Here is a 69,311-nt window from a genome sequence, read left to right as displayed (position 1 = left end):
CAAGTACCCATGGCCTCATGCTATCTCCCATTTTCCAGAGCTCCGGGTCCAGGCAGGAGCTGCTACCCTGGATTTTGCCTTCTTCCATCATAATTTACCTCTCCATTTCTCAGGGTAATGACATCTATTATAGGCAACTCTGTGTTCCTTATGCCAAAGTCATCACATAATTTAATCCTCAGGACAACCCTATAGAGCAGCATATTAACATCACCCATCAATATAAGTGAGGAAATAACAAGCCCCAGTGACTTGGACAATTTTTAGAGAGAATACAGTTTTTTGAAGGTCAGGTATCGCTAACCTAAAACTCTATGTCCTTTCCACCATCCCAACTGCCAATTGTCAAAGACAAACCAAGGTGCAATAGCTAGGGGTGGCTTAGTGTACTCTTTCTCTTGGGGGGCAGGGGTGCAGAGGACGGAAATTCTCATTTAACGTGGCAGATCCCAACACGTCAATACAAAGGAGTGTGTCTCTAATGGTGGGATTTGTAGGTACTTTGCCAGGTTTGTGAGGGACGAAATCTTGAGCAGGAACACCCTTATGGCAGCTTCCTTGCAATCTCTCTGGGAGAAACCACTTTATGTGCATCTTGATGGGCCTGGCAGGAAATAGAGCAGAAAGCAGGTGTTGTATTGCTCTACTTCCCTGGATGAGCCAGATTATCTTCTAGGCACAGGAGAGTCTGGTTAGAATAGACTGGTCAGTATGAGCCTCATAACTCCCAAGTTATGAAATATTTCTATATTTTCAGTGAGATCTAGCCCCACACCCTGATGCCATCAGTTCTTTTACTTCATTCATAGAAGGTCTTGTTTTGTTGGAACATTGTTTTTCCATAAGGCCTAAATGAAGAAGTCTAAAGGAACAATCCAAGTATTACTGAGTACTGGACCTTGCTTGTTTCCTCTCAAATTAGGCTCTGTCTGCACAATAATTTCCTGAAGTGTCATTCTTAACCAGCTCTTTAATATATCACATGGGTGCAAACTCCTTCAAAAAAAAAAAAAAGAAAGAAAAAATTAGGTATAACTTCTTGAATAACATTATGCAAGCGCTGTATGATCAGAAGCTCTTTCAAGGATCACAACACACTTATGAGGTAAGCTCTTTTTTCTTAATCCTTCATTTTACAAATGATGAAACTGAGCCTAGAGAGATTAACTTGCCCAAGGTCACACAGCTAATGGATGCCAAGGCCAGGATTTGAGTCTACCTAGTCCAATGACATCAGAATTCCAAATCTTAATCGCTACACTTAACATTAAACACATACTATTAACGCTAATTGCCCAGCAAGCATTTGCCTTACTTTCATTATTCATTTTATAGCTTTTCTTCCTAACTGCCCTACGTGTGGATTTTATTTACTGGTGAGAATCCCAGGAGGATGGGAAGGGAGAAGACAGAATATGAAGCAACTCAGTAAATTTCCCAGCTTGACAGCTCTTGGATTTCAGATAAGAACTTGCACAATCCTATATGTTTCAAAACACAGAGTGTCTTATCACCTGAGCTGCTTTCTGTGTTACCAACTACCCTGCTTTTAAAATGTGTTTGTTTTAAAGTGGCCACTGAAGAGGAAATCTCCTGAATGAGTTCCAGATAAAACTCAGGGTCACTCAGCTCTAGAGACATAAGTGGGCTGCACTGGGAACAGATAGAGAGGAACATGGTCAGATGAATTCACATACTTTGAACAGGAAATATACTTGAATAATGAAAGAGGGGATGGTCAGCTTTCTTCCCTGGAGAGGCCCTGAATGACTTTCTAGTCTCAGCTCCATCTTGAAGGCAGAGAATAAGATGTACTTGGAAGGATAAGAACGTGAGCATCTAAAACCAATGGGGCTGGTTAACACTGATGCAGGTGCTCAGCCGGGCAGTTTTTCAGCTCATCTTTAGGACCCCTTCTAAGCAACCAAGTGCTGTGCTCAGAGTTGAAGGTTCCATGGTGAGCAAAAACAAAAGAGGAATTGCCTTCCCACAGTTTACTATTTTGTGTTGTTGACGGAAATTAGCCAAACATCTCACACATGAATATATTACCACAAATGCAAATGAGCGTGATGAGGCAAAGAAACAGGACTGAGAGAAAATGGAGCAAAAAGAGAAACTCATGGAAAGAGTCATGTCACTCATGGAAAGAGTGACACTTTACTAGAAAGAGGAGCACATGTTGATCACAGTGGGATGGACTCCCACGGAGAGGGAACAGCATGTGCAAAAGCCCTGTGGTAGCAAGTCTACCACTGGCCGGAAGCGTCTTTGTGTCAATAAGAAAAAAGATATCACTCTTCAAGACCCTTTGCTTCTTTGAAAAATTTCATGATTTGCTAGTTTTGTTAAAACAAGATTTTTTTACCTTTTTTGTCACCTTCCAGAAACTCTGTTTATACAATTCTATATTATCTGGACCAGGGGATCCCTGGGTGGCGCAGCGGTTTGGCGCCTGCCTTTGGCCCAGGGCGCAATCCTGGAGACCCGGGATCGAATCCCACGTCGGGCTCCCGGTGCATGGAGCCTGCTTCTCCCTCTGCCTGTGTCTCTGCCTCTCTCTCTATCTCTCTGTGACTATCATAAATAAAAAAAAAAAAAAAAATATATATATATATATATAATCTGGACCATTAGTGGCCCATATGCTGCCCAATATTATAGTAACTAGTTGTGTTTGGCTCCTAAGCACTTAAAATGTGGCTAGTCTAAGTTGAGATGTGCTCTAAGTATGAAATACACTCTGGATTTTAAAGACTTAGCGTGAAAATACAGAATACCTCCATTCGTTTTATATTTATCAATTACAGGCTAAAGTTGTACCATTTAAATATATTGGGTCAGGTAAAAGATTTTATTATTGTTGCTTTCTTCTTTTCATGTTTTTTAATCTGGAGCTACAAGAAAATGCAAAATTACATGTGTGGCTCTGTTTGTGGCTCGCATGACATTTCTCCTGGACAACGCTGAAACACCCTTTGGTGGAGTGGCCTGTGTGCTGCACAACCTGGCAAACTGTACTGTGTGCCCTGCATGGCAGGAAAGGACATGATGAGCATGGGACAGTGAAAGAAGATCAGAGTCATTGTTCCACAGAGGGCAAACAGGAGAGCAGTATGCAAAGAAAGACAGAGGCCAGGTCAGGCTGGGTCCTGGCTTCTAAGCCTGAAAAGTTCACTGAGGTTCATCCTTCACTTCGTGTTCATGGATGCCTCCCTTGCTTTGAAGTTTGTCTAATCAGTGATTAATTTTAAAAGCATTTCTTGAGCACCTACTGTGGCTGGGAGCTATAGATGCAAAGGTGAATGAGATCATCTCTACCGATGAGGACCCTACTGCCTGTGGGAGTTGCCTGCAAGTAAGCGGACCACTGAAGAACTGGGATCCCTGGGTGGTGCAGCAGTTTAGCGCCTGCCTTTGGCCCAGGGCGCGATCCTGGAGACCCGGGATCGAGTCCCACATCAGGCTCCTGGTGCATGGAGCCTGCTTCTCCCTCCGCCTGTGTCTCTGCCTCTCTCTCTCTCTCTCTGTGACTATCATAAATAAATAAATTAATTAATTAAAAAAAAAGAATATTTAAAAAAAAATAAACTAATATGCTGGATTCTCAAAGTTTATACTTACTTGTTTAGCACTATTAATAAAGTCACATCAGCTCTCTGGAAATGGTTCCACATCCATAAAATGCAGAGTTAACATTGATTATCCCTAATCCCCCTACTACTTTGAACAATCTGATCCATGAACAAGTACAACTGCACAGGGGCTTTCTCGAGAAGCTGTCTAACTAACAAGCTGGTGTTCTAGGACTCAGGTTCCATCTCTCAAACAATACATCTCTTTTTTTGATCCTCAAGTATTCTTGACTCTTGACACATATCTTCCTTTTTAAAAATGTTCTAAGAACTTAATGATAAATTATATAGAAAGATATTTTTCAAAAATATGCCAAACTGGTTTAAAAGTGGAAAATTGACCTCTGGATCCAGCTGAGGCCCAATGATCTCGAACAGATACCTGTCACTTTTCTCTGTGGGTCCAATAGGAACCATATTAGAATCCACTGAGATAATGAAGAAAACACACTCTGAAACACATAATGGTTGGGACAAATATATGACTTGCTATTGCCATTTTAAATGTTCATTTATCAGACTGAAACGTCTAGATTTAATATAAGTGTCGAGCATGGTACATGCTTTGTGCTAGCTGTTCTCTATGTGCTTGGCACTTGCTAGGACATTTAAACCTCGTACTATTATAGGGTAGGTGCTGTGATTGTCCCATCTCACACTCAGGAACAGCAGCACAGAGAAGCTCAATAAGCCTGTCTAAGGGCATGCTGGCACTAAGTGCCCAGGCAGAGAGCTTCAAACCCGGACAATGGGTTCTGTTCTTCTACTCCATCTCACCTCTTGGTCCACGTGGCCTAGAGCTCTGGGTGTTAAGTATGTACCTACATTTCACTTGTTAACAAAAGAAAGAGATTCTGAAGATAAATTAGAACACTGGAAATTAAATTATGTTTCCTTAAGTATTCGATCAAATGGAAAGTAGCTAGATCATTATTTCTATATATTATCGACTTAAAGTCAGGATCCTTTTAAGATATCTAAGGTGACTCATTTTTCTTTCATTCAAAGAGCAGTATGTGATTTTAAAGCCATAAAGCAGGATGCAAAATTGCTTTAAAACTTATTTCCTACCTCAGACCTAAATTGTTCTAAACAATTTAGCTCTAACACCTAAAGATGGTGTTACTTGCACACATTAACCCTCAAGCTCTATCATGTTGAGACAGCTTACCAGTATTGCAACAGAAATGAGAGCCAAGCTGCCTCCATCACACCCACTGAGAGATATCTGGAGAGGTAGAGGTGTGTCGGCATGGGCCAATCTGCAGCCAGAGACGCCTGTGTGCCCTAGCTCTGAGCAAACAGTGGCCCGAGTGGGCTGACGTGAGCTGCAGGGTTGGCACGTCAGCCAGGTGGGCTAATCTGCTTGGGTAGATAACCTTTGCTGCAGGCCATGCCTGTGGCAACATTTGAAGTGGGCCACCCTGAGCTCCTACACTCACGTAACCTCTCCAGATTTTTGTTTTGGGTTGGGTTGGGTTGGGTTGTTTGTTTTTTGGTCATTTGGGTTTGTTTTTTTTTTTTTTTTTTTTAGTATCCTAGAGTAACCTTGTTAGAATCCAGGTAGGATCACAGCCCTGGAGTCCAGATGCAGACTCTAGAGCCAGACTACCTAGTAGGGAAGCTGGCTCGGCCATGCCCCAGCTGTGTGACCTTGACCAAGTCACCTGACCTCTCTGTGCCTCAATTCCCTCATCTGTAAAATGTGGGCAATGATAGTACCAGCTTGGTGGGGTATAGTGACGATGCACAAGGTGAAAACCAATGGCTGGAGCCATTATCATTCAGAGCCCTGCAGTACCTATCACCCCCAATGACACTTTTGACCAGTGATACAGTAAGATGATACACTGTTAAGGCGCCTGGGTGGCCGGTCAGTTAAGCGTTCAACTCTAGGTTTTGGCTCAGGTCATGATCTGACTCCTAAGATCAGGCTCTGTGCTCAGCAGGGAGTCTGCTTGAGATTCTCTCCCTCTGCCCCCCCCCCAACTCTTGTACTCTCTCTCAAATCAATAAATCTTTTTTTAAAAATTAAAAAGATGACACACCATATTAATTTTTTATTGAGATATAATTTACATAACATAAAATTCACCATTTCAATATATATTTGCTGTGTTGTGCAGCCATCACCACTGTCTAATCTAGGGTGGTTTTTTTTTTTTTTTTTTCCCAAAAGAAACCCTCCCCAAAGCAGTCCCTCCCCATTCCCCTTCTCCAAGGAATCCACTTTCTGGCTCTGTGGATTTGCCTATTCAGGATTTTTCACATAAATGGAATCTTAAAATATGTGGCCTTTGGCAAAGATGATTTTATAAAAGAAGCCTTTACACTTCAGAAGTGAAGTAAGAGGATCCCCCCTCCCTCCCCAAAATAGTCATGTGTCAATCGCATTTGCCTGCGGTAACAGCTTCTCAGCAGGCTGCCAGGAGGAGGCTCAGCTTGATCTGGGGATCTGAAATGGTTTAAGCTTGAAGCTCATTTTCCATCCCACATCTCACAGCAGAGATGCAGGGCAGCAGCCCATTGCATTGTGCCATCCTCCCTCTTCCTTAGTCTGTCTGCTAAGATCAGCAGAGTTCCCCTGACAACTCCATCTCATTACCAACCTATTCTCTCCCCTGGAAGGAGGCCTACTGCTCCAGACCTGACCTGGAGGAGAAGACTTGCGATAGCTTCATCATAAGATGACAAACTGTTCCTCAAGCTCACGGAAACCCTAGGCTAAGAACCCTTAAGGGCTTAAATACACTGGCAGTGGTTGTTTTAAAATATACTGAGGCCAGAGATGCCTGAGTGGCTCCATTGGCTAAGCAGCCAACTCTTGATTTCAGCTCAGATCATGTTCTCTGGGTCCTGGGATGGAGCCCTTTCGGGTTTCACTCAGCAGGGAGTCTACTTGAGATTCTCTCTCGCTCTCTCTGACCCTCCCCCAACTCATACACATGCACTCTCTCTTTCTTTCTCTAGATAAATAAATAAATCTTTTATAAAATAAAATATACTGAGTCTGTTCTTTGGCCGGAGAGGTGCCATTTAATTGCTTATGAGGAAGAAAACTCTAGCATTGCTCTTAGAAAGAAACAAATAACACAGAATAAAGGACATCCCATTCTCATTTCTAGTTTGAAGAGAAAGTGAAAGTACATCTCATTAGTTTCTCAAATTCTTGAGGTCTTGTGGCAGAGAATCCCAAGATGGAGGGAGGAAGAGGATGTACATGTCCAGCCATGGGTTCACAGAGGAAGGCAGCATTAACCTCTGGGCTCTCCCAGTCTACAGGGATTGGTGGGCTCCTTGGGGTCTTTGTCCCACACATCTTCAAATGTAAAACACTGATGGGGCACCTGGGTGACTCAGTGGTTGAACATCTGCCTTTTGCTCAGATCAAGATCCCAGGTCCTGGGATCAAGTCCCACATTGGGCTCCCCACAGGGAGCCTGCTTCTCCCTCTGCCCGTGTCTCTGCCCCTCTCTCTGTGTCTCTCATGAATAAATAAATAAAATCTTAAAAGAAAAAAAAAACAGAAAACACTGATGCCGTTAGGCCCCTCCAGCTCTAAGAATCAACCAAAGTTTCTCTCATGTATTAATAAATGTGAGACTGTAGCACCCACATGAAGTCTCTCTGCTAAGCACCTTCACATAGTCAGATGGAAGTCTGAGGAAGGAAAGATTAAGTGGTAACTTCTGATCTACCAAGCTCCTGATCATCAGATGAGGGATTGAGAATTGAATAAAAGATTCCAGAAAGCCACTGGTGTTCAGCCAGGTGAGGAGGTGATTAAATTAAAATGTTTTTTTTTTTTTAATGCCACAATGGGAATAAAGAACAAAGATGTATGTATCACCCTTACTTTTTTTTTTTTATTTTTTTTTACATTTTTATTTATTTATGATAGTCACAGAGAGAGAGAGAGAGGCAGAGATACAGGCAGAGGGAGAAGCAGGCTCCATGCACCGGGAGCCTGACGTGGGATTCGATCCCGGGTCTCCAAGATCGCGCCCTGGGCCAAAGGCAGGCGCCAAACCGCTGCGCCACCCAGGGATCCCCTCACCCTTACTTTTTAATCGTTGTCCCCTTGGTCACACACTAACATCTCTTGAGGAAAACCAACATCCTTCGGCCGGTTGTAAGCGGCAAGCCCACTGACAGTCAAGCAGCAGAAAGGGGCGTGGAACACAGACTGTAACTGTGGAACTCATCTTGAGTGACAGAGGGCCAGTTATGTAATGGGCCTAGTATCAGGCCAGTTTTTATGGGTCATTCACTGCCTCTCCCTATCGGCTGACTTGGAAAAGGTGGCTTTGTTACCTGAGTGCACTCTGCCTTTCATGCCAGTGGCTACGAGCCTCACTGCCTTTGTGGTTTCTCTGATTACATGATTCCTCAGGCCGACTGGGATTTCTTTCTTCTAGATCAGCCCTCTTTATCAAAGGACCCAATGATGGTCTCCGACACTCATTCCTTTACAGCACCGAGGCTGTCAATAGCAGGAAGGTCACCTAACACTCTGGCACAGGCCGACAAAAGCTAAGAGGCCTACTGAATGTACCGTACCTATTTCTAAGGCTGGGACTTGCCTTGGTTTATAATTTCTCCAGAACTGAGACTCCAAAGCAGTCTGTAAACATTCAGGAACAGATCTGAAAATCCCCCCCATGTGTTTAAACTACCTTTTGGAATTAAATGCAACTTGCATTTCTAGTTTATAGATGGTGACTTAGATCAATAGAACTCATAAACTAAAAGCAACCTTAATCCATTTAGGCCTCTTTTCTATCCCCAGACTTTCACATGATTTTGTTTCCCAACCCGTTTGAGCAAAACAAGATAGATCAGCTTTCACCGTAGTCAAAATATTTTTCATGAGCTGACAAAGAACTCTCATCATGAGGCAGATAAGAGGGTATACATGATGTCAAAATAAGGTCAGGCAACCTTGAAGTTTAACAAATGGTTCTCAGTGGGTTGTCTTGACCTCTCCTCTTTAATCGTAAGAAACACAATTTTTAGTCTTCTAAGAGTTGTCTTACGCTCAAAAGTGAAAATCTCATTCTCCTTGCTTACATTCAGAAGCTCACTTGTCTTGAAGGAGCCCAGGTGGACTGTGTGAAAGTGATCATGGCCAGAGTAAAAGGAAGAGAAGATCTCACTCAAGGTCTAAAGTCAGTCCATCAACAATATTTATTGAACACCCACTGACTGACACCCATTTGCCATTGCAGGGAGGCTGTTGTGGTTGCTGTTGGGAAAACAAAACACAAAGGTTCTCCTTGAATCCTGCCAGGACTGGGCTTGTGGGTGGGTGTTGCTGTTTACACTGGAACAGGTGGTGGAATTTTATGTAAACCCATCTCCTTTTTTCAAGGAATCAGGGTAATCATTTTTTAGGAGTATCAGGTAATTTTCAACAATCCTACAGTAGAGGTCAACAGAGGAAAAGTGTGAAGCACCAAATTGCCTCTTAATGGGGTATTCATGACTCTGCTATTCTCACTACTTACAGATTCCTTAATCAGTTTTATCCCTCTGGGGAAGAAAGGCCTCTGTTAATGTTACTTGCAAGCCCTGGAGTGATTTAATTTCATTATTTTAAGAGTACTTACAAGAGGGACAGCATTTATAATTGAAAACTAAGCTAAATGCTTGCATGCGTGTTTTTCTGCTGAGATTAGGGATGTTGCCTTTTGTTTTTTAAAGCAAAGAATGCATTGAAAAATGAACAGCCTAGCAGGCATCTAAAAATTTATTTTATTTTATTTTATTTTTTATTTTCACTTGAGAGAGAGAGAAAGAGAAAACACAAACAAGAGGAGGGCAGAGGGAGAGAAGCAGACTCTACTGAGCATGGAGCCCAGTGCAGGGCTCTATCTCAAGACCCTGAGATCACGACCTGCGCAGAAACCAAGAGTCAGACACTTACCTGACTGAGCCATTCAGGTGCCCCGCAGAATGAGACTTGATAGACCCATTTAAGCCAGGCTCTCTCAGCCTTGGGACTATGGTCATTTGGGGCCAGAGAGTTCTTTGACAAGAATTCACCTGTGTACTGTGTGCTACTTAGCAGCATCCTTGCTTCAGCATCCTTGCATCCTTGCTGGATGTCAGTTGTAACAAACAGAAATGTCTCTAGACATTGGCAAATATGCACTGGGGGACAAAATACACACACACACACACACACACACACACACACACATCCTGGGTTGACAATCACTGATTTAGATGAAAAGATGTTTGGAGATTTTCTTGTTGTTTGTTAGGAGGGAGGAGAGATGGTGTGGAAATTAAACCTACTAAAGGATCTGAGACCCATTTCTAGTAACCAAAACAACATTTTCAATTCTAGAAACAAAGGAAAAGTGAGATTTGTACAGAAAGCTAAGAGTAGATTCTGAGAGCCTCTGTTAACACATCACAGTCTTGCTCTGCAAACTCCTTAGGAACAATTGGCTATCTGAAAGAATGAAATAAATTGTAATAGCTACAATTTATTTCATTCAATTATCCTTCTCTAGATATTATGTTTCCTACACTAATCGACTAAATAGTAATTAAAGCCAAATTCTAGACTAAATAATAAAGTTGGTCCAGTTTTTGGCTTTTGGTGTTCTAGAACATATTACTGACAGAAATGAGAAAGAATCATTAATTTCTTAGGTTTCAGCTCTAATCCCACAAAGACTTTCTGAATATCTATACTACTAACAAAATGTATGATTGCATTTCATTTTGTGTATTAGGATATAATAAATAAGATTCTATATCCAAGTGTCTTGGCAGACCGAATGATCTTTTTATATCACCTCATTCTCCTTCCCTCCCACCTCAACACAAGCAGAGGCACACATTTTTCTGAGATTTATTAATCTAGTTTTGATTTGCTATAACGATTAATTTTATCCTATGGCAGTAGTTATCATTTTTAAAAAACAAAAGTCAGGGAATCTCTCTTTTACCAACTTTTTAGATAGAAGCCTAAATGGTGAAATAAGAGACTTCTCTTTCTCTTCCCCTGGAAGCTGTTCTCGGAGCAGTTTGAAACCACTGACATAGTGAATTAAACTTTTGAATCTATAGAATCTATAGTTATTATAGACAACATGAAGTATATAATACAGTAAGTAAGATTCATAAGAATTTTAAAGTCAAAAGGACTACCTTTATATGTGGCAAGTTCTCAATTAGCTTCAGAAAAAAATTCATAGTTAGACTCTAAGATAGGCATAGGCAAACAATATAAAGAAGAACAATTCTCTCGGGTTCTTAGAAAAGCCAAAACTACTGTAGTGCAAATTCTATTTATTGTACAGAACTATTATTCCATGTAGTTGGGTTGGAAGTCCTCATTAAATGCCAGTTCTCTACTGTGAGATTCCTCATGAGAACCTCATGAGAACCTCATGAGAACTACATTGAATCCCTATCTTGCCAATCCATGGCCCATCAACCTGGCTTTTAGTAGCTCCTCCAGCCCCACCTCCTCAATCACCCAGGCCATGTACTGTGCTTTGGAATTCTCTACAGAGGCTCCGTCTGATGGGAATTTCCACCTCCTGGTCCCCATCAAGTTAATTGGCATGTTGTTCTGTTTTAGTTTTAATTTAGCCTCAAACTTGCCTGAAGTCTTTCCTGAGAATTTCTGTCTGTAAAGAGCTCTGCCTCCTTTTAGGGCCCCTTGGACTTTCTGCATTGAGTTGAACTAAATCATTGCCTTGTCTTTGTATTCTTGTCAAGTCGTTCCAATGTGTAGGTGAGTCACAGGGTCATCCCTAAAGGACAAATTCCCCAAAGACAAGACCCTATTTTTTCTCCTTTGTTCCCTATCTTTTGGCTATAAGACATACAATAACTTTGCAAATAATGCTTGCTAAAATAGAATTTCGTATATAGTTAAAAAAACAAACAATGGATGATTATGAACCCAGGCATCAACAGGCCAGTCATGGGAATAAGAGCACACTTAGCTGAGAACAGAGTATTTATGGTTAATGCTATGTAATAATTTCACTAAGACATGGGATGTCCAGATGTTTGGCCAAACATTATTCTGAATGTCTCCATGAGGGTCTTTTAGGATGAGATGAACATTCAAATCGATATGCTCAGTAAAGCTAATTACCCTTCAAAATGTGGGTAAGCCTCATCCAATCAGCTGAAGACCTCAGTAGAATAAAAGTCTGATCTTGCTCCACGTAGGAGAGAATTCACCTGCCTTTAAACTTGGACATCAGCTCTACAGATTTTGGACTTGACAGCCTCCATAATAGCCTTACAATTAATTAATTAATTGCTAATTAATTAATTAGAATATGAATATGAACCTATGGGTCTGTTTGTCTGGAGAGCCCTGAGTAAATGAAGAAGAGTGACTATCAAAAGACCCTATATGAGCATGATAGATAGGTCCTGTGAACTTAGCCCAGACCCCGAGAAAAGAGCAACAGAAACAGAATACATGAGCAACCTCAGCTTTTTAGCCCAAGAGAGACTGCTGATATTACAGGATGGAAATGACACACAGGTCACCATAGCCACAGGGGCAGAAATGGACTTGGTTTTGTGGGACTACAGCTCAGACCACGTGTGTCCCTGGCTGGGGGAGAGGGGTGGTTAAGAAAAAGAATCTGAAATAACAAAATTCTTCAGAAATATAAAAATTCGGGTGAACAGTTTATTTGGGGACCTTTCACAGTCTTGGAAAGAGCTCATCTAAGGAACAGGCTCTGAGGTTTAAGTTTATTTACTTCATAGTAAGTCCACTTCTGCACAGGAAAATTGAGCTGGATAACTCAAAATCCTCCACCTAAAGATTCTGGCTCAGGGCTTACCCTGCTTCAAAGTTGAGGACGAAAGAAAAACAGAAGGAAGAATGAGGGCCACTGACAAATTTTGACAACTAACTTTTGAAATTATTTCCAGACTGAAGCAGCAGATGCCCTCCTAATATAAAAACAAGTAACAAATAAAGAAGATATATGCATTTTTACAAAGAAAAAAAATCCCCTAAATAAATAAAATATGGTTCATAGATACAAATGAAATGGCAGCTGCTTACAATCCTGGCAGATTGTCAATGTCTAGTCAAATGAATGCCAGGGGTATAGATAGTGACTTCATCTCAAATCTGAGACAAGGGCACTAAAATTGGCTCATTTCAAAGTTGCTCAAGCAAACATACCCATTCACACACTGTATGTGTTAATAAATGCAAGCTGTGAGTTAAAGGATGCTAGTTTCTTGTTTTTAATGCTTGCAGTGAAAAGAATGGGTTGGTTTTCTGAAAAGTCTTAAGGGCTAATAAATTTTATGTTTATACAATGAAAGATAGTTTTAAAGTTTGGTTTACCTGAGACTGAGAGTTCATTTTGGTGAAAACTGACCCTACCTCTTCAAGAAACAGCATGCTTCCACCCAAATTTCTTCTGAATTTAGCACAGGTTACTTAAACTGTGCCCAGGAAATAGCTATTTTGTTCTCTGCTGGGGCCATATAGCTTCTGGGAGATTCTGTTTCTTCATTTTGAGCCTCAGAATCTTAACTTATGAATGAGGGATTCACAAGTACCAAAACTAGTCACAGTTCTTGCCTTTATTCCTTTCAAAGATAAGGTATTCTGGGGCAGGTAAGGCCCCTTGGCTCATTCCAAGGGACCTAGTTTCTCTGTTCTTGCTGATGAGCTAGTATAGAACAGAAGGCTGCTAGGTCCTCTTCTCATCTGCTTTGACCAGCACAGTCACCATCACCAAAAGAGCAGGTGATCCCTACTTCCCTCCAGGGGAAGGTAGAAATGGTGGGCACTATGTGGGTATCCTCCCTGGGATAAACCTAAACTATGGAAGGCTGGCCATGCTTCTGTGCTCATTGTATACTTCAGGTATTCTTTTCACTTGTTCACCATTGCAGAGCCTAGGGGAAAAAGAGTAAGTGTGCAGAACCAGAGCTTCAGGAACAGGAAAGGAGGAGTGAAGAAGAAATACAAATGAACTTTACGGCAGTGATCACAAAGCCATTAGAAATGGTGATATGCCTTCCCTAAGGATCTCCCCTCACCTCAGTGTCATGACAAGTCTTTTGCTTAAACCAGTCATCTCCCTGCCTCAGAATAATGCACAAGGTGGACTTGTAAAGTAATGAACTTGTTTCATATACCCCCACAGACTGGTGTGCAAGCATGCACATATGTGTGTTCATACATGCACATGTATGTATCTATATATCCACACACATATATATAAGCATATGTCATCGATTCTCCTTATTCATGATAATTATGTTCTATCAAATCACTGTGAGCACAGAATCCATGAATGTTGAGGCATTGCTCCTGACGAGAAATACAAGGTGTACAGGGTTAGGTTCCTGCAAAGTTCTGATCACATTTGCATTAACAGATCAATATATAACTTTGTTTTATGTGTGTATCTGTTTAAAAATGACTTATTTACTATGTGCTGTTGACTCATTAACATTGAGCCCACAGCCAACAGCAGTATACCTCATGACTGAATAAAGCTGATCCAACACACGTATTCTCTCCGAAAGGCATATCAGCTTTCTTGCTCTTGTGCTTGGAAACATTAGCACTTTAGCACTAAGTCTGGGGGCTGTTTTAAAAAGTGAAATTGTCGGGATCCCTGGGTGGCGCAGCGGTTTAGCGGCTGCCTTTGGCCCAGGGCGCGATCCTGGAGACCCGGGATTGAAACCCACGTCGGGCTCCCAGTGAATGGAGCCTGCTTCTCCCTCTGCCTATGTCTCTGCCTCTGTGTGTGTGTGTGTGTGTGTGTGACTATCATAAATAAATAAAAATTAAAAAAAAATTAAAAAGTGAAATTGTCAACAAAAACCACAAAAATGTGGCAATAAACAAACTATGAAAAAGACACTTGTTTATATTATGGGAGCTGAATCAGAAGGCAGAACAGGACTTTTGTTCACCCTCGGCTGGGACGTGAACAATGGGCACCTCATATTTGTCACCCCTCCACACATATCTATAAATGACAGTGAAAGCACTCTGAATTTTGGGATTACATATAAATTTTAGTGACCAGGTGGATTCACAAATGCAGAATCTGCAAATAATGAGGGTTACCTGTACGTGTATGTGTATTCATAAAATTGGTGTCATTATTTTATAGTTTTATTATGATTCAATCAATATTTATTGATATCTATTATTGGCTATAGGCTTCTGTGGTAGATGCTCAGAGAGCCAGAAAATGTAACTTACAATAGCGTTCCTCAAGAAGTGCATAGATTATTGGGAATCAAAGCACTTACAATATAAAATGAGAAAGCCAGTGGTGACTGAGTGATGGAGATAATACATGTTATAAAAAACTACACAGACTTTATTCCTGTATGGATGTTTCATTAATTATTTCCTATATAGTCTTTGTAGGGAAAATGAATTAAAAGTTTAGATCTGTACCATCCAATTATGGTAGGTACTAGCTACATGGGGCTATTTAAATTAAAATGGAATTAAATTAAAATACATAAAATTAAATATTCAGTCCTTCGGGATCCCTGGGTGGCGCAGCGGTTTAGCGCCTGCCTTTGGCCCAGGGCGCGATCCTGGAGACCCGGGATCGAATCCCACATCGGGCTCTCGGTGCATAGAGCCTGCTTCTCCCTCTGCCTGTGTCTCTGCCTCTCTCTCTCTTTCTCTGTGACTATCATAAATAAATAAAAAATTAAAAAATAAAAAATAAATAAATAAATAAGTATTCAGTCCTTCAGTCTCACCAGCCACATGTCAAATGCTTGCTAGAGACACGTGGCTGGTGATTATGGTATTAGACAGCATAGCTACAGAACATTTTCATCAACACAGCAAGTTCTGTTGGACAGTGCTCATTCAGATTTTCTAATTTTTATGTGTGGAAAACCAATGAGGGAAAACCACCAAAGGCAGAAAATTTCCCACTTGGAATTATTAAAACTATAAATTATATAGAATATTTTAAGTCTTACCCTTACACAATTTGAAAAGGAGAGTTTTAAACTTATCATTTCTTGAACACTGGCAATAGTTTATGGTAACAGCCCAGAAACACTGTGAACTTTCTACAAGGTCTTCAGATAACAGTAATATAAGCAATCTCCTGACACTGAGTGCTCAAAGAAGGCTTATTACATATTAAAAATAAACATATTCCATTTTTCTGACTGTCTCCTTCATTTGTTAGTTAATTCTCTCAGAGAAGCACTGAAAGTTCACATGTACTGTCCTGGAGAAGGAAGCAGAAGACACATGTTTAATCACAATTCTCTCAGTTCCTCACTATGGAAACTTTACCACACAATGATCAAGAACTTGGGATAGTATTGTGCTTTCATTTACTTCTATGAATTTCCCCCCAGAAACTTCCAAATGTCTTCCCACACACTCGGGTCTCCAGGAACCTTGGTAGCTTCTCCAACACAGATTCCCCGGGGCCACAAGCATAGGAACGGCAGCTGTTTTATGAGGGCACTCTTGTGAGCCATTTTGTGAGGACAGTTCCCTCAAGGCTTTAACCAGGAGTAAGACACAGATCGATTCCATTTTCACAACCCCAGTAGACAAGAACATTCCATAACATGTCAATGCCCATCTCACCTTTTCATCTCAAGATTCTCTCCTCATTTCCACCCTAGCTTCAGAGGTATTTCTCCCATCTGGAGGAGACAAGGGAAAGGACACAATGATTTACTTCCAATATCTTTCCATCTTGCACTTGGACCTTGAGCTTTTAAGTTTACTTGCTGTCTTTGCTCTCAAGTACAGTCCTGCAACTTCCCCAAATCTCCCAACTTCGGTGAGGTGTGGGCACAAGAAGAAAAGAACATACAGGTTGATTTCTCAAGTTATTATCCCACCACAGACATCAACTGTAGAGTGGATGTTTCTTTAAATAGATTAATCATCAGTCTTACTTGAACCAGCCTATCAGGTTGTGCCAAGTACTGAGCAATTTTCTATCCCATTATCATCAGTAGCCATAAAGGATATGAAGAAGGAACTAATCTGGAGCCAGAAATGCATTTCTGAACAAACCAATGACAAATATACTCATGGTCTATAGTTCAATCTTGGATACTTCTCTCATGCTCTGATCTAAATTATACTTCTTTTTAAAAAATTACTTAGTTTAGTCCTGACCTTTTTTTTTTTTTTTTTTTTTGAGAATTTATTTTATTTATTCATGAGAGACACAGAGAGAGAGGCAGAGACATAGGCAGAGGGAAAAGCAGGCTCCCTGTGGGGAGCCCGATGCGGGACTCGATGCCAGGACCCCGGGATCACCACCTGAGCCAAAAGCAGATGCTCAACCACTGAGTCACCCAGGTGCTCCTAGTCCTGAACTTCTAAGTTTACTTCAGAGACTGCTTGAAGAAAGAGACTAGAGAAATGGAGTTTATACTCCTGAAACTTGTAGGATATATTGCCTTCCATCCCCTGTGTAAAAAAAAGGGTGGGGATCCCTGGGTGGCGCAGCGGTTTGGCGCCTGCCTTTGGCCCAGGGCGCGATCCTGGAGACCCGGGATCGAATCCCACGTCGGGCTCCCGGTGCATGGAGCCTGCTTCTCCCTCTGCCTGTGTCTCTGCCTCTCTCTCTCTCTCTGTGACTATCATAAATAAATAAAAATTTTTAAAAAATGTTACTCTTTGAAAAAAATAAAAAATCTGACACATCAAGAGGTTGAATTTTTTCCTTAATGTCCATTATTCAAGAGATGTTGCCAACATCAGATAGATTTAGTTTTTAGAAAAAGATAATGCAGACTTCAGAAGTGATTAAATTAAAGAATATTAAGTAAGAGAGTCAGGGAACCTGCCTCAACTAGCACTAGGAATGTAACATACTGCCCTAGAAAAAGTGTTCTTCAAAAGAAAGACTAAAAATTTTTAAACTAAGTCCTGAGTGTAAACTTTCTGAGTATGCAATTTTTTGTTCTGAAAAATGCTTTTCAGCACAACTAGGATTTTCCCAGTAACTGAACACACTAGACAGTTGTAAGCCCTCACCTAGGACATAAAAAGTGATTTGCATTCAAAAATAGAAGATAAGAAATTGAGGAAGCAAATTTAAAATATGATAGTAGCAACCTTTTCATTTTATTGTTTTCTGGTAAGAGGATTCATTCCAAGGATGAATTCCATCTCCAGGTATTGTACTGTGCAGGAAACAACAGATTGAGGTGTGATTAGTAGTTTCAGTGTCAAGATAGTCTGATTCTTCATCTCACCCGCTTGCAAATTACAGATGGGCAGAGTTCATTTCAGGCGACAATGCTGTCAAAGGAGGAAAAAAATGCTGTCTTATCAAATACAATTGTGTGTGGCCGTGTGTGTGTGTGTGTGTGTGTGTGCGCGCGCATGCATGTGTGCTGCTCAGCAGTTAGCACATTTTCATGAGCTTCTTTTTTTCTTAGACTGCCCATGCAGCGGTGGGTTATGACCGGGGTTCAGTCTGAGTCTGCAGTGACCACCGAGCACAGGAGAAAGAACTTAAGGTGTGCCCTGGTCTCTTCTACAGGCTCCTGGGAGTGGATATCATTTCTACTTCTGTGTTACTGCAGTCCATGATACTTGGCATCCTTTAGAGTGGGATCTTAATGCCTACCATGGATGATCTTCTCTTAAGGAATGTATAAAACATTATAGGAACAAACCAGACATCTTAGAGGTGATTTTATACTGATAAGTCTCTCATGTTCACCCAGCATTTACATCTAGTGTACACTCAGAGCAGAGCATTGTTCACTCTCTTCCTCTATAGGACAAAATTACCTTGAGTACAAATATGAAATGAAACAAATAATAATACTAGTCAGAAAATAAATCCAGAGTTAAAAATGTCTTTTATTAAACTTTGTATATATAATCATACCAATAAAAATTTAAAAAGTGATTTGAATAAAGCTGAAACATCCATAGAAGTTAAAATTTTGCATCTAAATCATACCAAGAATAACTTTCTTCATTCTTTTGTTTAGTTTTAAACAATAATTAAGAAGAAGAAAATTCTATTTTTTTTTTAAGATTTTATTTATTTATTTGACAGAGAGCAAGAGAGCATAGGCAGGGGGAGCAGCAGAGGGAGAGGAAGAAGCAGGCTTCCTGCTGAGCAGGGAATCCAAAGCATGGACCTTGGGGCTTGGGGTTTGGGGCTCAACCCTAGGACCCTGGGATCATGATCTTAGCCAAAGGCAGATGTTTAACCAACTGAGCCAACCAGGCACCCCAGAAAATTCCATTTTAAAGCTATTAGTCAAATTCAGAAAACTGTATTTTGTAGGATGAGATCTGTACTAACCAAATACAAATATTATACCCTGCAGCCAGAACTATTTCCCTGTTTCTCATTTAAACACAAATAAATACAAAGTGGTGACAAAGAATAAAGAATTGAAATGATTCAAGTTCTGTTTCTCCCTTTTTATAACATCTGTACCTCATTGTTTGTTTCAAATCGACTACTTCAATGCAGGGAGCATGTAGTACCCTAGGGGCTAGAGACACAAACTTTGTCAGGAGAGAACTTGAACAAATTCAAACTATTGTAAACTTAATCTAGAAAAGGCTTGTGTGCTGTTGAGAAATTCTCCAAATTAATTTCCATGTACAATATAGTGTTTATTAAAGGACAAGTAATACACGTGTGAATTTAGAGCTAGTATATGTACATATTATTAAAGCTTAGTAGTAAGCATAAAAATTGTTTGGAACTTAAACCAATAACAGATTTTTTTCCAAGGAGCATTTCATCACTGACATTGTTTAGAATTGCTAGCACATGGCGATGTATGAAAAGCAGGCTGACCCATAGTTAGTTTTATTACTGTTTTTAAATTCTCTGTATACAATGCATTTCCGTATTGCTACACAGAAAGTTGACAGCTCCTAGCACCCCACACCCAGACACCACTGGCTTCCACTAATGGATTTGAAATAGCATGTAACTGCAGAAACTGAATTTGCACACAAGTTAAAAAATACTGGAATAAATTCCCAATGGGATAAATTCCCATTGGATTTTTACAGTTTCATTTAATGATATAACATGTAGGGGATCATAGTTGGTACTTATTCCACTCCAAGAGGTTTGGAATCAACTGAAAACTTAGCTAGTTTTCCATGATAATTTACAGTACTGCTTTCATCCCAGAATTTCTCTGAACGCTTTTGAAACCTATTTATATTTTCATCATGGCCCATGTTAGGGGGTTGGAATTGCTGTATATTTAATACCTGCTATTTATTTACTTACTTCTACTTATTGTTCACCTTAGACTTTCTTCTTTCAAGCTTTAACAGCAATCTTGTGGGTTCTGGATTCCATCATCTTTATATAACCTTGGTCACATTTCAGAAGTACATTCAGAGAACGTCAAGTGAAACCTCTGAGGTTGTCCTATTATTTTCAGATAAGTTTTTTGCCTCCACCTCATGTTGCTAATTAGACATAAAACTGAATTGAGAAAGGAGAAAAGCAGTGCCCCCCACCACCAAATAACTGAGGATAATTTGCAATAATACACCAACAAGTTCAATAGTTTAGACTGTGAGGATGTACCAGGATCCCAGAATCACGAGGCTGCCTCCAATTTGCATTTTAAACCTGGAATGATTGAACAGCAGTTGTACCCTCCACTGAAAACACAAACACACCTGTGCTTCCTATTTGTGTTCACCTGCTAACTAATTAATACCCTCGCCTTTTCACATAATGACTTTCCCGACAGACAACTTTACTGTGTATAATATTTTAATCTATTACATTCGCACTGTAATACAAATGTGTTCATCCCAATCTATCTATAGCTGGATATAAGTGATGGGATGCTGGAGCCGGCTTCTACCTGCTCCCAAGAGCTGATGCTTAATCTCTCCCCAATTTGTATTTAGTGATGTCACCCTGGTGGTTTGAAATTGGCCACATTGGAAACATTTACACCACAGAAAACAACAAATGCCACAAGTCAGCCCTCCCCCTTTACCAAAAGAGCTAATTTTTAACACTTACCAGCATACCCTTGGAGATATATATATATACTTGTGTTGATTTTGTTTTGTTATGTCTGTTATTATATCACACAGGGAACCTCATCCCTACTCTTTTCTAGCCTGGCTTGTATGTGCCTGGTGAAAACCACAAGAATGCATGTGCATGAATGATGAAAAAGGTACAAGAATTCGAGATGAACAATGGGGGCTTAAATTCTATTCTCTCTCCATAAAGTAGCAAAAGGAGAAAGGATACCAAAGTTTGCCAAAATACATGATATTGCATTAGTTAGCTAGTAGGAAGCTAGCAGAGAAAGCAAGTGTCCTCTGAGATCTGAGTGTGGATAAGTGGGGATGAGTATGATTATGCATCAGCATACTTAAAGGTTTAACTTTAAGGGGTCCTAGGGTGAAGTTCCTCATCAGGCTCCACACTGGGAGCCTGCTTCTCCCTCTACTTGTGTCTCTGACTCTCTGTGTCTCTCATGAATAAATAAATAAAATTTAAAAAAATAATGAAGAATGATGAAGCAACAGAAAAATGGGAGCAAGGCTTATTCCTAAGCCTGAGGGAAAAGGGAGGAGATGCTCTTCTTGGAGCCAACCACTAGGAGCTCTAACCACAGGCAGAGAAACTCCCAGAACTGTGTCAAGGCATGCCAGAACAGGGGGAGATAAAAACCCAGACCCCTTTCTAAGGCCTCCTTCCCTCCCTCTCAATAGTCCCATTGGCCAGACCACCCAGAAAGCAGAGGGCAAGAGCTCAGATGACATGGTCCGTTGAGGTCATGTCTCAGGGCATAGAACAGGGCACCCAAAGAAGAAGATGAACCTGAGGAATGGACATGAAGGCAAATAGCCCTCCCTTCATCATTGCTCGTAGGCTCCTAGGCTCTCCCTTCCCTTCATTCTCCGTTCCTTCTTCCACCTCCATGCAGCCTCCCAAACAAGTAGGGCAGTGAATCACTTAGCTATATGCTCACATGCTTTTAAAAAATAAAAAGATTTTTTTTTTAATTCTGATGAAAAGAAGGACCCTGAGAGAGAAAGAAGGGGTTTGGAGGCGGTTAGCCTACCATGGCTGTAATTGCAAACAGAACTCCAATCGCAAAGCATTTTTCACATTTTACTTAGAAAAGCCATAAAGAAAAAAAAAAGAAAAGAAAAGCCATAAAGATTTAAAAGGGCAGAGTAGAAGGACAGTGTCAATGGTGTCAACTCTGGAACTGTCTTTAACAGGTGATAGGAAGCTAAGACAGACCCTTCTTTGACACAGAACAGCAGCATCATTCCAACAATTTTGTAGGGCTCGACAAATGGACGATTACCCACCTGAATCACTCTGCTCGAATGTGTTAAGGACCATTTCTTTACTCCAGCTTTCCACAGCACTTATGGGAGAGCCACTCCACTTTCACGTCCCTCCGACAGGCACAGAGATAAGGAAAATGCATTTGAAGATCCTAAGAATTGTTATAATGTGCTAGCCCTAACACTCCGTAAGTGCTCGGCAAAATTATAACAGCAACCCACAGTGGCATAAGAATCTCTATGGAATATGCAGGCTCTTGCACTCAGGCCTTAGGGGAGTGTGTGAGTTGGCCAGGGCACACATACAAAGTCCTGCAGACTGGGGCTTCAACAGCACAGATGTATTTCCTCACAGTCTGAAGGCAGAGTTGGTTTCTTCTGAAGCTTCTCTCCTTGGCTTGTAGGACGCTGCCTTGCCCCTGTCTGTGCATGGTCGCCCTTGCATAGGAGTCTGTGTCTTAATCTCCTCTTCCTATGAGGACACTTGTCCAATTAGAACCAACCCTCATGGCCTTTTTAACTTAATCACCTATTTAAAGACCCTGTCTCCAAATACAGTCATAGTCTGAGGTCCTGGAGATCAGGACTTCAACGGATGAATTTGGAAAGGGACACAATTCATCCCCTCACAGCTAATATTTATTTCCTCTCTCCCACCCCATACATGCTATAGCCTCCTCGAGCAAAGACATCTTTTCCCTGGTCACCCACTCAAAATGCATCATTCCTGGGTTCCTGTCTTTGAGGCCATGCTTTCTACTTGCAAGCATCATAGGCAAATTATCCAACCAGTTAGAAACTGCAATTTTATTTTTTTAATTCGTAAGTATATCTATCTCCCAGGTAACAGAAACCTTCTGAGAACAATGCCCTGTTACTGAACGAAAAAAAAAAGAAGAACAGGACTAGCATGGCAAGAATTTATGGAATCTTTAAGGCTGGAAATGGGAATGTGTGAGGGTAGAGATTTCTTGGCTTCCAATAAAGACATGCGTGGACAGTCCCCGTGCAGGCCTGGTACACGGTGGGGTCTGAATTCTCCTCACGTCCCTCCTGCACAGAGACAGGTGTCACTAGACCCGGCCGCTATCCGTGATGGTCAGGCCCTGGCCGCTGAGAAGCGTGAGAGAAGCACTGGCACAGCATGCCAGACTGCTGGAGCCCTGGTCCAGGGCAAGGAGGGGCCCGTGGCTGAGCGGGGCTCCCACGGTTCTCAATCACGTTTCCCGTTTCTCTGTTTTTGGGCTCTGCATGTGCTCAGCTGTCCCGTGGTCTTCAGCTGCACGATGTTCCTTAGCCACAAGAATCAAATGCAAGAACTGCATATTTAACCTCCTGAAAGGTGAAGAGAAAATCAAGCATGGTCTTCTAATGATTGAAACTTTATGATTGTGATAAAGACTGTGATGTGTACTATAATCTTGGTTGGTAACAGGGAAGTCCCCTGAGGCTTGCCTTTCTTTAGGCTCAAAATCATTCATCCCTAAACTGAAAATATACCATCCACACTTGCCAACACATTCACATTTTCTTGTACACACACACACACACACATACACACACAACACACCCCTTGTGTAACTCTGCTTCCCCTATGACACTCCCTAGTGCCCTTTATTCTACCTGCCTGGTTTCCAAAATAAAACTGGAAGTCATCCTGGACTCACCTCCCCTCTCCATCGGCACTGGGTAGTTACCATGGCTATGGTCTATCTTCTTTCCCACCCTGAAGTCTGTCCACTTCTCCTCCTACCTCCATCACCGAGCACTGTGCAATTTAATCACCAAAACCACTGCCTGTCTCTTCCCTAAAGGTACAGACCTGCCTTCACATAATCTTTGTGCCTTAGGCCCTGAAAACATAGTGCCTGGCACCTAGCAGATCTTCAATCATGTTTGCTAAATGGATGATTTTCTTATACAACCTCTTCATGCATTTGCAAGAACATATGGCTGCCCAGGTGGTATGACTGGCAGGCAACCAAATGGAGTACAGGAGTGATTTAAACCCACCACCCTCCCAATATGATCTAATGCCAGAAATCTCCACTGGCAGGACAGACTTAATTCCTGAGCTAAAGCATTATGTTTCCAGGAGGCCTGTGTTTTAAAAATCTAAGACAAGAATCATCACATCATATCAATTTATTTGGTCAGTTAGCAAGGTTCTGAATTGGACATAAGACAAACGAGTTTTGACAGCTGTTTAGGTCAAGTGAGATCCATGGCATAAGGTGTTACCCCAGGGAGGGGGTGAGTCTGAAGGAAAATCAGAAGAATAAAATTCAATATTTAGGCTTTGCCTCTAGAATTAGATGTATCATAAGATGGAAAAGGCAATCATTCATGTTTGAGTCAGAAATAGTAGAGCTGTACTTCCTGGCTCCGGTTATCGAGCTCTGCTCTGTATGCTCTGCTTTCGCTTACAGCGATAATTCTCATTCTAGACATGAATCTAACAAAACCATGTGTCTGGATTTCCTGGAATTTTTCTGACTCTGAATATGGACTTGTTCCCAAAAACTTCCATGTTCCATGTGCCCTCATGATTGGGTCGTTTGCATGATGTCAGTGGATGCCTGATGCCTGCTTACTGCTGCCAGACTTGACAGCTGTGGTGGGTCAAAATTTATCCTCACCAAGAGAAGCAAGGCCTGAATTCACCTTTTAATTTATTGCTTGAGTCAAAATGAGGATGAAGTGAGAACTGATAAAATAACCTAGTTGACCAGAAAGTGTTTTACATCTTATTTCTAAAAGTGCTCTAAACCACATTAAATCATCTCCAGATCTCCCAGATGTCACTGGTGATTAGAATTCCTGCAAGTTCACTGGGCTTCCTCCTCCTTCCCTCCCTGCCCATCTCCGCCCCCCTCCATTCTTTCCCCACTCCTCCCTCTCTGCTGCTCCCCAGCTCCTCCCCCTCCCTCTTCCCCTCTATCTCTTCCTTCTCTCTTTTCCTCCCTCTCTCTCCTCCCATTCATGTTTTCTTTCCCTTCCTTCTTTTCCCTTCTGTTTCTCCTTCCCTCTCTTCCTTTTTACCTTCTTTTTTTTTTCTTCATTTCCTTCCATCCTTCATTCATTCAGCAAATGCTTGTTCAGGGCTTATCTTAGGTCAGATGCTACAAAGAAGAATAAGATAAAGATAATTGTACAGGGATGCCTGGGTGGCTCAGTGGTTGAGCATCTGCCTTCAGCTCAGGTCGTGATCCCGGGGTCCTGGGATAGAATCTTGCAACGGGTTCCCCGTGGGGAGCCTGCTTCTCCCTCTGCCTGTGTCTCTGCCTCTCTCTCTCTCTATGTCTCTCATGAATAAATAAATAAAATCTTTAAAAAAGAGAAAAGAAATCAATGTCGGCTGTTGTCACATTGTAGTTAACGGCACAGCGTACCTGATGCTAAGTGGCATGCTAAAGACTAGAGCAGGATTTGCCAACTAGGAGGACCTCTGGGTTTGACTCCTGACTCTGCCTTTGACTTTATGAATGACCTTGACTAGGGATCTGGGCTATAAGATCCGCACTGAAGAAAGGAAGGGTGGGCCTAGGTGCCTCCTCAAGTTCCTCAACTGACTATAAGATCTGAAAGATCCTCTGGGGGTGTGAAGGGCTCAGGGATAATGAGGAATCCTGGTCTTCCAAGGTCAGAAATGGGAAAGTGAAAGCCATAAAAAGTGAGTAAATAAAGATCTTGCTCTTTGAAACCCTTGCCTATCAAGGAATCTACAACAAATGTAAGCAAGTCTTATTTCCACTAGCACAAAAGAGTCCAACTGCTTTTCTGGTCAGGCCTTTGCAGGAGCAAAGTGAAGGAGCGGGAGGCTAGAGGGCAGATCCTGAGATCTTTCCGCAGAAGAGCAGCGCCCCCTGCTGCCGCTCAGTGGTGCTGCACTTGATGAATAGACCTCCTGAGGCATCTCCAGCCTGGGGCTTCCCTGACTATGGAATCAAAAGCACCAATTTTCATCAGAAGCTGAGCTTCTAACTTTGACAAGACCATCAGACTGCGGGACGATTTCTCCACAGGTTAATTTTGTCCATGTTTTAGATTTACTTTGGCATCAAACTGTTCAGCCATGCTGCATACCTTTTTAATAAATCAACCTCCATGATTTGTACTAACAATACACAGTCAAAATCTGTGATTCCAAGTTCAAGGCTAGGTTCAAAGATCTGAAGGGTCCTTTAGTTCCCTCCGTTACTCAATCAACCAACCGATCAGATGGCCAAATCTCCCTCCAGCTCTAAAATTCAGCCTCCTGGAGAAAATCATGCACCTGTTGATGTGTTGAGCACAAGATGTTTTATATATTGAGGAATAGAGAGATTTAAGACACATTCCTGGTCTGACATTGTGGAGAATTGGCATGAAAATACACAAACGTAAATAGCGATTATAAAAAGTAAATATTGATGCTGAGCAACAAAGAAAAAATGCCCCAGGGCGGAACGGACCATAAGTGCTTTGAGAGCCAGTGCTTCAGGCAGACAGGCAGCCAGAGAGGCCTTCAGAGAGGAAAAGTTTCTTGAGCTACAGCTGTAGATTTAATAGTATTTGGATATATTCAGGGATGATGGAAAAAAAAATAAGCAAGCACAAAACACAGAGGCAGAAAACATGTTAAAAGTTTTGGCTAAAAAAAAACAAAACAAAAAACCCCATGAAATGCAATGTACTTGAGAAATACCAGGAAGATTAACTTAACCTGAGTAAGACTTTTTAGAATAGTGTGAGATAAGGCAGGAAAGGGAAATTGAGACATGATTAGATATTTCGTAAATGCAAGGATACGGAATTAGAGCTTTGTTCCTGTAAGCAGCTGAAAAGCACTGTAGATTTCTGGGAAAGAAAAGAAAATGATCAGACGTGTGTTTTAAAAAGACTCACCTGGCAATTAGATAGAGGATGAAATGATTCAAAGATGTGAAAAAGATGCCCTGAGTGTATGAAAAACACAGAGCTGGGGGCACCTGCATAGTTCAGCATCTCCTTCAGCTTAGGTCATGATCCTGCGGCCCTGGGATGGAGTCCAGCATTGGGCTCCCTGCAAGGAGCCTGCTTTTCCCTCTGCCTGTGTCTCTGCCTCTCTCTGTGTGTCTTTTATGAATAAATAAATAAAAGCCTTAAAACACACACACACACACACACAGAGCTAAAGAAGAAGGATCTCAAGGTCTCAAATGTGTACCTAAAAGCAGAAATGAATCTGGCTCTGTGATACTTTTCTATATCAAGGAATATATAATAACTTAACATTATTCTGAATATCAAACCCAGTTTGATAGTTTGATGCTCACTATATGGTAAGGAGGAAGAAAAGGAGACACACACACACACACACACACACACACACACAAAGCCACAAAAGGAGCTACTGTAGAGGGAAAAGGATCTTGACCCAAAGTCTGAGAGAGGCAATAGCAATGTCAAGGCCCAGAAACATCTAGAAGGATTAGAATTGGAAAAGAATTGGTTGGACACATTGTAGATAGTGCACAAATAATGAATGAATGAACTGATTGGTTACTTGAACTGTGCCGTCGTGAGACAAATTATGATGACAACTTCTATATCAAAGCGGTCTCCAGCCTGTTTACAGGAACTTTTTATTTCTTTTCAACATGATAACAAGAGAGCTTTTGAAAGTAACACAGGGGGAGCAGTAATGGCCTGCAAGAAGGAAGCCCGGCTCGCCAGGTGCTGCCCTTACTTCATCCTGGCCTCTCCCCGCCCCGCGGGCCCCAGCACCCCTGCTCTGGACACACGGGAGGCGGGAACGGCCACCCAGAGGGCCTGTGTCCCCCCCCCACACTCGGGTTCTGTAACAACCCCACGGGGTGGTTTCTTAATAAAAAGAGTAAATGTGAAAAAAAAAATTGGTTACTTGTTTAATATTCTTTCATTATACAGATTTGGGCAGGAAGGAAACTTAGAAATGATTGTTCTCTTGAAGCAATGACAATTTGTACCACATCTTCCCAAATAGCTTTCCAGTTTCAGGGTTGTGTCCAGTGACATGAGCTCACTCCCATGCTAGGTGGACCACCAAGAGATTTCTGTCAACATTCAGAAGGGGCACTGGATCTCACTCCCACACCTCCCAATGCCTGTTCTTTTCCCTAAGGCTAGATAACCACAATCATTCCGGATTGTTCTATTTTGCCAATGTCTTTCTAGAGCACTGAGCACATGGGACTGCCCTAAAAATCAGAGCGCTGAACAGGACAGTAACATCTCCCGGCTTTAGTCCCTGTAAAGAGTAGAGCCTGCGGTATATTTAGTGTGAGTCTGCGCTGGACTCAGGGCTGGGATTCTGTTTATTAGCAACTCCTAATGAGCAAGGTCACTTGGGTCCTTCATTGTGCTAAACCTCCGACATATGCTCTATGTCATTCCCTATAGAGTTCTTTTTCTTTTAGACAGCATTTAAGCTCAGACTTAGCATTGAATTTGGTACCTGGTAAATATTTAATAAATATTTAATGTTCCAACTTAAAATTTTAAGTCTGGTTGCTTCAGTGTTCCACCAATAGCTAACCTTTTTCATTTCTTCCCCTTACGTTCTATCTCTATCTCCTCATAAAAATCTGAGTTTGTTTGGGGCAATGATTATGTCTTAGTATGCCCAGTTCACCAAAACCTGGCACAGCAATTGGCATGAACTAATGAACTAATATTTAAAATAGTAGTGCAAATTATTGACGGATTGGACAGTGTTTTATAAAATGAATGTTCCATTTCCATATTAGAAATAATATCTCAGAGATATAATTTTATGATGCTCCTAAAATGTCAGCAGGGAGATTTTCTTCTTGTCTGTATCACTTATTTAAACGATACCTATACTTATGAGTCAATTCGTACATCCATACAATGAAATATGATTCAGTAGTAAAAAAAAAAAACAAAAAAACAAGCTACAGATATGTTCTATACCGTGGATGAGCTCCAAAAATACTATGCTCAGTTTTAAAAAGTCCAGACAAAAGAGACCACGTTATGTGATTCTATTTATACAAAATATCCAGAAAAGGCAAAGCTATGAAGACAAAAAGATTCATGGGTGACTGGAAGGGGGGCGGGGCGGGCTAAGGGGGTGGGTAGGGTAAGGAGACAATAGACATTAGTAGTAAATGTATCCATTGGGGTGATGAAAGTGTTCTAAAACAGATCGATGGTGCAGGTTGCACAACTTTGTCAATTTACTAAAAAAAAATAATAATAACTTGAAAGGGATGAATGTACAATATGTAAAATGTGATAACATAGCGATATTTTTTAAGTCAATTTAGGTCTCTGAAAGCTTTTCAACATTCTTAAGACTGCAGGAAGTTCCAAGGAGACATGAACATCCTTCATGGGCAGGCACAGGCAGAGGGAGCAGCAGGCTCCTGCGGGGAGCCGGACGCGGGACTCGATCCCGGGTCTCCGGGGTCACGCCCTGGGCTGAAGGCGGCGCTAAACCGCTGCGCCACCGGGGCTGCCCGCAAGGTGGTTTTTGAATGAAGAACACACCGAGGCATTTGAGGAGTGCAGCGCCCCCCCGCCCCCTGCCCCATCATCACTGGACCCTCTATTGTGCCTGTTGCAGTTGCCAACCAGCATCTGCCGAACGCTGCGGGCTCCCTCCCCGCGAGGCCCGCGCCACCTGCGCTCTGGGCGCTGCGGACTCCGCACCGGCCTTCCCGGGAGCGGCTGCGGCTGCGGCTGCGGGGGCCTCAGCTTCACTGGTCAGTGCGGGGCGTCCGAGGCAGTGGGACCGAGTTCTGAGGGGTTTTGACCAAAGGTCAGTGCAACATTTACAAGAACAGATCATTTACTCTGGCCCGCGTGACTACTGCTGGGCGTTATCCTTCCTTGCTCCCTGCCAGGAGGCCCGACGGCGCGCCCCGCGCTGCGCTCCAGGGTCAGGACGCCCTTCTGTGTGCTGTGTGTGTGTGTGCACAGACATGCTTCGGGACGAAGAACTGGGGAGGAAAACCCCAAATCATCAGGCCGCCGATGAAATGAACTTACGGTGTTCCCACTGCTTCGTTGCCTTTTTTTTTTTTCCACATTACACCACAAACATCTTTCCTTGAGTCAAAACTTGTGTTTTATTTTGGCAGCAGCTCGCCCATCTAGAATTCACAGCATTGTGCTATTCTGGTTGGAAAAGGGTGTGGGGTGCACCGAGCACCCCCTGCCTTCAGGCTGTCCCCCCTGAGCTCACAGTTGGAAAGGTGATGATCGCAACACCCACACTTGTGGCTGAGTAACATTTTATTTATGGATGAAACATGACTTTTCAAACGTGTTTCCTCTGTAGGACATGGAGTTTATGTCCACTTTTCATTATTTTATAGAAGACTGCAGTAAGCAGCATGTAGTTAAATCATGCATATTTAGAATATTTTCTTTGTGTGTGTTTTTTTGCTTTGTTTTTAAGACTTTATTTATTTATTCATGAGAGACACACAGAGAGAGGCAGGGACACAGGCAGAGGGAGAAGAGGCCCTATGCAGGGAGCCGGACGTGGGACCCGATCCGAGGACCCCGGGATCATGCCCTGAGCCAAAGGCAGACCCTCAATCACTGAGTCACCCAGGAGCTCCAGGATATTTTCTGAAATAAACTCCTAAAAGTGTTACTGCTGGTTCAAATATATGCACCTATGTATACAGATCGAAAATTAGACTCTAAAAATTTAGTTCTGATTAATTTTTAGCAGCAGAATATGAGAGTGTTTGCTTCCTTAGCCATTGGATAGTGTCCTTTTAAAAATTCCTGCCAAACAGTGTATGTTCTCATTCATTTGGGGAATATAAATAATAGTGAAAGGGAATATAAGGGAAGGGAGAAGAAATGTGTGGGAAATATCAGAAAGGGAGACAGAACATAAAGACTCCTGACTCTGGGAAACTAACTAGGGGTGGGGGAAGGGGAGGAGGGCAGGGGTGGAGGTGAGTGGGTGATGGGCACTGAGGGGGGCACTTGACAGGATGAGCACTGGGTGTTATTCTGTATGTTGGCAAATTGAACACCAATAAAAAATTAATTTATTGAAAAATAAATAAATAAATAATAAATAAATAAAAATAAAAAAATAAAAATTCCTGTCAAAAACTAAACTAACCTAAACTAAAATTAAAATAAAATAAAAATCCCTGTCAATTTGAAAGGTGGAAAATTATATTCATTGTTCAAATTTACAACTGTTTGAATCCTCATGAGGCTGGATAATTTTTCTATATTTAGTAGCCATTTGTGTTGTTGTTGTTCTATCTCTATCTCTTGATTTTTGTTGTTGTTGTTGTTTTCTCAGAATTCTTAAGAAGAAAGCTTGAGTTCATTTTCCGCTCTCCTGGAGCAAAGGTTCAAAGTAGAGTTTGGAATCCAAGCACCAGCCAGTAAGGCAGACCACAGGGTTTGTGACTCAGGTCAGAGGCAGTTCTGGATCATTTTCCATCACCTTCAAGAACTTGATCATCGACTCTTGAAGCACAATCAAATTTCTTGGATGCAGATAGCCCTTGAACACATAATTTCATAGAAAACTTCAAAGAGTTCCCTGTGCCTTTTCTGAGGAGAAAGACAAGCTCAGAGGTCTTGGAGGCAGTAATCAGATAAGTACCTCCCTATTGAACTAAGCATCAGGCTTGCAATAGAATCTTTGCAAGATAAATTTAAATCACAATGAAGTCTTGTGTAACATTAAAAAGGAGTCATGAGACTGTGGCAGGCATCTGAGCAGTCCTCAGGATTCCCTTATCTTGACTACTCAATTTCCTTCCCTCCTTCCTGCCTTCTTTCCCTCTATCCCTCCCTTTCTGTCTCCCTCCTCCCCTCCCTCTCCCCCTCTTTCTTTCCTTTGTACCTTTAGCTTCCTATTTGGGAATACCTGTACAAAGTATTGTGGGAGTTTTTACAAAAAAGGAAGATAATAAACCCTGTTCCAAAGGTGTACATAGGACATGCATTCGGAAAATTATTTATAAATTAGTCCTTTCCTTTTGAAAGAAAAACTGTTCAATGTTTTGATACCAGTACTTTCTACAACCTAGTAAAAAGCTATTTGAAGGTGAATTATTGTTTAGATTTTTGTATATGTAAAAGTAACAAATGTTTGTTTTGAAAACTTAAGCAATATAAAACCACATAAAGCAAAGTAAAAGTGGCCCCATGCATGCGCAATAACATGGGTAAAAAGACACAGACATCCCGTTCCCCGGAGTAAGAGTGTGAGTGTGCCCCTACAAACATGTCCCCATGTGTGGACACATCTGTAACATGTACATAGCAAAATGCAGCATGAGCTTTCTTTAATCTTGACATCTTGGCTAAAGCTCCAAAGCCAAGGCCCGTCTCCACAAAGTCACACATTGTAAATAGTGTCAATGAGCTGTCTCAATTTCCTTCAGCCTTATAGTGTTGGCAAAACTGGTCCTTCCACCTTACCCCCCCCCCCCCCAACTCCATCCATCCTCCAGAAGCAGGTCAGCCTCATGGAAGGAGAAAGGGAGTCATCCAGGTAACTAAGTGCAAGCCTGAGGAAAGGTACTTTGTCAGGAACAGGGATGCTGGCCTCTAGTCCCCAAACCAATCCATGGGAGGGTTGCGTGAGCACCAGGCATAGGGAAGGAAGTTGTCTACCTGCATGCTTACTCAGCCAGGAGACGCATGGCAGAGCCTGCTCTGTACCCCTTAGCATGTGAGCACACGAGGATGGGAACCTGCTTTTCCTGTCTCACCTACTGCTGAGTGTCCACAAGGCTGCCTGTGATGCCAGAGCAAGGAGAGAGGACAGCACCAGCGCAAGGGGCCCAGCCACTGTCAGCACAGTGAGTTGTGGTCTGAGTCCCTGGTGATGAGGAAAATACAAGTGCAAATTTTGAAACAATGGTTTAAAACAATGGGGTTTGCAAAACAATTTTTGAATTCGGAAAATTCTGTGTTGACAACGGTCGGTGGGAAAGGGGTCTCTTAGACATTAGATCTAAGTCTGCAAATTTAAATATCTTCTTTAGAGAAATATTGGTAGTATCTACCGAAATTATAAAGCCTTTTCACCTAGCAATTCCACTTCTAGCAGTCAACCTTACAAAATAACAACAATATTCTTCCAAGGCTGTTGGGAGACTTTGGATACATCCAGACAAGGACTTGCACCAAGGGAATGGCAGTGAGGATGAAGAGGAAGACGGGCACGAAGACGGTAATAGGTAGAATTAACAGGGTTTAGAGGCTGCCATGGATCTAATTTTGTCCCTCAGAAAGACGTACTGAAGTCCCAGGATCCATGAATGTGACCGTATTTGGAAATAAAGTCTTTGTAGGGGATCCCTGGGTGGCGCATCGGTTTGGCCCCTGCCTTTGGCCCAGGGCGCGATCCTGGAGACCCGGGATCGAATCCCACATCAGGCTCCCGGTGCATGGAGCCTGCTTCTCCCTCTGCCTGTGTCTCTGCCTCTCTCTCTTTCTCTCTGTATGACTATCATAAATAAATAAAATTTAAAAAAAAATAAAGTCTTTGTAGATGTAGTCCAGTTTAGGTCAAGGAAGCCAAGGTAAGGTCACACCAGTTAGGGGGAGTCCTAAATCCAGTACAGCTAGTGTCCTCATAAGAAGAAGAAAACAGACGCAGAAGCCCGGGAGAATGTCATGTGATGACAAAGACAGAGGTCAGAGTGTTGCATCCCTAAGCCAAGAAATGCCAAGATTATCAGAAACTAAGAGAAAGGTGTGGGGACAGATTCCCCCCTCGAGTCTTCGGGCAGAGCTGGGCCTGGAGCCATCTTCATTGGGGACTTCGGGTCTGTAAGACAGTAAATTTCTGTTGGTTTAAGCAACACATTTGTGATTTTTTTTTATTGTTTAAGATTTATTTATTTATTTATGACAGAGAGAGAGGAGAGAGAGAGAGAGAGAGAGGCAGAGACACAGGCAGAGGGAGAAGCAGGCTCCATGCACCGGGAGCCCGACGTGGGATTCAATCCTGGGTCTCCAGGATCGCGCCCTGGGCCAAAGGCAGGCGCCAAACCGCTGCACCACCCAGGGGTGCCCCATTTGTGATCATTTAAGGTGGCCCAGGAAGCTAATACAGAGGCCAGGCTGTGGGGGCCTCCGGGAGGAAGGAGGAATCCTGTGGCCAGTGTGTCCAGCCGGGGCCACTGCACAATAGTCCACTGTGTGTAAACGCCACATTTTGTTCACACAATCATCTGTTGATAGTTCCCTGAACTCTTACTTCATTCTGTAGGAAACAGCATTTTAATTTTCCTTTGAGAAATTTCCTCCTCCCATTGGGTGAAGTCTGCTAGTCGGCCAGTGGGCTAGGAGGTGTAAGGTGCTCTGGGCTGGGGGCACCTGGGCTACTCATTTGGTTAAGTGCCCAACTTGACTTCTGCTCAGGTCATGATCTCAGAGTTGTGAGATCAAGCCCCCCCCCCCCCCCCCCCCCCCCCCCCCCCGTCAGCTCCACACTGGCTGTGAAGCCTGCTGAAGACTCTTTTCTCCCTCTGCTCCTCTCTCTCTCTCTCTCTCTCCCCCTCCCTATTTAAAAAAAAAAAATGCTCTGGGCTGAGACCAACCCAAACAGCTGTTCTCTCCTAGAATAAAAAGCAAGATGATAAATAGAATAAAAATGGGATTGTTTTTGGTAATACGCAGCTATAACCAAGCAAAACTAAGTAGTGGTTTTGGCTACATAGAAACGTTTCAGTTTGTATTTATTCCCAAGCCCTGGCTTCCAGTTTTCCCTAAATTATGTGACTTACACGACAGCCAATACCAGATTCTGCTGCTAAAAAATCAGAGAACTCTACACTTATCGAAACCAAATGAATGGTACCCCACTTCTACAGCCTCCATTCAGGCTATGGACATGAGATCTTTTCCCCTAAAAGAATGTATTCAGTGTTTATTTTTATGTTACTTATTCTACTATTTATTCTACTCTATTCTATTATCTACTCCACATAGATTTGTGTGGAGAAGATACAGAGTGTAGGAGGTAGGGAGAAGGAAAAGAACAGGCTAGGAGTTTGCTGCCATGTTTTTGCCCAATAGATGAACTTGAATCTCCTTAAGGAATCTACTGATCTTCATTTTTGCTTTTTATGGCAAACCTGGGCTACTGTGGAAGGACTTATTTGGAAGCTGTGTAACTCCGCACAGTCTGGTGTCCCTAGATGCCTTGGGAGGCATGGATATGTATTTCCAGAACAACCTATGTTCATCAGTGCTCTACAAGCTGATGAACGGCCATACTCCTGCTTTTGCCTACTGGAAATCTTTTATTTCTCCCAAAATATTCATTCATTCAGTAAATAATTGTTGAACACCTGAAATCTACCAGCACTGGGGTTGCTAGGGATCCAGCAGCTAACAGGACAGACACACTCTGGGTCCTTGTGAAGCTCACCTTCTAGTGGGAGAGAGACCAAAGATAATGAACTAGCCAAGCAAAACTATGTAAAATTCTAACTCAGCTAAGTGCTCTGAGAAGCTCTGAAAGAGGATGTCACCTTGTCAGGATTGCAGACAAGGCTTCCCGGGGAAAGGGTGATTGACCTGAGTTTCAGAAGATTAAGTCGAATAAATAGGAGTTGCCAAAGTAGTGGAACAGCAGGAAGCTGAATTGGGGCCGAAGAATAGGCACTGGCAAAAGTTCGACAGTTGGAAACATCCTGGCATCTCTGTCTCAGAAAACTTCAGTTCTTCCATCTTATTTTACCTAATAGTTTTCATATGGATTTTTTTCCACAATGCTTTAAGATACCCTATCTAACGTTGAACTCACAGCTGCCATGCCAGACTGGTTTGGGCTGGGTCCCAGCTTCTGCGGCCCATTTCTCCATCCACTTCCTTCCCTTCTTCCACAATGCACCATCCACTTGAACTTGACAAATAGGCTGAGCATCCTCTGGGCTGAAAAATAAGGGATTAAAGGAGCTTCCAGTTCAAGTCAATGTGGTGGTTCATTTAACCCTGACCTTGTGCCTTGGTTCTGATAACCAGGTCGTGGAGATAAGACTGTTTTGCCTGCAGGCCTGGTGACAGGTCCCCCTCTGGGTAACCTGGTGCTCCGAGCACCGTTTTAGCATTAGGGCTCTGTCTTGTTTTTTTCCTGTCTCCCTGCTGGGAATCGGAGCCCCATTTGTGAATTCCAGCAGGGCCTCTCTGTCTACAATATGTCCTGAGGCCACTCCCTGCTTTCCAGAGTTTGGGAACTTCTCCGTATTTCCAGTTACAAGGGGTGGCCCTTCGTAAGAGGTGCCCTTTGGCTCCCGGGTGTTTGCAGTGACCGCCCCCTGGTGGTCATGGCCACAGGGTGCTCTCACTTCCTAGGCCAGCAGTCCTGGGCTTACGGCCCTTAGGCATCAGCCCCACTCCCTTGGAGGACCTGCAGCATGGGGGCCTGGCTCTTTCTAGTCTTCTACAGTTAGCCAGGCCGTGCCACAGTCATACCAGACCCCAGACTGAACCACAGCTGGGTACCCCCTACCCTCTAATCCAGGGCTCTACACTCTCCATGCACATCCTATACCTAGTAAATAAAACTAGCTATGTTAACTAGGATTTGTGAACTCTGATTCAAATGTAAAAAACAATTTGTGATTAGAGAAAGATTTTATTTTCATTACTCAAGGAGCACTATGATGGTCAGTATGTATTTCTTTAGCCAGTCCAGAAGCATTCTCAATGAAGCCATCTCCAGCCTGTTGTCATTCATACTGTCTGCAGATTAACAGAAACTGTGAGCCATGAACCAAGAGGGCAGGATCCATGAGGATTCAATTGGTGCATACAAATAGACCCCAAATCTCACGCACTTCCCCTCCGTGAGATTGGCCAGGACTCCAGTGGGGAAGGTGATAGATGGCTGCGGTTCTCTGCCCAGCACTCGGGGCACCTCTCTCCCGCCCTGGGCTCTCCCACCCCAGGACACTCGAGGCAGCAGAGAGGGAAACAGCATCAATTCTTCCCAGTAAGGAGCAGCCCCATGGAAGGAACCAGCCAGCTCACAAGGAGCCCATATTTCACCAGCCACCCTAGCAATTATCGTACCAGGAGAGCACCTCGGTGTGTGTTAGCCCATACAGCAGGTCAACGCCAAGGATGACTAGCCAAGCTGGACTGTCCCTCAGTTCCTGCTCTATGGCACAATTTGAAGAGAAGATGAGTGTTCCCTAATATGTTTCGCATTCTCTGCCACCTGACCAGAACGAAACCACTCAGCCATTTCCTTGAAAACTACACAGATCACAGAGAGGCCAAGCTCAGAAAATATGCCAGGGAACAGTAGTTGTCACCCCACCTCACATGATGTTTCAGAGTCTGTAACCTAATACAAATCCCCATAATCTTAACACTTCATCTTACTTAGCAATACTCAGCGAGACAAATGCCTGTACAGGTCGCCAGGGATATGAGCTCTGAGTACAGGCTGTTCTGACCGTATCTGAGAAATACCTAAGGCTGGGGGAGACAGAGGGAGGCGAGGTGGGGAATGTTTGATGATGCAGATATAAAAAAAAAAAAAATCCAGAGTTGGCACATCAATAAAACATACCAAAAACTAAAAAGAAGGAAGGGGGAGGACAAGGAGGAAGAGGAGGCAGGAAAGGAATGCAAATGAGACAAAGCAAGGAGCCCCCATAATCCCCCCTGGGGTGAAGCGCCCACGTGGGCCTTACACTCACCGTGACGGCTTTCACTGCAAGCCCTCAGTCCAGTTCCATAGAGTATAATAGTGTTTTATTTTTAAATGATCAACCCCCACCTGCTCAACTTTGGCAAGCAGATGTCACCAGGATGGGAAAAGCTCTGCATGCAAACAAAAGTGGGAGCTGTGGTCCTGGTTCCCTGGACGGTAGCCAAATGCAGTTCAATCATGTCATTCCAGCTGGGGTGGCTTCGGGACTGGGGAAAGCTAGGCTAACTCAGGATCCCATTTTCCCTTTAGCTGAAAGCCACTTGCCAGCGGGGTTGGCTGTGCCCACAGCTTGTAAAGGAGCTTCCTCCGGGCGGCCACGGGTACCCCAGGCAGCCTCCCCCGGGCAGCATTCTCCCAGCCGCCAGGAGAATGGCACATGGCACTGACCACCCAGCTGTCGCAAGGACCTGGATAGGATCAAACAGGATGTGGGCATGGTGTGCCCCCAAATCCGGCCAGGTCAAATATGTGCATGGTCTCAAGGCTCAAACAGTGTGTGGTAGCCTTAGACATATTTGCATCTTGAAACCCCACGCTGACGTTTTGTAAGGTAAACCCTCCTGGAGAAAGGTAACAGTGTGCAAACATAGTCTATAAAGAATTTAAGACGCTGTTAAAGAAAGTGTTTCTTATGAAATATATGCTTTCAGGGATGTGATTACTCCAGGAAGGCTACCTTTAGTTAAAAACCAGGTCAAGAATACCTGAATGGAAAAACTCCACACGATAAAATAAATATCCACCAGGGCAGCCAGAGGTGCACAGGAGACCAGAAACTCCTGGAAGAAAGCAAATAGGACTGTGAAACTCATCGTGAACCCTAGCTCCACAGAGGAGAGTGAGTGTTCCCAAGTTAGAGACTCTCAGGGCCAGGATGCACTGCTTGTGTCACCCTACCTAGGCACGCCTGGCTTCCTGAAGGAGGCACCCAGGGGACACAGCTCACTCACAGCAATGTTGGGCTCTGTAGAGAGACGTGACGCTTACCTGTTTCGAAGCAAATTCTCTTCTGCAAGTGCCAGAAAGATCAGGTATTCCTGAAGAATGGAATCATCCTCCTGAGAGGGGTGACATCATCACAATCACATTTGATTGAAAGTGCCTCCATGCTCAGAAATACAGTTCCTTTTCTCGAATTCCTGCCTGCCTCTTTCCCACCAGTCAACAGAACCCCAACATTTTCCCTGAAGGATATACCAACTCATGGTCATTTCTACCTTGTTTTATCTATTTATTTATATGAGTTTGTGTCATTTAATTTTGCTTCTGTCCTTTGGTTGTTCTTCTCCCATCCTCCCTGGCTTAGAAACTCTATGAGGTGCATATTCAAGATCTGCTTTTCTTACGTTCTCCATTGCCTGATCCTACAAATACTATGGGCATTTGAAATATTCCCATTGAATACAGTAAGGAAGACACATTAAAAATGAAATGTTTGGGATGCCTGGGTGGCTCAATGGTTGAGCGTCTGCCTTCGGCTCAGGGCGTGATCCCGGGGTCCTGGATCAAGTCCCACCTCGGGCTCCCTGCATGGAGCCTGCTTCTCCCTCTGCCTGTTTCTCTGCCTCTCTCTGTGTGTCTCTCATGAATAAATAAATAAGAAAAATCTTTTTTTTTAATGAAAGAGTGTTTGAGGAAATCTTTGCTCTAAGTTGTTATTGAAAAGATTCCTTTCAGATATAATACTTTGAGAAAAATATAAAAAAGGTCCATTTCCATGTTACACTCAAGGCCATGAACTTCCATTCCACTTTATCATGCTAGACTAATAAAGGAGTTGGTAGAGTCCTGGTAGGTTAGTTCTGCTCCTTTTCTATAGACCTTCTTAATACAATAACACCACCCACTGGAACTCACTTTTTTCATTTCTTCTCTAGAATAAGCCTGGAGCCCCCAGAGTGTGGAATTTATCCTAACACTTCCATTTATCCTCATTCATACACTGCTCTGTGAGTACATAGAGTCTTGAAGATCCTCCTGAGGTCTAGAAACCCCATACCCATAGCATCTCATCACTTTTCCTTCAATGGGGCATGTTTTTCTCTCAGAATATACTCACCCAACATCCAAATATTTCCTCACTTAGACTGTAGTGGGTTTTTTTTTCCTCTTTAAGAGGCGGAAACATGAAATGAGGGGGATCAGAATATGTCACCCTCCTGCCATAGCCACGGGTGTGCTTAGATTCAAGGAAAAAAGCGAAGACTTTGCAGTGGGCAGGATTCCAAGATGATCCCACTTATTCAATCAAACATGAACCTAGGTACTGCTGTGAGGGGACTTTGGAGAAGTAATTAAGGACGCTAATGTGTAGACCTTAAGATAGGGAGATTATCCAGTGGACCTGATTGAGGTAATCACATAAGCTCTTTAAAAGCAGAGTTTTCTCCAGCTAGTTATAGAAGAGGAAGGCAGAGATCTGAAGCACAAGATTTTGAGACGCTATTGCTGGCTTGAAGATGAGGGGGCGTCGGCAAGAAATGTGAATGGCCTCTAGTTGCTGAGAGCCACCAAGAAAAGGGTGACCGGGTGACCTCAGTCCTCCAGCTGCAAATAATTGAATTTTTCCAAGAACAACAACAAAAATTTGGAAATAGACTCCCACCTGGAGTCTCCAGATCAGAAGTCAGAGATTTCAGTCTTTCGAGACCTTTCCTAGAGACTCCAGTCAACCTGAGAGCTGTGAGCTAATATAGGGGTGCTGCTTTAAGTTTCAAAAAAAAATACCACTTTGGTACAATGATTATTTTGAACTGAAAGCCCTTGAGAAAAAGCAGACACAGGAAATGCTCTCTGCCCTCCTATCTACCGAAAAGCAGAGCATAAATTCCCATTTTGAAGGTGTCCCCTGCCCTCTGCTATCCCAGGAAGAGAACAACCCTTACCATGGAAACAGAGACAGGACCTAGGCGAGTCTCCAAAAATGAACTTTACTATATACCCCTCATCCAACATTGCTTTGCTCCGTTTGTTTACCTTCCTACGATTTATGATCCCCTCGAAGCCCAAAGCCCCTTTCCTGTATTTAGTCTCTCCTTCATAATTTGTTGTCTTCTATTTAAATGATATATAATTCCCCCAACCCCAAGTCTAACTGCTATTTTGGGTTTTCATTTTTGAGGGGGCAGGGGAGCCCCCAATGTCTGCAAAATTAAAAATAAAATCTGAATGCTTTTTCTTTTGTTAATCTGTCATTTGTAAGTTTAATTTACAGGCTCTAGGGACAGAACATAAAAAGGGAGAGGAAACGTTTTTCTGCCTTAAAGATATAAGATAAAAAACATGGTCACTTAGTTTTTGTTTCTTAGGCATGGATTAAATTAAAAACTTTACACTTGCCATAATCATAGAACTACTTAGGAATAAAGAAGAAGGAGGGGGTGGCTTCAGGGTTTTCAAGAACTAAAGGTAGAAGTTGTAGATGACATGTCCAAGATGTGGCCCCAGAGACTTTTCTGGCACATCACATCATCTCTTTGTTAAATCATCAGGTCATCGCACTAGAAGCCTTCATTTTCTAAGATATGAATTTATTGCGTTAGTGAGTTTAATCCAAAGCGCTTAAGTCAGTATATTTGTTTTTAAATTCCTATAAAAATGTCAGTTCATGTTCCCAACTGATATTTTCTTATTAGATTGACTTATTGGCACCTACTGTCTCTCAATTTTCAACAATGAAGTGTTTTCTACTCTTTCAGATCCCAGCCCCACACTTTGGAGAGCATTACAAAAATTCCAGAACTTATTCCAGAAGTTACAAGGCAGTGACACAGTCCCTGCCTTCCAGTTACACAGCGTAGCCTAGATTTCTAGGGAGTGGTGCTCAAGGGACCACATTTAATGAACTCTGACTACACTGGAACAGTGGACCGGGCCAGGCTGCATCTGTGTGAGTGGTGGGCTGAGCCCCTGGCTCCATTCCTTACCACTTGGGCCACAGCCCTCAGCTGAGAAATAAGAACCTGGCAACAGATTTTGTACTGTCTAATGAGCCAGGACACCTGGCTCTTGTATTTTTTCTTTTTTTTTTTTTAAGTTTTTATTTAAATTCCAGTTAACATGCAATGTAATATTAGATTCAGGTGCATATTGTATGCTTGTTTGTGGGATGAATGTGCCTACTCAGAAATCAGTAAAGACTAACATAATTATTACCACTTGGCTTCAGCCTCATCATCAACAGGAGTGTTATATCCTCTGCACACAAGACGGTTCATATTGTCATATAGTGATTTTAATTTTTATTAGACTCAGTACAGCGAATGTGTATTCAATCTCCACTCTGTCTAAGGCACTGATTTGCCATAGGGATAAGAGAAATCTTGGCATGAATAATATGAAAATCTAATCCCTGATTTCCAGGGGCCAGTACTTTATGGAGAATGGAAGAGTGTTGGAACTTATTTTCAAAGCACTTTATGTGAAGCATGGAGATGATGTTTATATCTGTTTCAAAATATGTCAATCAGCAAAAAAGAAAAAGAAGACTGGGCCACCTAAAACCCTTTAGAACTTAAAAATTAGATGTTGCTTACAACATGGTTGACCTCTAAGGCAATCGAAATAGGATGTAAAAAGCTATCTATCGCCGCCAAGATTTAAATCATTTTTCCAAAATGGGTTTGCCAAGACAAAAGGAGGTGTTTTCTGCAGCAATCTGCCAAACAATCCCAAGTAATCATGGTATTTTTTTTAGGTTTCTGCAGCTATCTGCCCCTTTGCTTATGATAGCAAAGCATAATAAACAGTTAAAAGACAGAAATAGCAACGCTCACCTTATCATGCCAAGGGTTGTCATATTCTTTCTATAAACAATACAGTGCAAAGGTTCAGGAAGAGTGAGAAATCTGACCTGCAGCGATTTTTCCACTACTCATCACTTTGGATAGTTACAAGAAATCAAGAGAAGGGATTTTCTTGCCTAATTATTTCTAACCTTAAGTTCAGGGAGTTAGTCTTTCTCGAGATTAGAAGGCACTAAACACATCCTGAGGAAAGGGTGCAGTACATTTTCTCCAAGTACTGTCCAGGAGATGTGAATTCTCTCCCTTTATTTGGGATCTCAGAGGAAGGGGCAGGAGAGGGGAGGAGGTTCAGCGGGCTCAGCTCTGGCTAAGCGCTTCCGCAGGCCCTTGACGTTGATTCTGTGGGGAGCAGGACAAAGTCCATTCCGGGGGTGGAGCGCAGCCTGACTGCAGGGGCCCAGCCGGGGGCCCCGGATCCCGGACAGTCCTCAACAACCCCTCAGAACTGCTTTCTGGGGATTTATTACTACAAACTGAGAGAGTGCATTTCCCAAAGATACCTAAAGCGAATGCAAAAAGGACTCGAGACGTGTGTATTTTGGTGTACTTCAAACTCAGAGAAATAGTTCCAAAAGCTCCAAAAGACATAAATATGCTGATCTTCAAGTTTTTACCTATCTTGATGATTCTCACGTGCATTGATTTCTTAGGAATGTTACATGAAAATCTGATTTTTCCTATGTAGAAAGTTGTGCTCTCCTGAGGCTCATTTCCCAGCGGCCGACCTTGCACTCTGATACATGGACACCGTGATGCGACGCCGCCGTGGGCCCTCGAGGCCCGCCCCGAAATCTGCTCCCACTCAGGCAGGATCAGTGCCTGCTCCCCCAGCCCGTACCTCGTACCCCTGGCAGGGGCGCCACCTGTGCTGGGAGTCTTCCGGAAAAGGGGCTTTCGCCCTCTTCCACCATTCCCTATTTCTGAGCCAAAACACTAAAAATAAAGTACTCCCAATTTTACATATAAACTCAAATTGTAATTAAGGCCCCTTTTTCCCCCTGTATCTGTCCTCAGTGGATACAGAGGCCAGCTGCTTACTATCTGTGGGAGAAAAGTCCAAAATAGTTACTAGAATTTGCAATTATCTTTCATTGTCCTCAGAACACCCCTGCTCCCTGATGCTAGTCTATTTCGGTACTTCCAGTTCCGCTTAGAGGGACTGTTTGCTGTAAGATCTTTGGCAGGCCAGGTGACCACTTTGTGCCTCAGCTGTCCATTGGGAAATGGGGAGTGACACGGGGTGAGCTCAGGATCCCTAGCAACACTACCTTGCCATGTTTCAGTGACCTCACCAGGCCTTAATGTTCCGAGGAGTATTTTTCAGTGCGTTGTTGGAAATTGTCGAGTCACACTTGAATGGCAATTACAAGATGAGGCTGGAATATAATGATACCTCCTGAAAAAAGATTGGACTGAGGAATGTGGATGAGGAATGCAATGAAGTGTGGGATGGGAAAGTGTATTCCGAGTGAGGACATGACATATCCTTTGCTAACAGACAACATTAGGCAAATTCCCGATGCTTGATGAATGGCCAGCCGCAATTGGAAATAGGACCCTTCCCAGAAAGGCTGCCGATCATATTTTTGGCAGAAGCCTCAGATTAGTGAGAGTGATGCTTTGCACAGGCCCTGGGGTGAGTCAGCACTGACTGGGGTGCTGACGAGGATAGCAGCAGAGATTGACCACGTGAATGCTTGGACCTGCTAAGCTCGTAACCACGAGGACACATTCCAGAAGGCTTGCTTTATTTATTTTTTTAAGATTTTATTTATTTATTCATGAGAGACACAGAGAGAGAGAGAGGCAGCGACACAGGCAGAGGGAGAAGCAGGCTCCATGCAGGGAGCCCGACGTGGGACTCGATCCTGGGTCTTCAGGATCACGCCTTGGGCTGAAGGCGGCGCTAAACCGCTGAGCCACCCAGGCTGCCCAGAAGCAACCATTTTTAACCAATTCTAGTTTTAGGTCTTCCATGCCACAGAACTAGTCTGTAAGTGTGTGCCTGTGTTTCTGGCTGTATCAACTTCAAATAATATATATCTGTTTCCTATGACGAAAGGTGTGTGCATTTAATACACTTTATACTCTGAACTCACCTGCATTTCACCTTCCAGTTTTTGTTAGCTACGTTGGCATTTTGAGATCTTGAATGGTTACAGGCATCGCTGTCAGTGATCTGCCTCAGTCCTTGCTTCTGGATTCATCACTTTCTGGCATCATCAACCCATCAAATGGGGAAAGTAGTTGTCCAAGGGCTAATCTCTGGCTCACTCTTTCCTCTTCCTGACATGTCAGCTGATTAATATCATCATCCAGGCTTGACCCTCTATACTGTTGTGTCATTTTAACTTAGTTTTCTGTACTTCATCTATAGTTCGACTTTAAAAATTGAAAGCCACTGAGAGACATTCATTATATCAAGATTATATAAATAGTAATTGCAGAATCAATTAGTATATGAGGCTTATAAAGATAGAAATGCTTCGTTAGGGCTCCTGGGTGGCTCAGTGGTTGAGCATCTACCTTTGGCTCAGGGTGTGATCCCAGTGTCTTGGGATCGAGTCCCTCATCGGGCTCCCTGCAGGGAGCCTGCTTCTCCCTCTGCCTACGTCTCTGTCTCTCTCTGTGTGTCTCTCCTGAATAAAATAAATTTAAAATTAAAAAAGAAATGCGACTTTATGTCACCAAAAATATCCATGCAAAAACTAATGGAAAAATGGATTCCCTTTATTTAGACCCTTTCTCTTTTTCCAAGTCATGTCACATTTCAGTTCACTTCATCCTATGATCACTTCTGAACAGTTTTTGTTCCTTTTATTCTAACGGAGTGAATAGACATGTGGACCTTTCTAAGGATCTACGATCATCCAGATTGTTACACATCTTTTCAGTCAGTGTTCGTTAATCACCACCTCCTGCCTACTGTATCCGACTTTGGGCCAACTGCTTTCTAGGCCTGTTTTACTGCTACTAATTTGAAATTTCTTTTCATTTTGTGCCTCAGCAGTTCTGCTGTTTGTTGGATTCATTTTTCCTTCTCCTGAAATACATCCCAAGTCACACAGGGAAGAGTAAACAGGAGAAACCTCCTGAGTCATTAGCTTATTTTGCCTGGATTCTTGAGTGCCAGACTAGCTGGCAATAAAATTAAGGTTCAAAATAATGTTTCCTGAGAACTTGGAAATCTTGCTCCACTATCTTGTATGATGACAACCTCATGCTTGTATTTGTGGGTGCTGGGGGTTTGTGAGGGGACTGTTCTTGCAGGTGTCCTGGTCATTTTCCCGGCAAGCTTTATGCTAGGGTTTTTTTAATTTCGGCAGAATAGTTCCTGGCGCATGGTGAGTGTTTTTCATCGGAAAGGTATTTTTTAGTTCAGGGGTACTCCTTTGTATATTTTATTTGCTTTTCTACCCCTGTACTCTCAGCTCAGGTGAATTACATCTTATCAGCTTTCTGGATCTGTCTTCCGTCTCAAATTCTCACTTATATTTTCCCTTTCTGTCATTCTCTGCATCCTGAGCTATTTTCTGAACTGTAGCTTCCAGATTAGTATGTTAGCTGTCAGCCAAACCAATGATTCCACTCTATTGACGTTTCATTGTGGGGGGTGGGGACAAGGTTTAATTTTCAAGGCCGGTGTCCTGTCCGTCGCTCGCTGCTTCTGCACAGCAGCCTGAGGCTGCGGGCAATCGTGCTGCGCTCTCGAATCTCCCAGACGGATTCGAAGTGTGATTCCTTCTTCTTTATCTGCTTCTCCCACGGTGAGCTGCTCTTTCACACGTCTTAGTATTTCTCTTTCACCAAATGTTCCATGATCCTCGGTCGATCAGTAATAACGGTGGATCAAACTCCTACGGGCTGATTATCCTACGTAGCCGGCAAAGTTCATCTCCGTGGGTTGGAAGAACAGGTCCCCCCAGGGGGGGCGCTGAGCCGGCCGGCCTCGGCCTCTGCGCGCTGCGTGGACCGCTCCGCGCCCACTCCCAGCCTCCCACCTGCTCGGACCGCCCGCCAGGGTCCCGAGTCCGCCCGGGCTCGCCAACGACCACGCGGGACGCCTGCCCCAGGAGGACCTCTTGGGTGTCGGAGCCCCTCGTCTGTGCCCGGGAGGCAAGGGCAGGAGGCAGTGGCTCCCGACTCCCGGGAGGGCGGGGAGGAGGCATCTGAGCGGCAGCTCGGACCAGTGTCCTCTACCTAATTCCTTGACACTCCAAGGACAATCAGGCCTCACCCAGACCTACTGGATCTCAACCTGCACGTGTACCAGAGACCTCAGTGGCTGGGAAGCTGAGCTAAGCCAGCTCAGAAGCTGGCAACGCCAAGCACTGACTCCTGCCGCGTCCATCCGCCACCTCTCAGGGTGCCTCTGTGCCTCTGCGGCTCTGCTGCAGGAGGGGCTCTGCTGCAAGGAGGGGCTCTGCTGCAGGAGGGGCTCTGCTGCAAGGAGGGGCTCTGCTGCAGGAGGGGCTCTGTTGCAGGAGGGGCTCTGCTGCAGGAGGGGCTCTGCTGCAAGGAGGGGCTCTGCTGCAGGAGGGGCTCTGCTGCAAGGAGGGGCTCTGCTGCAGGAGGGGCTCTGCTGCAAGGAGGGGCTCTGCTGCAGGAGGGGCTCTGCTGCAGGAGGGGCTCTGCTGCAAGGAGGGGCTCTGCTGCAGGAGGGGCTCTGCTGCAGGAGGGGCTCTGCTGCAGGAGGGGCTCTGCTGCAAGGAGGGGCTCTGCTGCAGGAGGGGCTCTGCTGCAAGGAGGGGCTCTGCATGGTCTCCGCTGCTTCTGTGCAGCTCCAGGCTGCCCTTCACCATGATCCATTTTCCCTTTTTGATATGTACTTCCTCCGTGTGAAATAGTATAGCAAACACCCAAGCACCCATCACCTAGCTCAGAAATAAAACTCAACAGATAGTCATTGAAACCCCTGGGTCCACCATGAGTGTTTCCATCATGAGTCCTGAGCCCCACAGGGCAGGGGGCACGGCAGCCCTGCAGCCACAGAGGCGATGCCCTGCTGGGACTCTGGCCCGCTCCCACACAGACCCCCAAAGTACCCTTAATGGACCTGAGGCCTGAGATAGCATGGGATACCCTCGGAGCTGGAGGTCGGGGAACTAAACTCACCCACTTGCATAGACTAGAACAGATGAAGAAAGGCCCAGTGGGGTGCTAAGATGTCATAGCTGAGACTATAGGCCAGTGTTGGGGTAACAGAGAAGAGCATCTGGTCAAACATGCATTAATGAGATGGCCTCGGGAGTCGGGGAGAAGCTTCTAAAGATCTGAAGAGACACAGACGAGGGAAATGGCATCCAGAATGTCTGTTAGCAGGAAGCAGTGTCCTCCGCAAGACAGGATCCAGAGCCCAGACAAGAAGTGACAGGAGCAGGGCAAGAAAACAGTCTTGTAGGCAGAAATCCAGCATGGTGGGAGGTGGGTATTGAGGCATACGGAGCAAAGACATTCAGCCGCCAGAATCTGGAATCAAGATGCTACACCAAGTCCAAGAACAAAGATGCAGGTTCTTAAGAGACCAGGAGCTGCTGAAATTCCTCCTACTGACTCTTGGAATTGATCCTAGACTTAAATAATGAAGACTCTAAGGGCCTGAGCTGGAGAAAAAGGCAGGTGAGACAAGAAGAGGGGAGGGAAGGGGAGGGAGAAACTAGGAACCAGATGTGATCTGACACCATCACCTGACCTCAAAAGGGCACAAGCATTCTTCAGCATTTGTGACAAGCCAACATATCCAAAAACCTACACAAAACTGTGAAGACTATTCTGTCCTCCCGCCCCAACCCAAACCCCCATCCATTTACACCACACAACGAATAATGAGGAAGACCTTGTTCCATTCCTGGAAATTTTGAGCACCTTGTGTGTGCCAGGTGCTGTACTGTGAATGGGGACCTCAGGGGTGAGTAGCACCTGCCTGGGCCTTCAGGCAGTTCCTGTCCATCTGGGCAGTCAGATATGCAAACAGAGGGTTTCAGTTGGTGTAGGAAGTGTTGTACCTGAGGAGTTCCTGGGTCTCAGGACTGCATGGGGCAGGGGTGAGGGGGAGAGGGAGGGAGACATAGAGAGCAGACCCAACACAATGTGTTCCATGAACCATGTGTGTGGCTGCTTCTGGAGCAAAACCCAAGGCAAGTGTGAGGTGGTCAGAGATCATGGCTGTGGAGACTGAGAGCCAGCTCTGGGTTCAAATCCTTCCTCTGCCCCATACCATTCATGTGACCATGATCATTCTACTTAATCTCTATAAATCTCAGTTTTCTCCTCTCATCATTAGGGGATCCAGAAAAAGCCATTAGAAATACCATGATTACTTTGTATAAAGTCCATACCCTAAGAGGATGAAGATAAAGAGGAATAAAGGGTAATTCAAGAAGATATATGCTATATTCAGCCTCTAAACTTAACATTTATTCTTTTAGGATTTATAGGTTGTCTCATGAGATACAGATATGAAGAATTGGCATTGATTAGACTCCATAGTAGAAATGGATCAAACTATTTCCTCTTCTTGCTTCAATTTCCCTCCAAAAGTAGTCATTATTTTATTTTTCTTTGTTCTTGTTTAGATATATTTAGTGGGAGCTACCATATATGCCTGCTCTGACAAATTCCATGTTATGTTTATCATCATTTACATATATATATGTATATGTGCATATGTATATATACTTAAACATGAAAAAAATATCTGTAGATTTCCAAGAATTCAGTCAAAATGATGAAAACAAAAAGTGAAGACACAACAGACAAGGAGCCTGACAATTACTTGGCTTCCTTTCTGTGCCTCCCTGTTCAGAAGTCTTCTCTTCTTTGACTCCACAGTGAACATAGCCTCTCTTTGACAGCAAATTAAAGTACTAATTACTGAGAAGAAGGTAGAGAAAACCTGCTGTGCCAAGTTGTGGCTGGAATTTATGCTGGTATATCTGCTCACTGCACTGGATGACTGAGTCTACAGCCAAGCATTGACCATAACAGCTTCTCTACTGGCCAAGATCAGTGTTTAATGGTGATGGTTTTGACTTCAGTGAAAAATTCATAAGAGTCCTTGCCTCCTTCTCTACCTACCCCAGAGCTCTTCATCCCCCCAAAAGGGAGGTTCAGCTCTCTGATGAGCCAGCAGTTGGTCCAGACCAAGCCTGACTGCAACTTCTTAGCTACCCTGTGAACACGGCCCACGTTGCATGACCACACTGTTGCTGCCAGCCCATATTTAACGCTGTTGGCTCTTTGAATCACTTCCTCTTCACTATCAAAGGGGACGACACATGTCACTGGACCAAATATCTCTTCCTTCATGCAGCAAGATTCATCCTTAATGTGTGTTATCACTGTGGGAAGCATAAAGTATCCTCCTTGATTCTTGGCGGGGAGACTCAGTGTATCCACCCCCTCACCACACAGAATTCGGGCCCCTTCCGAACGGGCTTTCTTGATGTAACTTCTGACCTGGGTGGGGGAAAAACCCTGATTAGCAACATTTTACCATTTGAATTGACACAAAGCAGCAGAAAATACAGTATTTTTGAATCATCTAGGAAAGGTCATTGCTAAGAAATATAAAGTTGATTATCTTATTGCTCAGCTGCTAACCCTGAGGACTGACCATCATTTGGGCATTCAGCCTTCAAATATAAGGAGAGGGGACTAATTTATTTACTGTCTAAGTCCCAGACATGTACATAAATGCTTTTCATACATTCTCATTTAAGTCTCTCAAAACTCTATTACCTGTGTGTTATTATCTCTTATTTACTGATTATGAAATTGAGCCTCAGAAAGGATAGATGGTTCATACAACTAATAAACAGGAAAGCTAGAATTCACACTCAGGTTTATTCAGTCATTAAATACACAAAAGAACAGTTACTCACTTGGGGTAAGAGGGAGCTTTGTCCATTGCAGAATATGGGAAGTTGAATGATGTATAGATTTTATGAAAGACCAAGATGCTCTTCAAAAGCTAGGCTTCCAGAACAAATAATCTCTAACTTCTGGTCTCATTATTGATTATATTCTGAAAATACATCTAGGTAATATAGTATAGCTGGCTATAATGGGAAATAAACTATGTAATAAGTAAACCCGGTGACTTGAAGACAATGGCAGATATTAATTAATAATGGTTGTAGGCAGCCCAGGTGGCTCAGCGGTTTAGTGTCACCTTTGGCCCAGGGCGTGATCCTGGAGACCTGGGATGGAGTCCCACATGGGGCTCCCCATAGGGAGCATGCTTCTCTCTCTGCTGTGTCTCTGCCTCTCTCTCCGTGTGTCTCTCATAAATAAATAAAATCTTTAAAAAAAAAAAAAGGAAACATTCAGCTATGTTTATCTTTAAAAAAACACAATGGTTGTAGAAATGACTCATTATAAAATAATATGTAATGTTTATATATCGAAATTTCATTGCAGTCACAATGATACATTATCCTACCCCCGAGGGGTATTATAAACATGGGACAAGTAGAAAAGTAATCCCCCAAATTAAAAGTATAGGACAACAGTTAAGCAGTACACCAAAGGCATGGTAAAATTTTGAAGTCATACTTTGGATTCATATTTATCTGAGCATCCTGCTCCAGTATTAGATTATTACTCTATTGTACAACTATATTCAATGTAGAGCTATGTGTTTGCCATGTAAAAATTAAAAAGTAATGTTGTTTTATTATTAAAAATATAATAGTAATGTTGTTTTATTATTAATTTTGCTCTAGTTTATAGAAGTTAATAAGCCATGAAGTCAAAGACTTTTAAAAAATAGAATACTTGGAACAGCTCTGTATTCCTCTCTGCTACCCATTTCCCCCCAACACACGCAATGACCTCAAACGTCTCCCAGAAAAGCCGTAGTTTAGTTTGTGGGTAGAGATGAAATTAGGTCTGGACTTCTCTTTCCCCTATTCTCTTGATCCTCTTGAAACAACCCACTCATATTAATTAAAAGATGCCAAAGGCAGCATAATGCGTAAACAGGGGAAGTCGAGGCAAAGACTCCAGGGGCATCTGCTGCACAGAGGACCAGAACTTATTTCCATGATTCAAACATGGAGCAGCTTTAGATCATCTCGTCTACATAGAATTTCATAATCCTCTCTCAGAGGCTCTTGGATAATAAAATATGGAGGAAAGTATTAGTTTTCAAATTGTGAACTTTTCAAAATTTTTCATTTATAAGATGATTCACACTAAAATTTATTTCCTGGAGAAAGTATCACTGGATGATAGAATGATATCTACACTAGTGGCTCAAGAACTGAGATTTTCAGGAAAATCTAAACAAAGAAAATGTTGTGACTGGTAATATGCCATAAAATGTAATAAATTATTATTATAAAAAAATTTTTTTTTTGAGAGCATAAAGGAGTTAGCACTTGGTAGCTTTGCACATAAAATCAGAGGACGGAGGTCAGATGGATGGGCTGGGGAGTGCAAGTGTTCAAATCCCAGGGCCTCTTCTTTCTTGCTGAAGATTTTTAAATGCTCAGTTTTCCCTCTGAAAAAATGGTATTAACATCCCCACCTATTCATAAGATTAGATAAAATATATGTAAAATATTTAGCATAATGCCTGGAATGCAGTAAGTCTTCTGAATGCTTGTCACTACTGGTGCTATTGGTGAAGGAGGTAATGGTATAATAAACCATAGATCTGATGCTTCCCAGCTAGGAGACTTCAGAACTGCTCCTACCCTACACATCAAGGTTTTTTTAAAACTGACAAAAGAAGACAGCAAACTGCAAAAGTGGACCTTTGTTAGGCCTGAGGCCTGGCCCTATTGGGAAATGCACCTGTGAATTTCCCCATTGCTTCCGCCAGCCTCACTGTCCACACTCAAGATTTCCATCTCCAATTACCTATATCTTTGGGCAGGCTGGCATATAGCCAGATTCTCCAGACAGCAAATGGAAAAAAAATGTGAGAGGGTAAAAATAAAAACAAGAATAAAACCAAAAAACAACCCTGTGAAACAGGGAGAGAGCCTTTTCTTTACTCCTTGAGAACAGTCGCCTACATCACTGGGAGGCAGACAAGTCACACATCCACTTAGGAGCATGCTGCATGTCCATGAGTTTCTGAGCGCTTTGCCATTACAGAACAGCTTCTACATATTCCAATTGGATTCTTCTGTTACTGCATCACTATCTATTGTGACAACCACACAGAAGTAAGATGGACACAGAGTAAGTAAGAAGTAGGATGGACTCTACAGGGCTAATTTGATTCAGAGAAGATGTAGACAAATGGCAGAAGAGAAGTGGAATACAAAGATGGCAGCCAGACCCCCCTTGGTTCGCACCCCCAAAACTTTCTGTTTTGGGCAAGGAAAGATGACCACCAGTGGACCCTGTCCACTCCTTCTTTGATCCCAGAGGGTTTGGTATACCAAACTGAAAAGAATTCCACTGAAAAGGCCACATTTACACTTTCCTTGCTGCTTCCATTAGCTCTCTCTCAAGGGCAGAGACACCCCAGGCCTTCTCACAAGCATTGATCTGAAAGCCCCCCATTGTGGGTCCACCTGATGGGAGATGTTGCTGGGGGGAGCCGTGACTCCTTACATCTAGGCACACATGCTCAGGATGGAGCAATGAGGATGGCAGATGTTGAGGAACCCTTTGAACCTCAGCAGGATTACCCTGTGGCTTCACACAAGAGAGGAAACGGAAGTCTGCCTGAGAGGTACTCTATTCTATTCTAGGTAGGAGGGGTCCATAAGTAGAACCAAAAACAAGAGAGCTCCATACATCACAGCAGATGTATCTGCGGTGAAGAAATGGGAATACCATTGTTAGTGCTCTTCCCTAGAAAACTAAAAATAAAATAAATTGGCCAATGATAGAAAACTATTTCTAAATGTTTAACTGTGTGTACAAAATCTTCTTAAAAGCAGTAGAGCCATGGAGCTTTCTGAGATGAGTGCAGAGTAATTAATTGTAATTTATTTTAATAAGGAAGTGGCTGAAAAGATTATTTTCTATAAGGATCAAGTAGAAAGTCATGAGAAGTTGATTGAAAAGTCATCATACAGTTTGGTTCATAGTAATGTGCTAATGTGGTTTTCTTACTGTGGACAATTGTATTGTGGACATGGAAGATGTTAACAAAAGGGAAAGCTGCATGAGTGGATATAGAAACTCTCTGCCTTATCTTTGAGATTTTTCTATTCATCTTAAGTTATTCCAAAATAGAAATTTTATTTCTTTTCTTAGTTTTTTGACTGAGATAGAAAACATATGATGGTAAAAATATATGGGAGTTTTAAAAACTTCTGTTTGGAAGATAAATATGGGCTTATGTTTGAATGTGGTCAGAAAAAAACTAGTAAGCTTTTCCTTTTCAGAATTATTCACGGCACCTAAGTATACTACACGGAAATGATATAGTAAGAAAACAAAGTCCAACCAATGTGTTAAATAAATGCTTGTCGCTTCCAGCAAAATGTAGTTTCATAGAAGATGGCAGTTCTGGACTAAGATATGTGAGGGGGAGGTTGACACCAGGCCTAAAACTTCATCAATGATTCAATTCTTAAAAAAAAAAAAAAAGAAAGAAAGAAATATCATTTGTGTTTTAGATCTATTAGGATTCTTGGCTTTTGTCCACAGCTTCTGTGGCTACAATGCTAGAAATGTGAGAATCCCTCCCGATGTCCTACAGGACTGTTTCACACCCTCCCCTCCCTTCTGAACCCTCAGCATCTTCTCCCCCCCTCACCCTGCTTCTTAGTTCACTGAGAAAACAGAAGGAATAAGAAGAAACCATCAAGCTACTACTCCCACCGCTAAGAGCATCTGTGTTCCACAATGTTGTAAAGGTCAAAGTTAAAGTGTGTTAATCTGCTAAACGTGTGCAGTATCAAAGATGTCTACAGACTTCAGTCAAGGCTCTGTCCCTCACTGGCTGACTGGCAGGAGCATATTTTCCTTGGTGGTCTCAGTTACCACAGCTGAAGACAAGGTCCTCCAGCTCCAAAATCCTATGACTTATTTTGAGAGTCACATCAGGTGTTATATTAAAATGACCTTAAAGACCTAATTTCCATAAATCACCCAGAGACCATCAACAACTTCTCCCATGTAGACTATCACTAGCCCCACCCACTTAAGGACCACATAATTTAGATCATGCATCCTGGCATGTCCAGAATTCTAACTTCTGTAAGCCACGGGCAGAACCCTTTCCACTGGGAACCTTTATCTATGGAAATTCCTGCCACCTTGAGTTCACATCATTCTTATTAGCTGATCCTTATGTTTTGAAATTTATCTTCCTCACTCTCAATGGCATCCCCATGCTGACTTCTCAAATTCATTCATTCCATGTAGATGCTGTTTTAACCTGAACTACATTTGTGTATTCATATTGAACATTTGTAGACTGTATCCAGAGACCTAAAGGTCAGAATTTTTTTAAGAATAGGGTCGTAATTCTTACAACCCAGAAACTGCACTTCTGGGTATTTACCCCAAAGATACAGATGGCAGTGAAACACCAGGACACCTGCACCCCAATGTTCATATCAGCAATATCCACAATAGCCAAACTGTGGAAGGAGCCTCGATGTCCTTCAACAGATGAATGAATAAAAAAGATGTGGTCTATATATACAATGGAATATTACTCAGTCATCAGAAAGGATGAATACCCACCATTTGCTTCAACATGGATGGAACTGAAGGGTATTATGCCGAGTGAAGTAAGTCAATTGGAGAAGGACAATCATCATATGGTTTTGCTCATACGGGGAATATAAAAAATAGTGAAAGGGATTATAGGGAAAGAAGGGGAACTGAGTGGGAAAAATTAGAGAGGGAGACAAACCATGAGAGACTCCTAACTCTGGGAAATGAAAACAGGTTGCAGAAGGGGAGGTGGGTGGGGGGATGGGGTGACTGGGTGACGGGCACTGAGAAGGGCACTTAATGCGATGAGCACTGGGTGTCATACTATATGTTGGCGAATCGAACTTCAATTAAAAAAAATAGGGTCATAATTAACAACATTTCAAAGCACAGAGTATGCTATGTTCTGCGCTGAGCTTCTCCCCAGACTTCTATTGCAGAGATTTACTTACTTTCTCCAAATGAGCTTTACTTATCAGAGCTCCCATGCTGGCCAATGGATCGGAGGGAATACCAACTTTCCACCTTCTGGTAGCTTCTACAAACTTCTCCAAAAATTCCTTATAGATGCTCCTCTGAACAAAGATTCTGCTGGTACAGAGGCAGATTTCACCCTGCCAAACAAGAATGACACATGAGGACAATGACGAGACACAGTCCTTCATGGATAGGTCACTCTGCATTTCTGAGCACCTGCCAGTTACCAAGCTCCGGTCTAGGCAATGGGAGACACAGGTAAACAAGACAAAGTCCCACCACAAGGAACACATAGTCCTGTGGGGAAGTCAGGCAATAGCATAAGTACATGAGCTCAATCAATAATATAATTTCAGGTCATGACCAAAGCAATACAAGAAAAATGAAGCAGAGGATGAGAATAGATATCAATGGAAAAGTGCCACTTTTACTCCTTTTTAGTAAAAGGAGTCCTGGAAGGCTCTTGTGAAGAGGGGGTATTTGAATTGACACTCGATTGACGTGAAGGAGCTAGTTGGGCTAGATGTGGAGGAAGGCAGTTCTTAGCAGGCAGGGTAGAGGGGCTGCTTGCTGCAGGGGTGAGCCTGCAGTGGTGCAGTGTATGAGGCAAGGCAGGAGGCAAGCAGGGCTGAGGCCAGGAGTGGAGGCAGGAATGGTGGTAGCCAGTGTAGGAAATGAGGGCCGGGGGTGAGTCCCGGCAGTCCATGCCGAGTCCCAGAGGCTCACAAGGAGTTTGCATCTTGCTCCCAGTATCATGAAAAGACCACGGAAGGCTTCAAGCAGCTGGATGATAGGATGGGGTTTACATTGTTAAATGATCGCTCTGGCAGCTGTGTAGAGAGTAGAAAGGAAAGGAACAAGAGTGGGATCAGAGTAAAGAGAGTATTCCAGAAGTCCAGATAAGTGGAGGTAGCTTGGACCGGGGCGGGAACAACAAAGATGAACAACATGATAGGCATCTACTGACATCACCAGATTCGTAAAGGAACGTGTGACCCTAAGGTGCAAGAAAACTGGTATTGATGCTCTGCGAAAGTGTTGAGTTCCAGGATATATTTTAATAATTGAGCCAACAGGAGTGATTGATGGATTAGTGAGATATAAGGAAAAGGGAAGGTAAGAACAAGGGTGAGTCCCAAGTTTTTGATGGAGCCTCAGAGCAGATGGCAGCCTTCTTCCCCAGAAAGGCAAGGCCAAGGCAGGGAGAGGAAAGGTATTGTACAGAAAGGAAAGGGAGAGAAATCAAGAGTTCTGCTTTGCACAGGTCAAGATTCAGATGCCTAATAGAGATATTGGATGTTCTGGGCAGAGGTGCTAACAGGTGCCTGAGGGAAAAATGATCTTCACTATCATTTGAATATAGCATGCCATCATTCACAAACCACAGTCTAGACATCTCAGAGCATTATGAATGTATGATAAGTATCTATCTGCATAAATAATATTTTTACCACATGAATATTTGATCTCCACAATAATTCTAAGGATAGAATATCTCTAATTATTTTGATAGTTGTGCAAAGGTGTATTGTCCAAATTAAATAGTCACTGTTTTGAAACAAAGAATTCTCTCTGCAACCAGAATCACCATTAGAATCATCAGCATATCTGGCTTGGGAAATCTGCAAACACAAGTGCCCTCTGCCATGTGGGGAGGGAGGGTGTGGTAAAGAGAGTTGAGGGGTTAACCAATCAGGGTTTTCCCGATTACTTAGTGCCAGGAAAACATAGGTAATACTAGGATCTCTAGTGGCATGACTTTAGAGGAAATGAGAAAAGGGAAATATTGTTATTGAGTGCCTATTGTGTGCCAGGCACCATGAATTATTATGAGTTATCTTACAATATTATCTTATAACTCAGAATAATTCTGTGGTGTATTACTTTTCACAGTTTACAGTTAGAAAATGGAGCTTTGAATAAACATAAGCCCGAGGTCACCAGGCATGAGAAGTTTCAACTTCAGTCTGAGTGATGTGGAAGTCCACATTCATTTCCTCTGTGTCTCACAGCGTGTCTAAGTCTGTGTGTGCCCCGAGCCAAAGGAGACCACGCACGATAGAGATGTTTCAAAAGAGCCTGTTATATTCAACTGAGGAAGAAGAACTCACCATGTGGGACTCATTTCTGCGTTAAGGAAAAAGAAAACAGCCCCTCTGTTTTGCCTAAAATCTGTGATCTTGAATTAGCCAGTTGGGCTCCTGTCCTCTTCCCCACTGACATTTAAAATACCCCTCAAGAGGAAGGCTCTCAGCAATGTCATGTTCTTGCACAATTCTGGCAGCCAAGAAGCTACAATCCATTTTGGCAATCAGAGTGCGTTTACTTTCATGCAGTTTTCATGTAATGTCCTCTCAGCTGTTTCTCAGTCCACAGCTTGTCCCTCCCCTTGTTGTCACTAAGTCACCAAAATGCTTGATTTAATTGTTTGTTTTGATACTTGTTTATTTTATTTTTTTAAGATTTTATTTATTTATTTGAGAGAGAGTACAAGCAGGGGAGGGGAGATGGGCAGAGGGAGAGGGAGAAGCAGGCTCCTCACTGAGTAGAGATCCCGAGGGACTCTGGGATCATGACCTGAGCCAAAGGCAGATGCTTAACTGACTGAGACACCTAGGAACCACAGATACTTGTTTATTTTAATGATTAAAATAGCTGTATCATAGAATTGCAAGTCTATTTTCTAAAATCTAAAATGTAAGTCTATTGATCCAGAAATATATAGAGATATATAGAGAGATACAGAATGAAGCCACTTTCTCTAAGAATTACTGTGAGAGAAATAATTACAATTATAATGATCATGAAAATAACCACTGTCAAGAACGGTGTTCATTCTACACTCACAAAATTGCTACTGGAAGGCATCATTATCGCTTCCATGATTTTATAGGTAAAGAAATGAAAGTTCAAAAGGTTACAACAACTTAAGCAAGTTAAATAAAAATATCTCATTTCACTTATCTTTCTTTCTATAGCAATTCTAGCTCTTTAGTTAATTCTTTGTTCACTGCTAAAATTTTTAAAGAGCAGATCCTTTGGAGAAAATCATTCAGTGTTTGTGCACTCCTGCTCTACCCTAGGCCTAGTCCTGGGTGTTGAAGGTCAAATGTGGCCCCAAAGCAGACACAGATGGCCTCTTTCTGATGCTTACAGTCTGGTCTATCTGGGTCAGCATTCCTAAGCCTTTGGGTGCCATGGCCTCCAAGAATCTGCCGAGTACTGTGGCCTCCAAAAAAATATCTACTACACAATTTGAGGAGAAGCAAAGTTGCTCATGACCCCAACATAAGAAACGTGCCCTAGACTGGCTCAGGCATTTATTTCTAAGTGTGTGCTGCATTTGGGATGCTCCTGGGGGAACACAAGATTTATTGGAGATAAAACATTTAGACAGCAAGAAGAGAATGGGGGTAACTCTGTGTGTAAAGGGATGAAAAAGCTTGGAGAAGCAAAAATTCAATCATTTTGCCCATGGCTGGTACCTGATAAAAGCTGTGTAACTCAAGAAGAGGAGCTTGCTGAACAGGAGCTGTGATTCTACACAGACCACAGATTGGCACTGAGATAAAACAGATAGTCAACAGAATAACACAACTTAATAATCTCCTTTCACTGAAATAGCACCTACTATTGACTACTAGTTGACCTACTAACTCCTGGCTTTGCACTGTGATGAAACAGATCCAGTCTGACAGGGTCACAGAGTTTAAAAATTAACTAAAAACAAAACAAGCAAACCCAAAGGACACACCTGGTTGGCAAAGCTGGACTTGACAGTCGTCGGAATACACTCCTCCAGGTTGGCGTCCTCAAAGATGATGGCAGGGTTCTTGCCCCCCAGCTCCAGGGAGAGCTTCTTGCAGTGGGGAGCACTCAGATGTATGATCCGCTCGGCTGTGGGCTGACTCCCCGTGAAGGAAATGAGGGGTACCTCTGGATGGGCCACCAGGGCCTCGCCTACCCTGGGCCCCGTTCCAAACACAATATTTACCACACCTGGTGGAACACCTGGCCAGGAAACAGAACAGTATCCAGGTCTGTATCTGGTTAAAATACAGAAACAGTAACAGAAATTATAATAGTAATTCTCCGTGTGTTGAGAACTTCCGGTTACACACAGGTTCTCCTTGAAAATCCAGTAGCTTGCATGGGTGGGTGTAGACTTCTATGGCTGTCTCTAGTTTAATAGCAGAGCAAAGACTATAGCGCCACCTCCACCTACAATGCACCTTAGGTGGGATTTCTCCAGGTGCTTTGTCTTAGAAAAATTAAGAGGATAATATTCTAATTAATCCATTCCATAATATTGACTAGGCATCAGGGACTGAGGACACAGAGATATCCTCAGGCAAGTCAAGCCCCATAGGAGGAGGGTCCTGCCCTAAGTTGGTGTTCAGGAGTCACAATTCAGTGTGAAAAGGTTAAGTGGAGGGAAGAAGAGATTGACTGTCTTGGCCCAGGGAAGTGAGGGAGGGCTTCCCCAGGAAGGTGAGCTTCAGTTAAGGGTCTTCTGTCCCATGATATGGATGTATCATTACACTCTAGGACTACCTTAAAGTGTTAAGAACACCCAAAAACAGATGCTCCAGATTTTCTAGCACAAGACCCTACTGCCCTACATTTGAATTTTTTATTTTAATGTGTTTATGGCTGTACCTATTTATTGCCTAGCCATCACCGGGAGGTGCGCTATCTCAGGGGAGAAATGTCCTGTCTGTGTTTTGCTCCTCACAGCCTTCCCTGTGCCATGGCCTAGTTTGCCAGACAGATTAATACCCACAAGAGCTTGCATTCACTGTGGGACCATCTTTGCAGGAAGTGATTTAGATCTCCCAGCAACTGGATGAGGCAGGTCAGATTGATATCCTCATCTCACCCAAACCGAGGCAAAGTAAGGTTAAGTAGCAACCCCTAGGAAGCAAAACTGGGTGTAGATGGTTAACAAATACTTAGGTGAATGAATGAATGAATGAATGAATGAATGAATGAATGAATGAGTGCTTCATGTACATTATCCAATTCAGAAATGGTCCTTGACTCTGGAAAGCTTTATAAGTCCAGAAAGAAAATCTATGTGCAAATATGTTGTGTCCGGGAACAAACCAGAGAAGTACCCAACAGTAGTCTTGTTTTCATCAAGATTATCATGTGGTTCAAATATAAAATTGAATTTGACCATTGAAGACAATCTCTGGAGCAGGCTAGTGTCTGGTTTGATTGGGTTCTTTAAGCCTGCTGTCATTTCAAACTGTGCTATGAACAAACAAACAAACAACTGTGCTATGGTCTTACTGCCTGCCAACCACCTGCTGGGGGAGCTGCTCCTGCAGTAGACATACAGGGGTGAAGAGAGGAAAAACTGTGAGCTAATCCTGTACATGAAGGGGATTTCTTAGAAAAGAATCAGCGAGAGGAAAACCAAAGATGTCAATGGAATCAATTTTGCTCTATGCAGATTCTATTCAAAACAAGATTTCAGTGACACCGAGGTGGCTAAAGCCCACAACACTTGCAACCCCAAAGCCAATCCTGTGCCTCTCCAGACCCACAGCTATTTTACCTGCTTTCTCCAGGAGCTTGCACATCATCCACGCAGTCACCGAAGTCAGCTCGCTGGGCTTGGCTATCACGGTATTGCCAGCGGCGATGGCCGGTGCCACCTTCCAGGTCAGCAAGTAGAGTGGCAAGTTCCAGGGGCTGATCAGACCAGCTACAAGGGCAGGACAGAAACACTGCCACCAGTGGCATGCCTCCCAAACTAGACTGGCCAAAACTAGGTTTATTAATGTGGAATTCCTTCACCCTGCATAAAACTTAGGCTTACTCTTCTAAAGCCCCAAACCTGGGCAACCCAGGTGGCTCAGCAAGTTAGTGCCGCCTTCGACCCAGGGCTTGGTCCTGGAGACCTGGGATCGAGTCCTGCATCGGGTCCCTGCATGGGGCCTGCTTCTCTCTCTGCCTCTTTCTCTCTCTCTGTCTGTCATGAATAAATAAATAAAATCTTAAAAAATAATAATAAAGCCCCAAACTTTGCTTACTTGTAGCCAGCTGCAGGGAAATAACTCCAAAAAGTATTGCAAGCAACTGTGCCTTTTAACACTATAAATCAATAGTTTACTCTGAGTTTTGAAATTTTTAGGCTTTTACCTTCTTTTTAAACTTCTCTCTCCTTCATCATCAAACTGTCTAGCTACTATTTCTTGTAAGTTTTTTTTTATCACTGTTTCTAATCCATTGTGGATTAAAACATAAAATCTCAAGTTTTTTAGAATTATTGGTAAAATAAGAGCAAATGGATTCTGAGTCTGCCCTGTGGGGACCGTCCTGTTAGTAAAGCCAGTGAATTTTGATGTATGGACTATAAAATCCATTTTGGTTAGCCAGAGGATTTTTTTTAAAGATTGTATGTATTTATTTGAGAGAGAGACAGAGAGAATATGAGTAGGGGACAGAGAAAGAGGGAGAAACAGACTCCCTGCTGAGCAAGCAGCCCAATGCAGGGCTCAGTCCCTGGACCCTGAGATCATGACCTGAGTGAAAGGCAGACACCTGACTGACTGAGCCACCCAGGTGTCCCTAGCCAGAGGACTTTTTAATAAAGAATTCTCTCTAGGTTCTCACTTGTATCATGACCAGATAGGATTGCTAAATAAGTAACAGAAACAGCATCTAGAACTGTCTCCATGCAATATTCTGAAACCATCCAGGTTTCCAACCGTAAAAGACACACACACACACACACACACACACACACACACACACAATCTACCTTATGAATAGGTAAATGGATTCATCTTACTATATACTCTTACCTTAAACCTATGCTGTGAAAGTAAACATTTATTTTATATGCTTGTATTTCTCATTAGAAAATCTTTTCTTTAGAGGATAAGAGAATATTTTTCAGCATTATGCATCTCCGTAGTTCTAAGAAGGAGGTCTGAGCTTTTCCTAATTCCTTCAAAATATTATTTCCAAAGGATTCAAATGACCCAAGTGGTAATAGGACCCATTTTCTTTCCTTTTCAGTTATTTGCTTTTATCCTATCATGAAACGTGACCAGCGGACGTGGGTGCTTGGTGGTTGGCGGAGCAGTGACATCTGGTGGTGTCTGGGTCATTGCTCCTGTCCTCCAAAAGAGAGCGGCAAGGAGCTAATTCAGTGAAGACCAATCGACTGTCCTAAGTGTCCTACCTTTACTAATTCATTTAATTCACATTAAAGTACACGAATCTGAAATCAAACTGTTCTCCCGGGCTTCCAGAGAAGACCCCTGAAGAATACGAGTGCCAAGAGGCCGGCCCTGCACGTCCCCCCAAGCCGTGCCCTCAACCGCAAGACCCCGAGCCTTGCGGCGAGTTCCCCCGGGTCAGCCGGGCGGCAGGTGCCGGCTCCGGGCTGCAGGTGCCGGGCTGCGGGCTGCGGGCTGCGGGCTCCGGGCTCCGGGCGGCAGGTGCCGGGCTGCGGGCTGCGGGCCCCGGGCGCGGGCTGCGGGCGGCACCCACCGATGCCCACGGGCGCCCGCACGGTGTAGTGCACACAGCCCGCGGGGTCCGCCTGCGTGCACTCCGACGTGTGGTGCAGGACCGACGACGCGAAGAACCGGAGGTTCTGCACCGCCCGGGGGATGTCCAGGCTTCTCGCCAGGGTCACGGTCTTCCCTGCAAGGAGCCGGGAGGGAGGCGGGTCAGCGCGCCCGGGGGCCCGGGTGCACGGCGGAGCGTGCGTTCATGAGACGGGGAAATGAGCGGGTGTGTGGCCACAGGAGGAGGCGGAGGGGGGTAAAACCCAGTGAAAGCCCCTTTGCTTCGTAGACTGAACCATTCGTAGCTACCGCGAACGGGCCAGATGCCCGCCGCTCCGCTCACGGCAGCGCGCTCGACCCCAGATCACCAGCTGTGCCCGCGCCGCGGGGGGGCTGCGCCACGGGGCCAAGCACCATGTGCACCAAGTGTCCCCCGCGCAGCGTGGAGCCGCGAAGACCGGCGCGCGCAGGACCCGGGAGGGGCCTGCGGAGACTGCGCTCACTCCCTGCGTGCCCCATCCAAGTCCTGGCTCCCGGAATGAACACAAAGAGAAACAGCTTTTCTGGGTTGTTCCTTAGTCGCCCTTGGTGACCTAGGGGCGCTCCCCGAGGCCAGCAGCACCAGCAGGAAACATCTTCTTAAGGGCTTGGACTCAGGCTGCTCCCTAACTTTACGCTGATTTACAACATCCATATAATTCTAAAAGATCTCCGGTTTTCCTAACAGATATTACTGCAAGGATTTATGGACATTTACCCCTTTACCCAAGCCTTTGGGAAGGAGTTAAAAATTGGGAAGTTGTGGGCTCCTGGGTGGATAAGTTGGTTAAGTATCTGCTCTCAGCTCAGGACCCCTGGGGTCCTGGGGTGGAGCCCTGCCTCGGGCTTCCTGCCTCTGCTGCTCCCCCTGCTTGTGTTCTCTCTCTCTTTCTCCCTCTCTCATATGTGTGTGTGTGTGTGTGTGTGTGTGTGTGTGTGTGTGTATAAATATTTAGAAGTTCGCTTTGAAATGGTCTACCTAGAATTGGTGGGGAATTGCATGCTCATCTCTCTTCTTCCTCTCTCCCCATATCCACGCCCTTTGCCAAAAGCCTTTGCAGTGCCTTCCACCAAATGGACAAAGTGTATTTATTGCCTTGACCCGGGAACTTGGGCTCAGCCATGCCTGCTCAGGCCATCAGAATGGGACAGAAGTGAGCCAGTTGCAAGCCTCCTGGGTGTTTTTTCTGTCCACCTCCGCCTCTTCCATGAGGGGCACAGGTGTGGGCTAGCCTGATGGGCCCAGGAGGGCCATTGTGGAAGTGCCCTGAGTCCCGGTCCATTGTGGTTAAGAGGCACCAGGTCACCCGACAACTGGAATGAGGGTATGAATTGCCAGCATCCGAGTAATCATACTGCACTTTCTATAAAGCACAGCCCTCACCTTGGTCTCTGGACTCCGCCTGGGCCAGCTCCTCCAGGGACTGCTCCAACAGGTCAGCCAGCTGGTGCAGCACCTTCGAGCGCTCCTGGGGGCTCCGGGCAGACCAGCCAGGAAAGGCTGACCGGGCAGCCTCCACCGCCGCTTCAATCTTTGAGGTTGCAAAAAGGAGAGGGTCGCCTTTAGACTATTGCTCCTGAGGTTGGACGAATCCAGAATCCACAGGTCCACACACACCTAATTTTTTTCTGCCTCATTTCAAATATTCAATGCTTCCTAGTGCTGAGTCACCTGCAAAGTGGTATTTCTGTGATGATGCGGCAATCAGAACGAAGCTATTTGAATTTTAATAGATGCATGTTTTCAATCATGTCAAAATATAGAATTTTTTTGGAATATCATATGAGAGAGAAAACTTCATCTAGGTGCGTGGAATTTCTAAGTCTTTTATCCAGCTGCAACCTATCTGACAAAATCTAAAATTTCATTTGAAATCGTATCCTCAGATCGTCATTTCCACTTGCAATGACTAATCATAATAGTCATTAACCTTTATAAATAAAAGAGTATGCTAAACATACAAATTATTTCAAGTAACCTGTTTTAAAATTCTGTACCATGACTATGGCTATGCCTATTTTGCAGATGAGGAAATCAAGGCACAGAGAACTGCAGTAATTTGGCAGAGGTCACACAGCTAACAAGTGGCAGCGTCAGGATTCAGACCCAGATCTCTGTGGCTCCCAAGGCCAGAGCTGGCTTGCTGTGGCATAGCCATGGTCTCTGCGCCCTGCCTGGCTCAGCCCAGTGAAAGATGCCTCTGTGGGAAAAGAGGCCAACTGTGTTTGGACAGATTGGAAACCTGGTTTTAGAGCAAATCCAAAAGGAAACAATATATGGAAAGGTTCGAGCAAGGCCAATTCTTTCAAGGCAAGATAAGTCTCTGGCGAAGTCTAAGGAACATCCTTACGAGAGATGGCAAATCCATAGCCTGTGTCTCAACCCTCTTGCCTCTCACATGCAGAACAAGACTTTATAATCACTCACGGCTTTCTCCCACCCCTGGGCCCAGGTCCAGCCTCACAGTCCTTTTCCACAGGCTTCTGGACCCTGAGCAGCTTTCTCGAATCACGTGATCTGACAATTCAGCCGTCCTCTCCCACAAAATCTGATCGACACTCCTCCTTTGTTTTCTTTGTAAACAGAATCACTTCCAGCTGAGCTGAATAAAGGATAAAATGATTCTCATCTTAATTATTAACTTCTGGAAAAGTGGTATTTTTGGTTCCAAAGATGGGTCTCTACTGCAGACTTGCAGACAGGATGAAGGAATAACATGGACTGTGGTGCTCTTCCACCAGGAACTGCAGCCTCCTCGAGGCCTGCTGGCAGCCAACAAGAGCAGGGCTTTTTCCTACCAGGGCCGGTGTAAAATCTAATCTTCCTGATGTTGTCCATGTAAAATCTGAGCTTTTTGCTATACAGAAAAATCAAGTGTAGTCATATTTTGGAAGTTGCCCTATGTCTGTGTAATACAGAATACATGTTAATGTAACATGAGCAAAAGCTAATACCTAGAAAGCATTTACTAAATACTAAACACAAAGGGCTTTACATATATCACTCTGCTTAAGCCTCAGAATAACACTATAAGGTAGGTGTTATTGTTATCCCCATTTTATAGGTAAGGAGACTGAGGTGGAAGGAAATTCAGCTCTAAGTCAAGACCATAGGTACTAAGTGGTGCAGTCTGTCTTTGAAGCCAGGCAGTCTGACTCTGGCCTGTGCTTATGACTGCGAAGCTACAATATAAATGCCACCACGAACGTGTGTGTGTCCATGTGTGTGCGCGTGCGTGTGTGTGTGTGCGTGCATGCACGCGGGGTGTGTGTGGTGTGCGTGGCCACTGATATAAGCATCAGAGATGAGAATGTTAGCTCACTGTCGTCTGTGGAATAAGGATGATGACGGAGTTTTATTTGCAGGTTGTTACGATTCATATTAGAAGTGATCTGTGTTAGAAGGCTTAGTAATGTGGAGCACAGGGAAAAACCTGTTAGCAGCACCAGCAGCACTTTTTTTGAGAGACTTTCTGAAGAATTGGGCACATAGTTTGAATGTGGATGATATTTTTCAAGCCAGAAAAAAGTGGGACTTAGGGGATCATCAGAGAGGATATTTGCAAGTTAAATTGTTGGGAAATCCAAAATATTTATTCCTCTGCTAGCAGATGCATCCATCATTCTATCTTCTGAAAAGCCATGAACCATTAGCCATAGAAAATATTTCAGGTGCATTCATCATATTTGTCATTTTTAACTTCAGTTTGTAAAACACTCTGAGACCAGGAGGGCTATTAAACAGAAAGATGGATTTCCCACATCCCTCCCCGTCATTCGAAACAAAACTGTGAGTTACAGTGTAACCAACAGATTAGCCAATGTTTGCTAACTTTTACCCAGAAGTCTAAAGGTTTTTTTTAATGCAAGACAGGCTTAAATTATTAACAAAAGAAAAATAATAGCTTAGTATATATGAAGGCTTATTTATATATGAATATTTGTATATGAAGGCTACAATTATCTTTTAAATAATCTTGCTCTGTGTGCCTTAAAAAATAATATGTGGGGGTGACTGGGTGACACATTTACGCTGTCAGTGCAATCATTGATAACTAATCACATATATCACCAACATTTTATAAAATTCTCAGATAAAATTAATTCCACATCACTTAAACAATTTGTGCCATTAAGCACTTTGATTAAGAAAAAGGATGGGATGGTGTTAAGTTTAAAAGCAAATATATATGGGAATTTGATTTTGTATTTCATCATTCAAATGATCACTTTTACTTTACTAGATATTTTAAAGACATAAGGAATTATTAGAGGATAATCTAAAATAAACCCCTGGGTTTTTCACTTTTGCTTGTTTTAGTGAAGTAACAAGTTGTTGTTGTTGTTGTTGTTTTAAAGAAATCCATGAATATAGTGTCAACGTTAGGTAACACTTGATAACGAAAAGAAAGCAGAAACACACACACACACACACACACAAAAAAAAAGAAAGAAAGAAAGAAAGAAAAAGAAAGAAAGAAAGAAAGAAAAGAAAGCAGAAACACTGACCAGTCTTAACAAATAATACTTTTTACTAGACCCCCTAATAAGGAATGTCTGAGAAATGCATCGTGTGTCAGGCTGCCTAAATTAAATCACTTCTGCTCACAGCCGTCTGGGTTTTGTCCCAGGTGTAAATATCAAAGTTCATGTGAGGCCACTTTGCTTTCATCAGCACCTATTTTTGCTAACAACAAGAATAACAAAAATACAAAGAGGATTTTCACTTTTATGAAAAAAGCCATTACCATTCTTACATACTTCTTTCCCAAAAGCAAGGTGGCATAACAGGAACTTTCTGAAAATGGAGGATACTCTTCACTTTATGCAAACACTCCCCCTTTGGATAATGAGGGGAAACCTGCATCCTAAAAGTCCCATTACAAAGCCAACCTTCCCAGAACTCAGATCTTCCTTCTGCTAGTGTTTAACAATTCTACACCTTTTCCCAACTCCCTTGCTCCCAGAGAAGTAAGAGACATGTAATTCATCAACACATGAAATACATTTCAGTCTTCCCTAAGTGGATATACTCACCTCTCTCTCTCTCTCTCTCTCTCTCTCTCTCTCTCTCTCTCTCTCTCTCTCTCGAAATTTATTTATTTCATTGTGAGAAAGAGAGGGAGTGGGGGAGAAAGAGGCTTTGAGCATATTCAGCAATGAGCACAGCCCGCTGCAGGGCTCGAGCCATGACCCCGAGATCACACAGGACCTGAGCCGAAACCAAGGGGTGCTCAGCCGACTGCACCACCCAGGCGCCCCACTCACCTCTTCTTTTCCACTGTTTGGCACTCGGCAGTACACTTCTCCCGTAGACGGATCATAAGAATCAATATAGGAGTTACAAGGTACAAACTTCCCATTAATGAAGTTCTCCAGTGTCATAAGTGTATTTGTTCCCGCCATGGCGGAGGCCACTCCTGTCTTTCTCCTTGGCAGTTCTTCTGTTAGGTTCCCCCTGAACCCTTCTCCACCCTGAGTTAGCCCAACCTCACCTCCAGCCCCAACGTCCTCATTTGCCAGTCAGTGAAAGTGGGAGGTGGCCTGACACTCAGGAGTGCTCCAGTCTCCAAACCGTGAGAGAAGAGGATTCTGGAACATTTCACAGACTTCCAGTACATGATCAGAAAGGGATAGTACTATGGTAAATTAATTCAGCTTATGTGTCTGTGGCCCTTTGAAATGTCAGAAGGCATCCGAGTTATCTCCTTTTGTTGGGTTCACACTATAAACTGTGTACTGCTCAAACAGACCCTGAAGCAAGTCCTTGACATGGGTTTACTCATTTATTCCTACACAACAATCCTATATAAAGTAAATGTCATTAAATCCTCTGTATTGTAGGAGAAACTGAGCCTCCAAGAAGTTAATTTGTCCAAAGTTGCAGTTAGTAAGGGATGAACATTAATCTGTTTATCTCCAAGTCACGTGTTTTCTTCAACACATCACTGCCCTGACCCCACAGAGGGGATGAAGACTTACTCCCTCTTTCCATCTGTTGCCTCTTTCTCCTTATCGTGGCTGCCTTCTCTGTGAGCAGTCCTCCCTCCGGAAACCAACAGCTCATCTCTCCCAGCTATGCCACAGCAGTAAGGGTACAAGCCACATTTATGCTTGCGTACAAGTAATACACAGGGATTCATATCCATGATGCATGCGAGAATTTCTATAAACTAGAAA

The 69,311-nt window shown here is 43.3% G+C and overlaps 1 protein-coding gene and 1 long non-coding RNA gene across 3 annotated transcripts; both read right to left on the bottom strand.

Moving 5' to 3' along the window:
• Nucleotides 1-36,539: 36,539 nt before the first annotated feature.
• Nucleotides 36,540-38,703, bottom strand: LOC140593921 (uncharacterized). Its single transcript, XR_011994349.1, has 2 exons — nucleotides 38,633-38,703; nucleotides 36,540-38,424 (listed from the first exon to the last, which is right to left on the bottom strand). It is a non-coding gene; the product is annotated as an uncharacterized lncRNA (long non-coding RNA).
• A 10,142-nt stretch (nucleotides 38,704-48,845) lies between these two features.
• On the bottom strand, nucleotides 48,846-68,971 carry ALDH8A1 (aldehyde dehydrogenase 8 family member A1). 2 transcript variants are annotated; one of them, XM_025997866.2, is made up of 7 exons: nucleotides 68,400-68,971; nucleotides 64,516-64,663; nucleotides 63,073-63,228; nucleotides 61,127-61,276; nucleotides 59,318-59,574; nucleotides 55,539-55,700; nucleotides 48,846-49,908 (listed from the first exon to the last, which is right to left on the bottom strand). In XM_025997866.2, the coding sequence occupies exons 1-7, from the start codon at nucleotides 68,535-68,537 to the stop codon at nucleotides 49,456-49,458; spliced, it is 1,464 nt and encodes a 487-aa protein (XP_025853651.1). In that variant the 5' UTR covers nucleotides 68,538-68,971; the 3' UTR covers nucleotides 48,846-49,455. The 2 variants fall into 2 exon arrangements, with proteins under 2 accessions (XP_025853651.1, XP_025853652.1); XM_025997867.2 differs by lacking the exon at nucleotides 63,073-63,228 and having other exon boundaries at nucleotides 68,400-68,646.
• Between the last annotated feature and the right edge of the window lie 340 nt (nucleotides 68,972-69,311).

Source organism: Vulpes vulpes, chromosome 1 (assembly GCF_048418805.1).
Source record: "Vulpes vulpes isolate BD-2025 chromosome 1, VulVul3, whole genome shotgun sequence".
In the NCBI taxonomy this organism is placed as follows: Eukaryota; Metazoa; Chordata; class Mammalia; order Carnivora; family Canidae; genus Vulpes; species Vulpes vulpes.
Note: the sequence above shows the minus strand (reverse complement) of the source record. Positions and strands in the feature narration are given on the sequence as shown.

Coding starts and splice junctions, on each gene's coding strand:
- ALDH8A1 (XM_025997866.2), bottom strand. CDS start 68,537: ATGGCGGGAACAAATACACTTATGACACTGGAGAACTTCATTAATGGG. Junction 64,664..68,399: donor CAAACAGTGGAAAAGAAGAG/GTGAGTGGGGCG, acceptor GCAACCTCAAAG/ATTGAAGCGGCGGTGGAGGC. Junction 49,909..55,538: donor GTAAAGCTCATTTGGAGAAA/GTAAGTAAATCT, acceptor TCCCCCACCCAG/GTCAGAAGTTACATCAAGAA.